At 41.5% G+C, this 72,089-nt stretch overlaps 1 protein-coding gene across 2 annotated transcripts; it reads right to left on the minus strand.

The window, feature by feature from the left end:
- Positions 1-20,893: 20,893 nt before the first annotated feature.
- On the minus strand, positions 20,894-57,833 carry gcm2 (glial cells missing transcription factor 2). Of its 2 annotated transcripts, XM_073024643.1 has the most exons (6): positions 57,790-57,833; positions 52,545-52,700; positions 50,736-50,988; positions 43,334-43,446; positions 37,473-37,598; positions 20,894-22,435 (listed from the first exon to the last, which is right to left on the minus strand). In XM_073024643.1, exons 2-6 carry the CDS (start codon positions 52,635-52,637, stop codon positions 21,557-21,559), a joined length of 1,464 nt encoding a protein of 487 aa, XP_072880744.1. In that variant the 5' UTR covers positions 52,638-52,700; positions 57,790-57,833; the 3' UTR covers positions 20,894-21,556. The 2 variants fall into 2 exon arrangements, with proteins under 2 accessions (XP_072880744.1, XP_072880745.1); XM_073024644.1 differs by lacking the exon at positions 37,473-37,598.
- Between the last annotated feature and the right edge of the window lie 14,256 nt (positions 57,834-72,089).

Here is a 72,089-nt window from a genome sequence, read left to right on the forward strand (position 1 = left end):
GTATACCATATTGAGTCATTTTTTTTAATGTATTTTTCAACTGATGATTACTTAGAGCAGTCTGTAAAGCTGGAGAGAACTGGAAGTGTCTAGATCATCCTTGCTAGTAAAGTTGCACGGCAGTGGAGAGGAGTGGGACATTTAAGAAGGGGAATCAAGGGGTTCCCACAAGGATAAGACACATTTTTTTGATTAGAGTCATTAAATGAGGAGACATACACAGGTTAGTGTAAGACAAAAGAAGCAGTGCTATTTTAGACATGGAGAGCAGGAGTGCAGAAAATATGAATTTAGAAGAAAAACTAGGAAAGCAAAGAGAGGGTATGGAAAAATACACGCATGTTCATAGAACATCAAACATTACAGCACAGGAACAACTCCTACAGCCCACCGAACGTGTCTGCTGAACATGATGCCAAGTTAAACTAATCCTTTTCTGCCTACACGTAATCCATGTCCCTTCATTCCCTGTATATCCACATGCCTATCTAACACCAATTGCATGCCACTATTGTATCTGATTCCACCACAAATTCTGGGCAGTCTGTTCCAAGTATGTACACTATGTACAAAAAATCTTGCCCCATTTAAACTTTCCCCATTCTCAGATTAAAGCTGTGCCTTTTAGAATTTGACGTTTCTGCTCTGCGCAGGAAGACTCTGACTTTCTACCCTGTCTGTGCCTCCATTTTATAAACCTATATTAGGTCTTCCCTTAGTTCCTGATGTTCCAAAGAAAACCTTGTTCCCTAAAGCATTATGCTTCTTCACAAGTTAGCTGGTCCACATCAGAGATGGGAGTTGATGGAGGGGACCCTATAGGTGTAGTGTATTTAATTTCCAAAAGGTTTTTAACAAGATTTCACATAGGAAACTGGTATTTACATTTAAAGTCCATTGTATTGGAGTGTGTGTTTTAATGGGTTGAAAATTGGCAATCACATTGAAAGCAGAGACATTTCTGACTGGAGAGATGGAACTAATGGAGCAGCAAGGGATGCGTTCATGGCCCAAAGTTGTTCATGATTACTGATGTAGAGGAAGGAACAGTGTGCAGTGTTTACATTACACATTGTTGTACCAATGGTACAAACATTGGTGGAAGGGCATGTCGTGATGAGGATACTCTGATTCTTCAAAAGAACATTAACATATTGAGCAAGGTAAAATCTTGCAAATAGAGTTCAATGTAAAATGGTATGAGGATATGCACCTCAGTACGGAAAATCTAAAGATAGGTTATCACTAAATGGAGAGAGACTGCGAGTGAGTGAAGTTCAGAGTGAGCTGCGCGAGTGCATGAATCACTAAAAACTAGTGGAGAGATCCTAAAAGCAGTTAAGGAGGCAAATGATATTTTGGACTTCATTACAATGTGGCTGAAGTTTAAAATTAGGGAAGCATTGCTGCAGTTGTACAGGATGTTGGCGATGTCTCAGCTGGAAATCTGCATAGTTTTGGTCTCCCAACCTAAAGGATGTAGTTACATTGGAGGTAGTCCAAATGAGATTAGGCAAGCTGGAATAAGTGGGTTTTCTAGCCAAGAGAGACTAAATAGCTTAGACCTTGAAGTTTAGAAGAATGAGGGGTGACCTTCATCAAATATACAAAATCCTCAGGGAATTTGACACAGAAGATTGTTGGGATTCTTTCACTCATGGCAGAGTCTTAATCAAGGGGTTGTAAATAGAAGGGGTATTCATTTAAAACTGAGGTACATAGAAGTTTCTTTCCTCTGAGGGCATCAAATCTCTGGAATTCTCTGTTGGGTGATGGAAGCTGTGACATTAGAAGTATTTAAAATTGAAATAGATAAATATTTGATAGATCAAGAAGAAGGGTCCGGAGAAGTGGCGCTGAAGAGGGGTCGGGAGAAATGGTGCCGAAGAGGACCTGAGGCCAACATAGATCAGCCTGGTCCATACTGAGTAGTGGCACAGTCTCAGTGCCTTACTCCTGCTCCTACATCTCTATGTCCTTGTGCACCCATTTACTCTCACCTCTGATCAACAGGAGATACTTGCCAATCCCGACAATTTGTGGAAAAGCTTTAATTTAACCATGCTTGGCATAGATTTATTCTGCAGACTAAAATTAATGACAAATGTTATGTGCCAATTGAAATGTTAAATCTCTCCTCTCTACCCTTCATCTCCTAATTAAAATAGTCTGAACTTTATGAGCATTTCACCAAACCTAGTACAAAACCATCTATAAATGCCAGAGACTTGAAATAAAAGCAAAAAGTACTGGAAGTACTTAACAAACGATCAGTTATGATCTTCAAACTGAAACATAACCTCCACAGATAGTGGAAACACTCTCCACAGATACGATCCAGCCTATTGGGCAGTTTCAGTGTTTTCTGCTTATACTTCAGCACGATGCATTGTCAAATTCTGACTGGTCAAGCTTCAATGAACCATCATCCTCTCATTGGCCAATGGTAATTTGCCTATTGCTTTTTCATTAGATCGGTGTAAATAATGTAAAGTTGTCTTGTTGGAGGAGTGAATGTGAACAAAATGGTTGTGTTGATTTAGCGTGCCCCTCAAATGTTCAACCAGTAGATTATGATGATTTTTTAAAATGTTTTTGTAGCAGTCAGTAATTTTCCCACAGTGAAGAGTGCAGTAACAAAAGAGTTCTCTGTGAGGTAATGCCTAGTAAGGCACCAATATGTATAGTGTCATACAGTTATACAACACAGAAACAGACACCTATCCACACTTACCTGTGTTTGTTCCATATCCCTTGAAACAATCGCTGTCCAAATGTCTTTCAAACATTGTAACTGTAATTATGTCTACAGCTTCCTCTGGCAGCTCATTCCATACACCCATCTCCTCTGAGCAGAAAAACTACCCCTCGGGTCCTCTTTAAATCTTTACTGCCTCTCCTTAAGCCCATGCCCTCCAGTTTTAGACTCTCCCTACCTGTATTCACACAGATACATAAAGAAGTGGAAATAAAAGCTACGTCCATCCGCCTTGACCAGGAACTGTGGCCTGCAGTCACAGCAGACTCTCCTCCAATGCCCTCTGGTCTCTGTACCCCCTGATGACACAGACTCTCCTCCAATGCCCTCTGGTCTCTGTACCCCCTGATGACACAGACTCTCCTCCAATGCCCTCTGGTCTCTGTACCCCCTGATGACACAGACTCTGTGATTTCATCTAGTCAATACTGCCTCTACTCACGAATAGCATCACTAAAGCACTCCCTGATAAATACTATATGTGTCTAGATAAAGTATAATCCAATACCTCTCCTTCTCATTCTCTTGGATGCTACCTGACCTGCTGTTCACTACTGCAGAAACTTTGCAGTAGAGAGTCTGTCTGCTTTCTGAACCAGTGCTGGTTAGTGCCCTGAAAAACATTTAGATCTAACCAGAACCAGACCAGAATGCCTCTGAGGTGGAAGAACTTTGGACCTCTATTCCCAGCTGAAGGATCTGTGCATAATCCTCTGGCTGCACTCTTGAACTTGTTCTATCCAAAGTCAATTGTTCCTGGGTCACTATCAACTGAAGGTGGATGTAGGGTCTCAGACTGAAATATCAACTGTTTATTCATTTCCACAGAGGCTGCTTGACCTGCTGAGTTCCTCCAACATTTTGTGTGTGTTACTCTGGATTTTCAGTGTTTGCAGAACCTCTTGTGCATACTGTTATGTTTTGTAACTTGAAAATGTTAAACTAATTCAAAGGAAGACACACCAGTCCGAAATGAGGGTGTAACTTCGTCTTTACTCTGTGAGGCATGCACGTATCAGGTGACAGAATGGCGATGTATGCAATTCACATATTTATACTTATACCCAGAATTAATTCTTTAAACAAACTAGAATGCTTAATCAACCAATAAATGTACAAGATTATTCAAATATTATTGAAATATTAAATACACAATAAATATACAGTCCTAACCAGAGCCCTTTCCCATCTCCTTCCGCCTGTCTCTTCTACCAGTCCTATAGTTCTTTGCAACCTCCTTCCTATTGTCTTGCTGCCAGTGCACACAATATGGACTGCATAGGTTCATGGCTAAAGGTATAACAGGCTATGTTCCAGCCACAAAACTCTCTGAGCTGCTTCCTCCACCTTGATCATTAACAATACCGCAACAAATTGTAAATCTGTTCAAATACCTTGAGGCAAGATGTTCTTTGTGTTGCTAAACTCTATATTTGCTATGTATGATTCACACCTATTGTGAATGTGATGAAAATTTTGGCATAGTAAATAGTGAGAAGGGTTGTCTAAGGCAATGGCAGGATATAGAGCTGCTGGAGAATTGGGTGGAGCGGTGTTAGATGGAATTTAATTCTAACCAGTGCAACTTGTATTTCGGGAAGTCAGATAATGGTGGAGCATGTACAGTAAATGGTAGGGCCCTAAGGATTGTTAATGCACAGAAAGACTTTGGACTGCAAGTCCATAGTTCCCTGAAAGTGACAGCATGAGTGGATAGGGTGGTGAAGAGGTACCCTTGCCTTCATTGGATGGGACAAAGAATTTCAAAATCGGAAAGAAGATTCACCTGGATGTTAACACGAGGAAATCTGCAGGAAAATCTGCTGGAAATTCAAACAACACCACACACAAAATGCTGGTGGAACACAGCAGGCCAAGCAGCATCTATAGGAGAAGCACTGTCGACGTTTCGGGCCGAGACGTCGACAGTGCTTCTCCTACAGATGCTGCCTAGCCTGCTGTGTTCCACCAGCATTTTGTGTGTGTTGTCACCTGGATGTTGTCTGGTTGGGTAGGAATTCTGTAACAAAACAGAGTTTGGATAAGCTGAACTTGTATTCCTCAGAGCAAAGGCCAACCTGATAGAGGTACTATATATATATAGTTATGAGAGGTACAGAGAGAGGAAGAGTAGGAATCCCTTTTGAATTGGTAGAGGTATCTAAAACAAGAGGACACAGGCTTAAGGTGAGAGTGATCAGATTTTGAGATAAAAGCTTTTCATGCAGAAAGTGGTTAATATGTAGAACTCACAGTGGAGGAGGTGGTGGGGTTAGATAATATTGAAGAGACAGCTAAATGGATATTTGAATAGCCAAGGCATGGATTAAAGACTTGTATAGTTCGGTACAGTGGTCAGTATTGGACATGGTATATAGTTAGGTACAGTCGTCAGTGTGGACATGGTATATAGTTAGGTACAGTCATCAGTGTGGACATGATGTATAGTTAGGTACAGTGGTCAATATGGACATGGTGTATAGTTAGGTACAGTCATCAGTGTGGACATGATGTATAGTTAGGTACAGTGGTCAATATGGACATGGTGTATAGTTAGGTACAGTCATCAGTGTGGACCTGGTGTATAGTTAGGTACAGTGGTCAATATGGACGTGGTGTATAGTTAGGTACAGTGGTCAATATGGATGTGGTGTATAGTTAGGTGCAGTGGTCAATATGGATGTGGTGTATAGTTAGGTACAGTGGTCAATATGGATGTGGTGTATAGTTAGGTACAGTGGTCAGTATGGACGTGGTGTATAGTTAGGTACAGTGGTCAGTATGGACGTGGTGTATAGTTAGGTACAGTGGTCAGTATGGACATGATGTATAGTTAGGTACAGTGGTTAGTATTGAACATGATGTATAGTTAGGTACAGTGGTCAATATGGACGTGGTGTATAGTTAGGTGCAGTGGTCAATATGGACATGTTGTATAGTTAGGTACAGTGGTCAATATGGACGTGGTGTATAGTTAGGTACAGTGGTCAGTATGGACGTGGTGTATAGTTAGGTACAGTGGTCAGTATGGACATGATGTATAGTTAGGTACAGTGGTTAGTATTGAACATGATGTATAGTTAGGTACAGTGGTCAATATGGACGTGGTGTATAGTTAGGTGCAGTGGTCAATATGGACATGTTGTATAGTTAGGTACAGTGGTCAATATGGACGTGGTGTATAGTTAGGTACAGTGGTCAGTATGGACGTGGTGTATAGTTAGGTACAGTGGTCAGTATGGACATGATGTATAGTTAGGTACAGTGGTCAATATGGACATGGTGTATAGTTAGGTACAGTGGTCAATATGGACGTGGTGTATAGTTAGGTACAGTGGTCAGTATGGACATGTTGTATAGTTAGGTACAGTGGTCAGTATGGACATGATGTATAGTTAGGTACAGTGGTTAGTATTGAACATGATGTATAGTTAGGTACAGTGGTCAATATGGACGTGGTGTATAGTTAGGTGCAGTGGTCAATATGGATGTGGTGTATAGTTAGGTGCAGTGGTCAATATGGATGTGGTGTATAGTTAGGTACAGTGGTCAGTATGGACATGATGTATAGTTAGGTGCAGTGGTCAATATGGACGTGGTGTATAGTTAGGTACAGTGGTCAGTATGGACATGGTGTATAGTTAGGTACAGTGGTCAATATGGACGTGGTGTATACAGTGGCATGCAAAAGTTTGAGCACGCCTCGTCAAAATTTCTGTTACTGTGAATAGCTATGCAAGTAAAAGATGATCTGATTTCCAAAAGGCATAAAGTTAAAGATGACACAATTCTTTAATATTTTAAGCAAGATTACTTTTTATTTCCATCTTATATGGTTTCAAAATAACAAAAAAGGAAAAGAGCCCGAAGGAAACATTTGTGCACCCTGCATGGTCAGTACTTAGTCACACCCCCTTTGGCAAGTATCACAGCTTGTAAACACTTTTTGTAGCCAGCTAAGAGTCTTTCATTTCTTGTTTGAGGGATTTTTGCCCATTCTTCCTTGCAAAAGGCTTCTAGTTCTGTGAGATTCTTGGGCCGTCTTGCATGCACTGCTCTTTTGAGGTCTATCCACAGATTTTCGATGATGTTTAGGTCGGGGGACTGTGAGGGCCATGGCAAAACATCCAGCTTGCGCCTCTTGAGGTAGTCCATTGTGGATTTTGAGATGTGTTTAGGATCATTATCCTGTTGTAGAAGCCATCCTCTTTTCATCTTCACCTTTTTTACAGACGGTGTGGTGTTTGCTTCCAGAATTTGCTAGTAGTTAATTGAATTCATTCTTCCCTCTGCCAGTGAAATGTCCCCCATGCAACACAAGCCCAAAGCATGATCAATCCATCCCTGTGAATAACAGTTGGAGAGGTGTTCTTTTCATGAAGTTCTGCACCCTTTTCTCTCCAAACATACCTTTGCTCATTGTGGGCAAAAAGTTCTATTTTAACCCCATCACCCACAGGACTTGTTTCCAAAATGCATCAAGCTTGTTTAGATGTTCCTTTGCAAACTTCTGACACTGAATTTTGTGGTGAGGACGCAGGAAAGGTTTTCTTCTGATGACTCTTCCATGAAGGTCATATTTGTTCAGGTGTTGCTGCACAGTAGAACAGTGCACCACCACTCCAGAGTCTGCTAAACCTTCCTGAAGGTCTTTTGTAATCAAACAGAGGTTTTGATTTGCCTTTCTAGCAATCCTACAAGCAGTTCTCTTGGAAAGTTTTCTTGGTCTTCCAGACCTCAACTTGACCTCCACTATTTCTGTTAACTGCCATTTCTTAATTACATTATGAACTGAGGAAACAGCTACCTGAAAACTATCTTATTATAGCCTTCTTCTACTTTGTGGACATCATTTATTTTAATTTTCACAGTGCTAGGCAGCTGCTTAGAGGAGCCCATGGCTGCTGATTGTTGGGACAAGGTTTGAGGAGTCAGGGTATTTATAAAGCTTGAAAATTTGCATCACCTGGCCTTTCGTAATGATGACTGTGAACAAGCCATAGCCCTATCAAGCTAATTAAGGTCTAAGACCTTGGTAAAAGTTATCTGAGAGCTCAAATCTCTTGGGGGTGTCCAAACTTTTACATGGTTCTCCTTTCCATTTTTTCATTCTAAAACTGTAGAAAACAAAATTAATACACTATTCTTGCTTAAAATGTTGAAAAGAATGTTTCATCTTTAACTTTATGACTTTTGGAGATCAGTTCATCTGCTACTCACTTAACTATTCACAGTAACAGAAATTTTGACCAGGGTTTCAGCGTAGCTATGGAAAGGGATAATATTAGATGAAATGGTAAAGTGCTTAACTGGGGAAGGGCTAACTTTGAAGGGATGAGGCAGGAACTAGTGAGAGTAAATTGGAAACAGATGTTCATAGGGGAAAGCACAGAAGTAATGTGGGAGAAGTTTAGGGACCACTTGAGCTGGCTTCAGGATAGGTTTGTCCCACTGAGGCAAGGAAAAAATGGTAAGAAAAGGGAACCGTGGCTGACGAAAGATGTGAGGCAACTCGTCAAGAGGAAAAAGGAAGCATATGTTAGATATAAGTAGGAGGGGCTCATGAGAAATATAGGGTAGCCAGGAAGGAGCTTGATGCACCATCAATAACTCTCGGAGACGTGAGGTGAGATATCGGCTTTTATTGGCTGGAAGAAAGAACAAGCAGCAATTGACCACCATACTACATCCTGGAGACTGAGACCGGGGCTGTGTCTCCAATCGCCTTTATACCGGGGTCCGTGGGAGGAGCCACAGGAGCAGTCAGCAGGGGGCATGTCCAGTCAGGTATATGTAGTTCACCACAGAGCTAAAGAAAGGACTTAGGAGAGCTCAAAGGGGGCATGAGAAGGCCCTGGCCTGTAGGATTAAGGAGAACCCCAAGGTGTTCTATGAGTATGTGAAGAAAAGGAGGATGACGAGAACGAAGGTGGGACCGCTAAAGGATAAAGAAGACAACATGTGCCCAGAGGCGGAGGAGGTTGGGGAGATCCTACATGAATACTTTGCTTCAGTATTCACAAGTGAAAAGGATCTTGATCAGGATGAGGTCGAAGTAGAGTGGGCCTGTGAGCTGGACAATGTGGAGATTTGGGAAGAAGAAGTGCTGGATCTTCTTAAAAACATTAAGATTGATAAATCCCCAGGGCCGGATATGATACACCCCAGGTTGTTGTGGGAATTGAAAGAATAGATCCCTGGAGCATTAGCTATGATCTTTGAATCCTCTTTGGCTACAGGGGAAGTGCCGGAGGACTGGAGAATGGCAAATGTTGTTCCCTTGTTTAAAAAAGGTAATAGGGAGAAACTTGGGAACTATAGACCGGTGAGTCTTACGTCAGTGGTATGCAAACTACTGGAAAGGATTCTTAAGGATATGATCTATGAGCATTTGGAGAAGTACAGTCTACTCATGGATAGTCAACATGGCTTTGTGAAGGGAAGATTGTGCCTCACGAGCCTGATTGAGTTTTTTGAAGAGGTAACAAAAGAAATTGATGAGGGTAGGCCAGTGGATGTAGTCTACATGGACTTTAGCGAAGCATTTGACAAGGTCCCTCACGAGAGACTCATCCAGAAAGTCATGAGGCATGGGATAAGTGGACCTTGGCTGTTTGGATAAAATATTGGCTTAAAGGAAGAAAGCAGAGGGTTGTTGTGAAAGGAAAGTATTCTGCCTGGAGGTCGGTGACTAATGGAGTGCCACAGGGATCTGTCCTAGGACCCTTGCTATTTGTGATTTTTATAAATGACCTGGATGTATTTATACATGGGTGAGTAAGTTTGCAGATGACATGAAGATCGGAGGATGGAGCTATAGGTGGTCAAAGGTTACAAGAGAATATAGACAGGCTGCAGAGTTGGGCAGAAAAATGGCAGATGGAGTTCAATCCGGACAAGTGTGAGGTGATGCATTTTGGAAGGACAAACCAGAAGACTGAGTACAGGATTAATGGTCAGTTACTTAAGAGTGTGGATGAACAAAGGGAACTTGGGGTTCAAATCCATACATTCCTCAAGGTCGCTGCACAGGTCGATAGGGTAGTTAAGAAGGTCTATGGGATGCTAGGCTTCATTAACAGGGGGATTGAGTTCAAGAGTAGAGAGGTCATGTTGCAACTCTACAAATCTCTGGTGAGTCCACATTTAGAGTATTGTGTACAGTTCTGGTCACCTTATTATAGGAAGGATGTGGAAGCTATGGAGATGGTGCAGAGGAGATTTACCAGGATCTTGCCTGGATTGGAGAACATTTCATATGAAGAAAGATTAGCAGAGCTGGGACTTTTCTCTTTGGAGCGTAGAAGAATGAGAGGGGACTTGATAGAGGTCTACAAGATTATGAGAGGCATAGATAGGGTGGATAGTCAGTACCTGTTTCCCAGGACACCAATATCAAACACCAGAGGGCATATGTACAAAATTAAGGGAGGGAAGTTTAGGGGAGACATCAGGGGTAAATTTTTTACACAGAGGGTTGTGAGTGCCTGGAATGACTTGCCAGGGATGGTGGTGGAAGCTAAAACACTGGGGGTATTTAAGAGCCGCTTGGACAGGCACATGAATGAAAGGAAAAATGGAGGGTTATGGGGTAGTGTGGGTTTAGTACTTTTTTAAAGGATTATATGGGTCAGCACAACATGGAGGGCTGAAGGGCCTGTACTGTGCTGTAGTGTTCTATGGTTCTATGGGTGCCCAAACTTTTGCATGCCACTGTAGTTAGGTACAGTGGTCAGTATGGACATGATGTATAGTTAGGTACAGTGGTCAGTATGGACATGGTGTATAGTTAGGTACAGTGGTCAGTATGGACATGGTGTATAGTTAGGTACAGTGGTCAGTATGGACATGATGTATAGTTAGGTACAGTGGTCAGTATGGACATGATGTATAGTTAGGTGCAGTGGTCATTATGGATTTGGTGTATGGTTAGGTACAGTGGTCAATATGGATGTGGTGTATGGTTAGGTACAGTGGTCAATATGGATGTGGTAGGCTAAAGGGATGGTTGATGAGCTCCATAATTCAATGACATGTTGTTAACTCTATTATTATGAACAAATTTAACAGAGCTGCATTAAATCAGCATACAGAAGAGTGGAGGTTATCTTCTTGCCTGTGAATGTCACATACATGGTAACATAATATTTAAGTTTTCAAGAATAGTTGCTTCCCCTCAAACATCAGGCTCTTGAGCAAAGTGGATAACTACACTCACTTACCCATCCATTGAGATGACCCCACATCCAATGACCTCACTTTAAGTACCCTTTACTTTGTAATCTCATGTTCTCATTATTTATTTATATTTGCATTTGGACAGTCTTCTGCACTCTGATCTTTCATTGATCCTGTTATAGTTACTATTGCATAGATTCATTGAGTATGACCATAAGAAAATTAATCTCAGTGTTGTAGATGGTGACAGATCTGCACTTTGATAATAAATTTACTTTGAACCTTGAATTGCAGAGCAGTGTGAACACCAGCAAAAATCTATGGCTCCACACAGTTTCGTTGTGGGCCAACCTCAGAAAGTTTAGAAATGCCTCTTTTGATTAACTTTTTGCTTGCAAAATACTACAAATAACATCAGAACATGTTGATGAAGGCAACAACTGTGGAGGATGAAACATCAACCTAAAGTATTAACCCTGCTTATTGTTTCACATTTGCATATGATCTGCTAAGTATGTAAAGGATTTTCTGTTTTTTGTTTGTATTTCCACTGCAGTTTTTTTTCCATTTTTAGAAGCAAAGATTGATGTAGGCATTAAAAAGATGTGTTAAATCTAGAGCTTATACGATTCTTGTCGAGACCCTTCATCAGAACTGTTCCAAATCCCTTCCCAGACCCTTCATCAAGATTCAGCCCGAAACATTGATTGCTGCCTTGCCTGCTGAGTTCTTCCGGGGTGGTGTGCATGTGTGCGTGCGTGCGTGCGTGTGTGCGTGTGTGAGTGTGTGTGTGTGTGTGCGTGTGCGTGTGCGTGGCCTTGATTTCTAGCATTTGCAGATTTTCTCTTGCTTTTATGCTTCTGGCCACTTTCAGTGAGCTCTTCCCCATTCTGACCTGTTTGTTTTATCAGTTACTCACATTTCTTTGGAACATCTACCTTTTTCACATTGTCTTTCTTACCTTGTTGCAGATTTACTGTTGTATATATTTGTCTCCACTATCTTACTGCCCACTATTTCTTTTAAAAAAATGTCATTAAAAGGCTTGTAATATAATTCCAAAAATGTTTATGGTTCACTCCTTTGAAGTTGAAACTTTTCTTTTGATTTTACATAAACATTGTTGACTTTACTCATGATGAACCCTCATGTGGTATAGCTTCAGTAATCCAAACTTCACATTCTGTTTTAATCTTATTTTGTTTGAATGTAGATCGGTAATTCATGTAATGCTTAAAACTTATCTTGTCTCTATCAGTGTATTTATTGGTAATCAGAGAGAAGAAAGTGGGAATGAGGTATGAAACTTAATACCAACCTGTAGAGGTTCATTGGCAAGACCCGTTTTGATTTTTCCCTGCAGAGGTGGTACTTTTGTACCTTGTCGCACTGGGTGTCAGAAGCTAACATAGGGGTATTGTTCTTTCTTTCCCTCTTCTAACACCTGGATGACCCCGAAATGTAGAACAGAGGATGAACTTTGGTAATTTTTATTCCTTAATTGTGTATAAAGCTGTGTTACATTATACTTGGACTGTTGACACCAAGAATTATCCTTATCCTTAATGCTTATCTCAATACATCAGGAGTTTTAAATTAGATGAATTATTTTCCTTAAATGTAATTTTTAATAATTTATCAATGTTGAGATATGTTTGAAATCCAACAATAAATGACAGTTTTAATCATGTCTACTGTGGCAATAAACAGATTTATTTTAGTAGAAACAGTAGATATTTTAATTTTATTTTCCTTCAGTAAACAGAAAATTAAATGTTAAATTGTCTTAAGTGGAGCATCATCATCTGCCACATGCTGTTATTTTGTTTCTGTTACCTCAGTGCCTCATTCCTGGATAAGAGCTGAAGACAATTCTCCAGTTTTTTTGCTCCAGTGTTTTTTTCCATAGTTTCATCACCCAACAATGTCATTGATGTGGTGTCATTTGGGAACTGGAATGTTCCCTTTATGTTTCTGCTAACACCTTAAGCAGGTAAAGCCATTTCAGAGGAGAGGCAAAAGTACTGATATTGATATCAGGACAGCAAAAAGCCCAGGAGTAGGTAATCTCCACTGGATATGGAGCACAAAAGCATTTAATATGTAACAACAGAAAAAAAAACAACAACACACACACAATCCTGGAGGAATTCCACAGGTCAAAAAGAAGGCCAGTTGAGACATCAGGTCCATACTAGCTCCTAGGATGGGCGGGGGGAGTCCTGATTAATCCCATTCCCTAAAGATGATCTGTCTATCTGTTTCCCATGGTGGGGCAATCTAAGACCAGAGGGCACAGCCTCAGATTAGAGGGGCAGCCGTTTAGAATGGAGATGAGGAGAAATTCTTTAGCCAGAGAATGGTGAATCTGTGGAGTTCTTTGTCACAGGTGGCTGTGGAGGCCAAGTCATTGGGGGTATATTTATGACGGAGGTTGATAGAGTCTTGATTTGTCAAAGCATGAAGGGATATGGGGAGAAGGTCAAATGCACAACTAAACTAATCCCTTTAGTTTATAATATGTCCATGTCCTTCCATTTCCTGTACATTCACGTACCTGTCTAAGACCCTCTTGGAGGCCTCTATCATATCTGCTTCCTCTACCACCACAGATGGCACATTGTAGGGACTGACCACTTCCGGCATTTTTCTAGGTTGCCCCCCACATCCCCTTTAAACCTTCTCCCTCTCACCTTAAAGCTATTCCCTCCAGTATTTGACATTTCCGCCCTGGGGTAAAAGATTTTAGCTACCTTTTCTGTACCACTGATAATTTTATCAAGCCTCTGATGTTCCAGAGAAAGCAATCTATGTTTATTCAACCTCCATTCCAGATAGTATCCTGGTAAACCTCTCCTGAAATCCTTTCCAAAGTTTTTCCATCCTTCCTATAAAGGGGTAATCAGAATTGCATGCAATACTCCAAGTGCAGCCTAACCAAACGTTTTAGACAAATGCTACATAACTTTCTGATCTTATGACTCTATGTCCCTAGCAATGAAGGCAATTGCCATATGCATTTTTTTCCACTCTCTCAAACTGTGAAGTAGGTTCAAGGGGGATGTCAGAGGTATGTTTTTCACACAGAGAGTTGTGGGTGTGAGGAATGCACTGTTGGCAATGGGGGTAGAGACGGATTCAATAGGGTCTTTTAAGAGATACCGTAGTTACATGGAGCTTAGGAAAATAGAGGGCTATGCGGCAGAGAAATTCTAGGCAATTTCTAGACGAGGCTACATGGTCAGCACAACATTGTGGGCTGAAGGGCCTGTAATGACTGTAGATTTCTATGTTCTCTGTTCTATTACTTTCAGGGAGGTATGGATTTTTTACCACTCTATCTATTTGCATTTGCACTAACACTTGACAACTGAGATCTATGTACTTGACCTCTTTCTATATTGCCAATCCATACCTCAGGAACCAGTCAGATGACAAACAAGAGAAGATCTGCAAATGCTGGAAATGCAAGCAATGCACACAAAATGCTGCAGGAACTCAGCAGGCCAGGCAGCATCTGTGGAAAAAAGTACAGTTGACGCTTTGGGCCGAAACCCTTCGACAGGATCAGTCAGATGAAATACTATTGCATTCTGTCTGTGAAGAGAAGCAAAGGTGTGGATTACATGAGAGAAGTGAAGACTTTGTCAAAGTTATTTATCTGCAGTATTTTGCTCTCAAGGCTGTAACACCCAGCAGAAATGTTGCAAGTGATCTCCAGTTTCCAACCAAGCAGCTAACAGCCTGGGTAGAATAAAGCCAGCAAGATATTGACTGGTGGTGTCACCTTCAGTGCTGAACCTGCTTGCTGGGAGTATACAGGGTTGGCTCATTTACAGTATATTTGAATAAAGCACCACTGCAAACACCAGAACCCACTGAGTTCTTTGAAAGAAACACGTTTAAGGCTACCCTTTATCATTATGTCTGATGTAGCAAGTGCCTTGCCATAGATTTCTCTGCTCAATGGATATCATTGCAGAATCTGAGGAGACATATCCAGTCAGCCTGTGACTGTCACTATCTAGACTTACTTCTGAGTATGTGTCAAAAGAGAGCAAAATGGGATACATCTTAATGACTGCTTTTTAAATAATTATTTATTGATTTAGGAAAACATTCATAAAATGCAAAAAAAAAAGCAAAAAATCCTTGAACTGAGCGTAGAATAAAAATGGAGTTCAGTAAAAGGTCTCCAGTGCCCCACTATTTCTATCCACTTTCTTAAACAGTGGGGTGACATTTGCCATCTCCAATCTGGAATAACCATTTTAGAATCCATCTGATTTTGAAATATAGTAACCTGAGATTCACCCAAAACTCTGAGATGTAAGTCTGGTCTTTGAAATTTACCTCCTTTCAATCCCACCAATTCAATATTTTTGCTAATATTCATTTCCTTATTTCTTGTACTTTTGGGGGGATTTTTTTATGTCTACAATGAAGCCTGACACAGAGTATTTGTTTAATTTCTCTGTCAACTCTCATTCCCTGTTATAAATCCTCCCTCTTCCATCAGGTAGAAAGTACAAAAACCTGAAAGCATGTACCACCAGCTTCTACCCTGTTGTTATAAGACTAGCAAATGGTTCCCTAATAACCATCTTGACCTCACAATTTACCTAGTTCTTCACAATCTATCTCATTATGATATCACACTATGTTATTTACTTGCACTGTGCTTACTCCGTAGCTGTTACACTTCATTTACACTTGATTTACCTTAGAACACAGAACATAAAACAGAACAGTACAAAGCAGAAACAGGCCCTTTGGCCTATAATGTGTGCAGAACCAATTAAATTTGTATTCAAACTAATCTCATCAATGTCTATATACTTCCATTTTCCCCATATTCATATGCTTATCCAAACATCTCTTAAAAGTCCCTAACATATTTGTGTCTACTACCAGGCAATGCATTCCAGGAACCCATCATTCTCTGTGTAAAAAATCTTGCCTCTCACATTTCTTTGAATTGCTCCCTCTCACCTTAAATGCATGCCCTCTGGTGTTAGATATTTCAATGCTTGGAGAAAGATACTGTCTGTCTAGTCTATCTATACCTCTCAAAATCTTATCAGATCTCCCTTCAGCCTTGGTCTCTCCAGGGAAAACAACCCAAATTTGTCTAACTCCTTGTTTTAGCACATGCCCTCTGATCCAGGCAACATTCTGGTAAACCTCTTCTACCCTCTCCAAAGCTTCCCTTAATGGGGTAACCAGAACTAGATGCAATATTCCAGAAGTGGCCTAGCTAGTTATATAAAGCTGCAACAAACTTCCTGACTTTTGAACTCAATGCCTCAACGAATAAAGGCAAGCCTGCTATATCTCTTCTTAACCATCTTATCAACTTGTGTAGCCACTTACAGGGAGCTATGAATTTGGACCCCAAGATTCCTCTACTTATTAACACTTTTAAAGGTCTATCCTTAACAGTGTACTGTCTCCTTACATTTGATCTACCAAGGTGCTACATTTCACATTTGGCTGGGTTAAACTCCATCTACCATTTCTCTGCCCATATTTGCAATTGATCTATATCCTGCTGTATTCTTTGCCAGTCTTCTACACTATCCACAACACCACCAATCTTTGTATCATCAATAAACTTATAAATCCACCATCTACATTTTCATCCAGGTCACTTATATATATCACAAACTTTGTTCTACTTCCTTGCACTGTGTAATGCTTTCATCAGTGTGAACTGTATACAAGACTGACTTTTCATTGGATCTCAGTACATGTAGCAATAATAAACCAATTCCAATTCCAATGACCTCTCTAGCCTCTTTCTACATACAAATTGAAACTCGCAACTAGTGTTTATGTTTCACTTTAATTTACTTTCATTATATACCTTCTTTCTTTGGAGATCAAGATCGCAGTGATTCTCAATACCCTCAGTCCAAATGTCTACAGCACACTTTGCCATTTCCCTCAATTACAGACGCTATTGCAGAGATCGGAGGTTAATTCTGGCATCATAGAAACATAGAAAACCTACAGCACAATACAGGCCCTTCGGCCCACAAAGCTGTGCCGAACATGTCCTTACCTTAGAAATTACCTAGGTTACCCATATTTATGGGCTCATATTTATGAGCTCTATATTTATGAGCTCCATGTACCTGTCCAGGAGTCTCTTAAAAGACCCTGTTGTATCTGCCTCCATCACCATCGCTGGCAGCCTCTTCCACGCACTCACCACTTTCTGTATAAAAAACTTATCCCTGACATCTCCTCTGTACCTACTTCAAAGCACCTTAAAACTGTGCCCTCTCGGGCTAGCCATTTCAGCCCTGGGAAAAGGCCTCTGCCTATAACACAATCAAAGCCTCTCATCATCTTATACACCTCTATCAGAGGTGATCTGTAAGGAGTTTCTGTACATCCTCCCCATAGAATGTGTGGGTTTTACCTGGGTACTCAGGTTTCCTCTCACAGTCCAAAGGTGTACTAGGTAGGTTAACTGGTCATTTAAATTGTCTTGTGAGTAAGTTAGGGTTAAATCGGAATTGTCAGAGGTATCTGATTCACAAAATAAATCAATCAATCAATAAACAAAGAAATAAAATTTGCTCTCCAATGTTGTGTCAACATTGAAGACGTAATCTTCACAGAGAAATTATTTCACACAATCTGTTTTCACCATGGAACCAATGGTTGCTTGGATAAGTATTCAGGAAGAAAAATCTTTGTTTTCCTGTTTAATGGAACAATTGATGTATCAGCAATAAAATTCCACTCTGCTGCAAACAATCAGGTCTGATCAGTATATAGCTTCATATTTTCTTCATCGTGCCATCATATTTCACCAATGCCCTCTTAATCCTGTTGCCTTTGACCACCTGCAGATAGGGGGTCTCCCAGAGGAATGACACTGTATAATGTTTTATCTCACTATGTGACCTTCCTCATAATTCTCTGTCCCCACAGCAGCTATTGAATTTAAGAGCTGGACAAGGAAGGGATAAAAATTGCAAGATGGTAATCAATCTTACACATTCTCATTGCCAGAATAACTCAACAGCAATGGCAGGAGTTGGAATATTTGATAACTGTTGTGAAATGTTCACACTCCCGTTGCAGTGAAGCTCTCATTTTTAAAGGTTAAAGAGATTAGCTTTATTTGTCACATGTATTTTGAAAAATTGAAAGATATGGTGAAATGCATTATTTGCCTTAAAAACCAAAACAACCTGAAGATGCTGAGAGCAAACCACAAGTGTCACCATGCTTCTGGTGCCAACATAACCTGTCCATATCTCACTAACCCTAACCTTTGGAATGTGGGAGAAAACTGGAACACTTGGTGGAAACCAATGCAATCATGGGGAGAACATACAAACTCTTTACAGACAGGGATGGGAACTGAACACCAATTCATACTTCATCTAACGATGTTTACTAACATTATGCATACCATATGCTTGAAGTAAACCTCGACTGAAGCTTGGGAGTGAATAATGCTTTCTCCTTAAAAAAAGCACGGTAGCATAGCAGTTAGAACAGCATCTTACAGTGTCAACACTCAACAATTGAACATAGAATATAGAAAAGTACAGCACAGGAACAGGCCATTCAGCCCACAATGTTGTGCCGAACTGGCTTTTTAGCCGATTTAGCACAACATTGTGGGCTGAATGGCCTGAACCTGTGCTGTCCTCTCTATATTCTATGTTCTATGTTCAATTGTTGAGTGTAGACACTATAAGATGCTGTTCTAACAGCTATAAACCAATGCCAGCAGAAGCTACACCAGTATGACTTACCTCTGCAGAATTATTTGAGGCAGGTACTATAACATTTGAATTATGTTTGGACAGGTATGTGGATAGGAAAGATTTAGAGAAATAAGGGTCAAATGTGGGCAAATGCATAGATGAGCATCTTGGTTAGCATGGGGAATTTGGCTGAAGGTCCTTCTTCAATGCTATATTACTCCATGTTCTAATTATGCTACTTATCCTAAAGCAGAATGCATTTTAACTATACCAATATCTTGAGAATCACACATAACACAGCTACAACAAATCATACATTAATGGAAGACCATAACATTTGGTTATGCTGGCTGGTGGTAGATTGGCATCTGCACTGACAGGACTTTGAGGCAAGAGATACTGGGTTCAAATTCAACCGGCTCCTTGGATAATTTCCTTCTGTGCTAGGTTGAGTGTTGAGCTAGCAACTCGGCCTCATAAATCAGAAAAACGCTAAAGAAATGGCAGGGTTGTCGCCCAATGTGCCATTGTGGCACAGGAGGATACTACAACATTCAGTTGTAAACTTACACACTTGATACTTTATGTATCTTATACAAGTGTTTTGGTGAACTAGAGCAATGTTGCAGTGACTCTATGGCTGCAGATGGATCATCCACAGACTACCTACTAATACCACTTGAAAGAGCAATTCTGGGGTGGCTGGCTGTGGGAACAGGTGGTTGTGCTTCTTGGGGAAATGTGCTGAGAAATAATGTGTGAGCTCAGGAGGGGGATCATCAAAATCCTGAACCTGCACATCAGGGTCTGGGCAAACTCTTTAGCAGTTGCTACCATTGATTCATCCTTCTGACTTGGAGCTGATGCTAGTCATGCTTGTCAGGGGCACCTGATACACAGGACCTACCTCCTGTCATATGCCTCATTAACTATGTCAGACTTCCCCCTGTACCTGACAGCCTCCCTCTCCTCTGCTGTGTGGCTGCTTGAAGAGTGTCTCTTAAGGCATGAAGTACTTCTGTAGTTTTGTCCTGTCAGGAATGGTGCAGGACCCTTTTTACAATGTCTTTCTGGATATGAATCATCCTCATACCATTTCAAATGACATTTTGACTAACTTAGTTATTCTTGATGGCACAATAATATGACAGTTAATGTTCTGCACGATTCCAACGATCTGGGTTTAATTCTGACTGTGTAGAGTTTCTATGTTCTCCCTGTGACTTGACTATTTCTTCCCACATCTCAAAGATGTACTGGTTGATAGATTGGTTGGTTAGTTGGCTGGTTTAAATTGCCTCTAATACAGGTGGGCAGTGGAAGATGCGGTGGGGGGGAGGGGGGAGGGGGGAGGGTTGTGGAGTTGAGAGAGAAAAGGTTCCAAGGAATGGAACTGACCCAGTATAGATTTGATGGGCCAAAGGAACTACTTCTCTAACAAAAGAAAATATGGGAATATGATACCAGACCTAATGTTAATGCTAAATGTTTTGATGCATCAATAATCAGTGATCTATTTTCTAAATGCTTTAATTGGTATGAAAGAACTTGGGGCATCCCAAAGACTTGAAAGGTGTCAATTCTGTCCAAATTCTGACATATAGAATTGAGCGAAAGGTAAAAACTTACGTTTTTCCAATGCTTTACTATCTTAACCCAATTTGCTGTCTGAAGTTCAATATTCCAGAATGATCAGAAAATGAAAGACCTCTCCAACTGGGCTGCTGATACAAATACAGAGTACCATCACTCAGTTTTGGATTATGTTCATCTTTGGGGTGGTGACAGATGAAAAATTGCATTCCATTCCTTGTCACCCCAATGAGCAAAGGGGTCCAACGTTAAAGGCTGAGAACAAATTGGACTCTAGAACATTGAAGGATCCTTGGATAACACAATGGACTCAGCTCTTTGGCTCCTAACATCCATGCTCATTTGTGCTACGTCACATTAGAGTTGAAACTGCTGAGTAGACTTGATTGGAACAGATTCCAAAGGATGAGGCAATCAAGAGATATGAGGATATTGGAAGAAAATGGCCCAGAGGAAGGAGATCACACACAATCTTGTGGAACGCCAGAACACACTCATGGAACCTGGTCAAGCTCCAAATTAGTATTTTCTTATCCCTCTGAGATTCTAAACAAAAACACATGATGCTGTGGCACTTAATGTATCAATTCGTACCCAGACCTTCTTGGATTGTACATATTTAACAAATAAAATAAGTTTATTTAACCATATTTTAGATCAAACATATAACTGTACTTTTTACAATAGTTTCCATAATGATAACAGTGTTGACTATGAAGGATATTGATATGGAAGAGATGAAATAATGATCATCTTTAGCTAGGTAAGCATCAATGGTTTGAATTGCAGTTTTATACTTGAAGTGTCTCTGGTTGGTCAAGAACTGAAGGAATTGTTTCAAGATTTCGGAATGGTTCAGTTCAATGAGTTCCATTCAAGTTTGTTCCTGGTTTTACTAGGCTTTTCTGGGGTTTATTTTTAAAGGTTTCAGGTTAAATTGTAATTCAATTACAGATCAATTCATCAGGTTTTCATTGAAGCATTTCAAAGATAATGTATAGTACATTTTAGTTAACAACAGGGCTAAAATCGTAATTCTCAATACAAAAGGTTCAAAGGTCAAGTTTAATGTCAGAGAAATGCACACAATATACATCCTGAAATGTTTTTTCTTCGCAAAATAGCTTTCTATTTAGGTCTCTTGCAATGGATTGAAATGCATCTCTTGCAATGGATTGAAATATTGTTTTTTTATGTATCAATCCAAAGGGTAGTTTCTGTATAAATGATGAGGACCACAATCAGAGACCATAACAACAATTATATTCAACTCAACGCAAACATTTGATTATTTTTAGTATTCTCCAGTATCATATCTGAAGGAATGAACTAATCGATCAGGGTAGGAATTTGTGGGACAATTTCCATATCTGTAGTTTTCCAGCCCTTCAGACCGGTCTGTTTTAGACGTTCCTTCCTGTTGATAGACTAGGGATGACTTGATCACACCATTGTCCTCTTGGAATTTTGTCTCAGGATATATGGAAGGAGGCATGATTTCTGCCAAATGGTTGCAGTTTGGAAGATTTTTAGCATCACAGACGTTATCACCAAACTTGCTCATAGGTTTGTAAGTTTGATAGGAGACCTTGGTAGTTGTGGTTATGATAGTTTGTAAAGCTGGAGGAGTAGATCCAGAACCAGCTAACCTGCAAGGGTATTCCCCATTGTAATAATGACTGGAATTGGGTGTGATGTGTCCACAGTCATTCCCATATCCTTTCAATATTTGCTTCCATCCATGATGTTTATTTGGCACATCTAAGTTCCGATCATGAACATTCAAAGAGCCCATGCCCTGCTGAGATCCATTAAGCTGCATGCACATCTTTCCTGAGTCAACCTCAGGCTGTATATTACCAGTATCTTTGTAAAGAGCTGGATAAGTGCTAGAACCCATGTAACCAGGCACAGCAAAATCATAGCCACATGAACCTCGAGGCATATAGATCCTTGGATTGCAGACCTTCTGAAGTGGTGAAGTCATCTCCCCCATGTTGTTGCTGGGATCATAACTCGACTTGTAAGGCTCTGTATTTTGAAAATGGGAGTAGTGGTGCGTTGGAATGGGAAAGTTTGGTTCTGCTATAATGCCATATCTGTCTGGAGCTTCCATGCAAGGCAAGTGGTGGAGGCTGTTGAAGGGGCCACCCCCATCATGGTATCGACCCATCTGGAACAAACCATATACATGACAAATTAATACTGGGGTAAACAGTGCAAAAAATCCCAGCAGGATTGTACACATTTTGGATCTCTTTTGATGTTAAAAGATTAGTGGGAATGTCAACATTTATCAATAATAGTGGTTATCTTTATGCACAAAATGTTCTATAAATAGATCTAACTGTTATAATGTACAGTGATTTTTCTCATGTGAGAAGAAAGCTTTATCACTTCAGGTCTCCGCATTCCACAGCCAGCCAGTGTTATAGGTATTAGGCAAGAAGAGCACATGAAATCACTCATTTGAATCAAGAAGTAGGATTAACTCTCAGTGAAAATCAAAACATTACACATGCTGGAATTCTAAAATAAAAACAGAAAATGCTGCAAATCACGGAGCATCTCCTGAAAAGAAAGCATTAACATTTCTGTTCAAAGTCACCACCCGACCTGCTGCGTGTTTCAATCTTTTCTGTTTTTAGTAATAAGATTAACCCTCTCCTGTTTGATGTACAACAGCTACTGATCTAACTTTGTACTGCTACTAATTATTATTGTTTGTAGCACAGAGACTAGTGCAACCTGCACTGAAGCCAATATGATGAATGTCTAGCACTAGCTAAAGGTAATCCAACCTGTATAAGAACAATATACATTTCTTTCGGTGCACATACGCTATAGCTGAGCAGGTGCAAGAAGGTGTAGCATACAAATTGCTGACCTTAGAAACATTGAAGGGTGGCATCATATGGAAGAGAATGGTCTCCAGAAGTTTTGGACAGAGTACTGGAGGCCTTAGTGTTGGAGGTAGGGAGGAAGAGAAATGTTCAAGGTGTGAAGAGACCTTCAAGATACATGTTCAAAAAGCACAGGGAGCAGATATCTTTGGAAATCAATATTAGCAGTATCCTCCAAGAGAACCACAACCTTGTCGTGGTTTGGAGGCTTGCGCACCTCAGTGACCTGGAGAGCTCTGTAGACTGGAGTCAGGCATAATGCTTTGGCTTTTGGTAGGGTCACCCATGCCAAACAGGTCAAAGGTAGAAGCCAGACTGAGAGTGGTCCATCAGTCTTCCAGGGTTCAGAGTTCAGGTTGGGGCTAACAACCCTTACTGGTAAAACAAAATTGTTACAGAAACAGCAATGAAGAATCTTCTTACATCTGAGCATGACGGTATTCCTAAGTCTTCACCTGGGACTTGCATGACTGACAGTAGTGAAAATTGAGTGAAAGCTACTGACATGATGTAGGAAGCCCTGAACATCACCAGAGATGGGAGACCTTCATTGCTGCCCTAAACTCCAGTAGTGTAACTCCAGGTGGGTGTATAGCTCTGAGGATTGATTAACGTAATGCTGGAAGAAGCTGGAATGGTCAGCACACAGATTTTTAAAGACACATTCCAACCCTAATGGATGTGGTAGTGCTTGGCACCACTGGATTGATGACTGCTCAGGCCAATGTATTTAATCTTTGTGCTTGTTAAGTATCTCACCACAGTGGCATTGAATGTAACAGAACTGGCTGCAGGAGCTTTCATTACACTGTGGGAACCTGAAAGTTAGGTGAATATAGGGCTGGGATTCATGAAGAATGGTGACGTGATGATTGGTTCTGGTTTTGGTGGTTTGAGCTGGTACTAATGTATTGGGCCGCTTAATGCAGCATTCCATGTCAGTGGAATTGGTATAAAGGTAGAACGGTTAGAGGCTTGGGGGTAGTTCTTCAAAGACGTACTGACTGGCTGGTCATGAAAGCCACCCCCGATCAGGCAGAGTGAGAGACTGAGAGGGGCCTGCACATTCCGAGATAAGTATTTTAATACTTGCTATTCTGTCCTATTAAACAAAGTTTTGTAGTCCATAGAAACTTACTGGAAGCTGTGTCCTTTTGCCTTCCCAAGGTGGGTCCAAGAACCTTTTGTTGTAACGTAACATTTGGTGTAGTCGACAAGATACAGTGAGTGTGATAGATAGCAAAATATTTGGAAGTAAGAGTAAGAAGGAAGAAACTCCACTCCCCAATTTCCAAAAAATTCTGAGAAATAGGGTGGACTGTTAACACTATGGCATTTTGTCAGCCAGGCTATTTTATGCTGGTTGACCACAGGGTACACCAGTGAATTGGATGAACAAACTAGAGCCCCAAGGGATAAGATTGGGCAACAGCTTGTGTCCATACTAAAGGGGTTAAGGATTCCAGGCAAGAGAGGGAGTCAGGGGGGGGAGCCTTTTGGCTGTTGGTGGCCATTGTAAAAGAGCAACATGAGACAATATCTGAAAAACAGGACAAAGAGTCTTAAATATGAGGTGGAGGTATTGAATCAGTACTGCACAACCCTGGTATAGACCTGGGCTTGAGGAGATGGAGGAAAAGAGTGTTGATATCGTCTGCTGCCTGGCCAAGGTCCAGCAACAGGAAGCAGAATGAAGGGCTAATTGACAACTGGACCCAGTAAAAGTCTGGGCTCTTATTTTACATGGTGATGATGTAGATACCTGGGATGGGAATATTTGATTTGATCCTGAGGATTAGGAAAAGAGGGTGGAAAATCACCCTCATCTGTATGTCCCCGCCCAGCCCTTGAAATCACTACAATCTAGGGTTAATATGTCCACAGAAATGTGGTTTGATCAATCTCACTCTCCAAGTGCCCCTCAGCCTGCAGGCCTCACAGCACTCTGGGCCAAACCCACACCCTGGGACAATGTGCCATCCAGTCAGAGGCAGAGTGGTAGTAGAGACCTGAAATGGTGGTCACCTTGGTGATGATAAAGGACTACTCCTCCAAGGAATTGGTGGAGCTGGGGGATTGCTACAGAAGTGAAACTGGGGGAATTATTAGTGGCATGGTTGTGAAGGATATGGAATGTAGGGGGAGGTGGAACCAAGGCTGCCCTTATCCCACTAGGAAATGGGTTGTCATCAAACCCTGGGGCAAACAATGCCTTACAAGGGACTGTTGGGGTGCAGAAGTCTTCGTGGGAGAGAGTAACGGCCGTGGCAAAGGTTAAACATCCCTCCCTGTTAGACTGGGATTTTAAATCTCGAGAAGAGTGGAACATAGTGGAGGAGGGGACTAAGGCTCTCCATCAGTGGGTCCTGATCACTAGGATTTATGAGAGTGGGAATAACCTGCCGATGGTCTATCAATCCTGACAGGATGCAAGGGCCTAGCCAGGATGTGTTGTTCTTGTGAATACAATGGCATTCTGGACAATAGGAAATACTGGAAAAGGCCAAATGAGAAATATTGGGAGCAATGGTTTCTACCTCTAAAGAGGAGACCCAGTATTTTGTGGGGCTACTTGGGTATTGGTGACAACATATTCCCCACCTAACGATGATACTGAAACCAATATATCAGGTGTCTTGGAAAAGACTCCGTTCCAGTGGGTGTTCCCATCAGCAAGCTACCTTTGAGACTGCCTGACAGGTTATTGAACAGGCCCTCTCCCTGGCCCTGAGACAACACAGTTTTAGATGGCATTGGTGAATCACAGTGATGACTTGCTGGCAGCAAACAAAACTACTGCAGATTACCCCATTAATCACTGCAATCAATAGCCTGTAACTTTCCTTTCGGAGTTGATCTTTTGGACAGTCAGTGTGGCTTTGTGCAGGGCAAGTTATGTCTTACTAACTTGATTGAGTTTTTTGTGGAGGTGATTGATGAAGGTAGAGCTCTGGGTGTTGTCTACATGACTTTTAGTAAGAGGTTTGACAAGATCCCTCATAGGTGGCCTATCTAGAAGATTAAAATACCTGGGATGCATGATGAATTGACCTTTTGAATTCATATAGTGCCTATAAAAAGTATTCATCCCCCTTGGAAGTTTTCATGTTTTGTTGTTTTACAACATTGAATAACAGTGGGTTTAATTTGGCTTTTTTGACACTGATCAACTGAAAAAGACTCTTGTGCCAAAGTCAAAACAGATATCTACAACAAATTAATTAGAAATATAAAACACATATTAATGATTGCATAAGTATTCACCACCTTCATATCAGTATTTAGTAAATGCACCTTTGGCAACAATCACAGCCTTTAGTCTGTAAGGATAGGTTTCTATCAGCTTTGCACATCTGGACACTGCAAGTTTTCCATATTCTGCTTTACAAAACTGCTCAAGCTCTGTCAGATTGCATGGGGATTGTGAGTGAATAGCCCTTTTCAAGTCCAGCCACAAATTCTCAATTGAACTGAGGTCAGGACTCTGATTTGGCCACTCCAGGACATTAACTTTGTTGTTTTTAAGCCATTCCTGTGTAGTTTTGGCTTTATGCTTGTAATCATTGTCTTGATGAAAAACAAATCTTCTCCCAAGTTGCAGTTCTCTTGCAGACTGCATCAGGTTTTCCTCCAAGATTTCCCCATTTTTGCTGCATTCATTTTACTCTCTACTTTCACAAGCCTTCTAGGGCCAGCTGCTGTGAAACATCCCCAGAGCATGATGCAGCCACCACTATGCTTCATTGTAGGGATGGTGTGTTTTTGATAGTGTGCGGTGTTTACACCAAAGATCACATTTACTCTGATGGCCAAAAAGCTCAATTTTGATTTCATCAGACTATAGGACCTTCTTTCAGCTGACTTCAGAGTCTCCCACATGCCTTCTGGCAAACTCTAGCTGAAATGTCATGGGAGTTTTTTTTCAACAGTGGCTTTTTCTTTACCACACTCCCATAAAGCTGCAACTGGTGAAGCACCCGGGCAACAGTTGTTGTATGCGCAGTCTCTTCCATCTCAGCTACTGAAGCTTGTAACTCCTCCAGAGTTGTCATAGGGTTTTGAGGTTGGCCTGCTCTAGGCAAATTTACAGCTGTGCCATATTCTTTCCATTTCTTGATTATTGACTTAACTGTACTCCAAGGGATATTCAATGATTTGGATATTTTCTTGTATCTGTCTCCTGACTTGTGCTTTTCAATAACCTTTTCACAAAGTTGCTTGGAGCATTCTTTTGTCTTCTTGGTGTAGTTTTTGCCAGGATACTGACTCTCCAGCAGTTGGACCTTCCAGATACAGGTGTATTTTTACTACAATCAATTGAAACACCTTGACTGCACACAGGTGATCTCCATTTAACTAATTATGTGACTTCTGTACCAGTGATAATTTAGTGTGTCATATTAAAGGGGGTGAATACTTATGCAATCAATTATTTTGAACTTTATATTTGTAATTAATTTAGATCACTTTACAGAAATCTGTTTTCACTTTGACACAAATAGTCTTTTTCTGTTGATCACAGTCAAAAAAGCCAAATTAAATCCAATGTTGTAAAACAATAAAACATGAAAACTTCCGGGGGTGGGGGTGAATACTTTTAATAGGCACTATAATTGGCTTGTCCAAGATAGTGGTTGGTTGGACTTTCTCTGTTTGTGATATTTGTAAATGACCTGGATGAAAAATGTAGAAATGTGGGTCAGTAAGTTTGCAGATAATACAAAGATTGGTGGTGTTGTGGATAGTGTAGAAATTGGCAAAGGATATGATGGAATATTGATCAGCTGCAGAGGAACCACATTGGAATTTAACTCTTGTCAAAATTACTCTTTGGGAGGTCAAATGTATAAAGACAGTACACTGTTAGTGGCAAGATCCTCATTAGTGTCAATATACAGAGGCATCTTTGGGTCCTGTTTCATAGCACCCTGAAAATGCCTACACAGGTTGATAGGATAGAATGAAGGCATATGGTATACTTGCTTTTATTGGTCGAATTCGAGAGTCAGGAAATTGCAGCTTTATAAAGCTCTAGTTAAGCCACACCTGGAGTATTGCATTCAGTTCTGGTTGCCCATTGTAGGAAAGATTTCAAGTCTTTGGAGAGGGCACAGAAGTGGTTTACCAGGACACTGCCTGGATTAGAGGACATGTGCCATAACAAAAGGTTGGACAAACTTGGACTGTTTTCTCTAGAGTGGTGGAGACTGAGGGGGAAATGATAAACATTTATAAATTTGTGGGAGGCATAGATAAAGTTAATGGTCCCTTTATTTATCCCATGTTGAAATGTCTGATACCAGAGGGCATACATTTAAGGTGAGAGAGTATAAATTCAAAGGAGATGTGGGGGCAAGGTTTTTTTTTATACAGAGAGTGGTGTTTGCCCAGAATGCACTGCTAGATGTGGTGGTGGAGGCTGATATGATAGATACATTTAAGAGGTGTAAAAATAGGCACATAAATGTGCAGAAAATTGAAGGATATATATATATAATGTAGGTGGAATGAATTAGCTTAGTTGTGCATTTGATTATTTAATTGAATTAGTTTAGCACAATATTGTGAGCCTAAGGGTTTGTTCCTGTTATGTACTGTCCCTGTGCTCTGATAAAATTGCTGCACAGTGAGGTCTACCAGAACATAGAAACCATACAGCACAGTACAGGCCCTTTGGCCCACAAAGCTGCACATGTCCTTACTACCTAGACTTACCCGTAGCCCTCTATTTTTCTAAGCTCCATGTACCTATGTACCAGAAAGATTGCTTTATCTTCTGTATATTTCTATGTTAATGTTGTTCACGGTCAACACTTGTTTTTGTGAAAACTGTTGATATGTACACATTGAATGTTTGATATAAAATAGGGTGAAATAAACCCTCTAGATTTATTAAATATATAGAGTTCAAGAGATAGTTTGGTTTCATTGCCTGAGGAAAAAGAACAACTCGACAGGAGATTTTCTGCAGGGATTAAGGTCTCACTGTTTCCAGTATGGAATTCATAGCTATTGTGATGTGAATCCAGAGTGAAGCCAGAGGGGGAAGATATGAACTCTGATGACCGATGCCTCCAATCTACTCCAGCACAGGTAATAATTAGCACCATTCAGGTCCTGCAGTATGTGCTCTGAAGGGTCATAATCCTACCATTGTGACAATTTTTACAAGGTTCAAAATATCTTGTAGGATCTTACAACTGGCCAGCTGAGCATTTATGACTGGGATTGTTGAGCTAAGAAAGACACACACATCTCATACTCACAGACACACCATAGTCTCTTTCTCTAATGCACACACTAGTCACACTCCCCAGAACCCCACAATCACACTGTTGAAGAGCAATAGATAACTGACAGTGGCCAGAGCTACGTCAGAGATGCATTTACTGATCACCTGCAAGTGTAAGGGGGTGGTCAGAGCATGACATGTTTCATACATATTTAAAGTAAATTTGCTGCTTCTTCACTAATTTAAGATTTTTTCAGTTATTATTTATTTACTGATACAAGATAAGGAGCTGTGCAATTGGTTCCTTTTGAAATCAGTTTCCCTGCATGCTCATCTTGTGCCTTACAGACACTAGTCTTTGGCCAGGGTCTGGCGGTTTCTTGTCTAAAGTGTCCCCTTGTTCTGCCAATGCCCTGCTTCTCCTAGTGGTGGCATCAGGGGCAGTTCACTACCTTCATCTAGTTTGGGGCACAGTGTACAGACAGTGAAGCAGTTACTTTTCAGCCCCAGTGACCCAAGTTCCATACTGACCACTGGTGCTGTCTAAGTGGAGGTTGTGTGTTCTCCCTGTGACTGTGTAAGTTTCCTTCAGGCCCTCTGTTTTCCTCCCTCATCACAAAGATATGACTTGGCTTTTCTAAATAAGACCTAGCATATGTGAGTGGAGGAGGAGTTGATCAGAATATCAGGAGAATTGGTAATGGGAGAATGGGATTGCTCTATGAACTGGATTGGCTGAAATGGTCTCCTCCTATGTTGTAGGAATGAAAGTATGGGAGGATGTTATCTCTCTTTGTCTTGACCTCTGTTTATTTACTATTGCTATCTCTGAAAATAACTTGAAACAACAGGTACGTATTATTACCTCTTGCAATTTTTGTATTACAGCTGTTTGGCCAACGGGAATTTGCCCTTACAGAATTCACAAAACACTACTCAAATATCTGAGAAATGGAATAAAAATTCACTCATGCTGAATTTATGCAAATAAAGGTAAACGTATACAGAACACTGAACTAGTTTACCAAAGATGACAATTTCAGATTGACAGTTCACAGCAGAATCTTATGGGATCTGATTTGGAAACTGACAAAGTAATTTCTTCTATTGATGTGGTACAATGATACTTCATCAAACACAGTGACATCCATTTCTAGCTAATTAAAATACTAATCCCTTTACTTCTGCCTACAATACAGAGAGAATTCCCTTGCCCTTGGACCATACATCAGCGGGGAAATTAATATTGAGAGAGAAACCCTGTTGGAATGTATCTCCATTTTTTATACAGATTTTGCCAGGAGAAAGGGATTTGCTTTAGAGAAAATCATGACATAGATGGTTTTCTAGGAAGGTAATCTTTCCATACTTTGGGGGAACACTGTGCCTGTGTTTGTGTACCTCATGTCAGATCCTTCTTCATTGGTTATTATGGAGACAGCAAGGACCTGAACCTGCTGCAATTTGCCTATCACCACAATAAATCTACAGTGGGTGCAATCTCATTGGCTTTTTACTCAGCTGCTGTTTATTGATTACAACTCAGTATTCAATACCCTCAGATCTAGACAACAAGCACCAAAACCTGGGCCTCTGTATCTTCCTCTGTAACTGGCTTCTTGACCTCCTCACTGGGAAACCACAGTCTGTCAGATTGGAAGTAACTCTTTAAGAAGGGAGGGAGGCAGAAAAAAGAATATCTTTCCACCCACTGAAGCCAGGCTAACTTCAGTGGTTGGGAAAATGTCAGAGTATACCAAGGATGAGGTTTTGGTGTACTTGGAGGCATATGATAAAATAGGCCAAAGTTGGCAAGGTTTTTCTAAATGGGAATTTTCCCTGACAAATCTGTCAGGGTATAGAGGTATAGACAAAGGAGAGTCAGTGGATGTTGTTCAATTGGATTTTCTGAAGGTACCAGCAAGGATAGAAGATGGGCTGACTGGCAGGAGGATTGTTCCACTGGGGTCGGTGTTCGGACTGCTTCTTTTCACAATATATGTCAATGATTTGGATGAAGGAATTGATGACTTTGTGGCCAGGTTTGCAAACAATACTAAGGTAGGTGGAGGGGAAAGTAGTGTTGAAGAAACAGGGTGCCTGTAGAGGGACTTCAATAAATTAGGAGAATGGGCTAAGAAGTGGCAATGTCGGGAGTGTATAGTCATGCACTTTGGCAGAAGGAATAAAGACGCGGACCATTTTCTAAATGAGGTGCAAAGGGACCTGTGAATCTTCATGCAAGATGGAATGGTGGAGCAGACTTGATGAGCCAAATGGCCTAATACTGCTCCTGTGTCTTATGCTTTAACATCTCTTCCTCGCTTACAATCACTGGTGCACCTCAAGGATACAAGTCCAGCTCACTGCTCTGCTCTGTACACCCATGATTGTGTGGCTTGTATCTATAAATCTGCTAACGACACAACTATTGTTGGCAGAATTTCAAATGGTGACAGGGAGGTGTACAGGGGTGAATTAGATCAGCTTCTTGAGTGGTGTTGCAGTAAGACCAAGGAGATGGTTGTGGACTTCAGGAAGGAAGATGAGGGAACACACACCAGTCCTCATGGAGTGATCAGAAGTAAAAAGGGTGAGCAATTTCAAGTTTCTGTGTGTCAACATCTGAGGATCTGTCCAGGACCCAATAGATCAACGCAGTTACAAAGAAGGCATGACAGCAGCTATATTTCATTAGGAGTTTGAGAAGAATTGGTATGACACCAAAGACCGTCACAAATCTCTATAGATGGACTGTGAACATTCTAACGAGTCATATCACCATCTGGAAAGGATGAACCAGTTCACAGGATTGGAAAAAGCTACAGAAAGTTGTGAACTCTGCCAGCTCTATCTTGAGCAATGGCCGTACCTGCATCCAGAACATCTTCAAGAGATGATGCCTCAAAAAGGTGACATTCATCATGAAGAACTCCTATCATCCAGGACACATCAGGGAGGAGATACAAGAAGCTGAAGACACCCACTCAACATTTCAGGAACAGCTTCTTCCTCACTGCAATCAGATTTCTGAATGGACAATGATTGCATGAATACTACCTCAGTATTTTTCTGTCTCATTTTGCACTATACATTTAATTTTTTATGTATATTTTTAATGTTATTTATAGTTTTTATTAAGTATTCCAATATATAGCTGTCACAAAATAATAAATGTCAGGACATATGCCAGTGATATTAAACCTGATTCTGAAATGATGAAATTATCCCTGCTGCCATAGGGAGCTGGGGTAACTTAATAACCATTGGCACCACAATTGCAGTTTGCTGTGATGATGGTCTTATCTCCAAAAGATCTCATACTGCTGTACCTGCAAGTTTAGCCACAGAAACTACTTTTGTCTAATTTTTGGGCTAGAATTAAGTTTTTTGTTGTAAATGTTTTATAATGGTATTATGCAAGTTAAATCGTGTGCTGTTTTCCCATGTTTCAATGATCCTTCCTTTTGGATCATTAACCTTCCCAGAGAGGTCGCTGTCAAATGTAAACTATCCTGAGGTTCTGGTCCAGTTCTGAGAGCCATTTGGTAGATTGGGAAGCTTCAGTGTCTGCATGGCACCACTGTCTGTTGCTCTGATGAACAATACTACTGCTACAAAACTTTGATTTCATTCCTTAATGACTTAAAAACTCACAGAAAATCTATTTGGAACAGAGCTTTTAAAATATCATTGAATATCTTTAATCAACCTTATTTATTATTCCCTATTATTCCTTGACAAAACTTGCATTTGAACACTGATTTCTTGAACTTGTGGTAATGCACCCCCAACCTTTACCATTCCCCACTCCCAATTCCTTCTCTTACCTAATCTCCTTATCTGCCTATCACCTCCCTCTGGTGCTCCTCCCCCTTTCATTTCTTCCATGGCTTTCTGTCCTCTCCTATCAGATTCCTCCTTCTCTAGCACTGTATGTCTTTTACCAATCAATATCCCAGATCTTTTCTTCACCGCCCCCCACTTCCAAGTTTCTCCTATCATCTTGTGGTTCTTCTTCCCCTCCCTCCACTTCCTTACCCTGACTCATCATTTTTTCCAGTCCTGATGAAGGGTCTCGGCCCTAAATGTCAACTGCACTCTTTTTCATAGACGCTGCCTGGCTTGCTGAGTTCCTCCAGCATTTTGTGTGTGAAAACTTCCATTTGAGTGGGACTAATCCAAAATCTAGCACCCATACTTGCAGTAACTGGATAAAACAGTGCTTAATGTTTGTTTGAATTAAAACTAAACAAAAGTATTTATTTGAGTTTAAACTGGATGAAACAAAAGCAATTTCTCACCACAACTAAAATAAAAACCACTTGAAAACCTCAATTGACTGAGAGCCAGATATCACAACTGATTTCAATCTCAAGGCCACACAGAGGTCAAAACCATCAGTTAAAAGAAATCTGGCCAATGTCTACAATTAAAGCTCCAACCCTCATTCTTTAGTTCAACTTTTCTTCCACAACCTTAAAGAACGTCAATTCAGGAAAACTGAATGTCTTTATTCAATTCAAAAACATTGGGTGGTTTGAAATAGGTTTCAAATTGATCTGGCAAATGTTCAGATACACTTTAATATAAACTTGTGTTTAACCATCCTTGATCTTGTGAAACACTTAATGTGCAAAACTTACACATTCTCTGTCTCTCTCCCCTCTTTATCACCCCTTTACTCATTTTCATCCCATCTGTACCCCCTCCCTCTCTCACCTCTCTTTACCTCAAATCCTCCCACAACCCATCTCTTTCCCTCACCCCCTGTCTTTATCTCTGTCTCCCCTCTCTTTCTCTATCTCTCTCCCATCTCTCACTGCCTCTCCCCATCTCACTCTCTCTCACCCCATCTTTCTCTTTCATCTCTCCATCTCTTTCTTTCTCCATCTCTCTGCCTCTCTCCCCATCTCCCTCTGCTTTCTCTACATCCCTCCCTCCCTTCTTTCTCTCTCACCCATTTCCATCTCTTTCCCTCCCCATCTCTCTCTCGCCACATCTGTTTTTCCCTATCACTCTTTCTCTTACCTCATCTCTATCTACCCATCTTTCACTGTCCCTTTACCATCTCTCTCTTCCACCACCCCATTTCTCCCTCACCCCATCTCACTCTGTCACCCATTCTCTCTCCTCTCACCCCATATCTCCCCTTCTCTCACCCCATCTCTCCCTCCCCTTCTCTCACCCCATCTCTCCCTCCCCTTCTCTCACCCCATCTCTCCCTCTCTCATCCCATCTCATTCTCCCTGATGGAATGTTTAAGGGTTTATAAACACCCAGGACTAAACGAGGATATCAGAGAATGACCGAATATCATTTCAGAATGCACGTAGAAGTAGTACCAAAGAATATTTGCATGTAATGGTTGATTGGAACTGAAAGGGAACAAGCCTAGTGAGGTTGGTCTAAGAATCTCCTTGTAGATCTGTGTTTCCTGTGTGTTACTTTGCATATTTTGCAAGTACTGCATGCTGTAGACTAGGAACCTGCAAGTAAAAACTGAAAGGAAAAGAATTGAAACTGGCAGCTGTATATCTGTAGAATGTCACCAAACATTAAATTTCCCATGCATGGCTGAACACACTCCTTACAGAGGTAATCACTCTGTTTCATCACCTATTGAAAGAGGATGCACCATAGTGGAAAGGTCAAGTATAGGCAAGGGAAAGATGAAATTCTCACTAACCAGTCCTCTGATGAAATTCTCACTAACCAGCCCTATGATGCCTCCTATTACAAGCCACCTATTGGAAAATTGCTAGAAAAAGCCTAAAGCTTTTGCATCACATACAGAAACAATGAGTAAGAGTAACTGGTCTCAGTCTGAGAAGGAAGCATTGGCAATCATATTTGAGAACACAAGATTCCTCTCATTTCTATCAGACTGAACATTTACATGGGAGATACAAGAGACTACTGATACTGGAATATGGAGCAACACACAAGATGCTGGAGTTACTCAGCAGGTCAGGCAGCATCTATGAAGGGAAATGGACAATCAATGTTTCAGGTCAAGACCCTTTATTTGGACTCAGTCTTAACGTTAAACATCAACAGAACGTTTACATTGGTCACCAATGACAAGTGCTGTTGGCCACTTTTGCACCTAGGTCCACATTTCCCACAATGGAGGCCTCAAGAATACTGTATTGAATTGTAAATATATATATATATGATTAACATTCTGGAAATAAAGCATTCAGGTAGAGTGTATCAGTGGATAAATTATGAAGATTTCTTTATGAAGATGCTAATTAAAATAGCCAGCAATGTTGTTTTGTCACATAGATATTAATAATTTGGATGAGAATGCAGGAAGCATGATTAATAAGTTTGTGAATGACACCAAAATTGTGGAGAGTGAACAGTGAAGACAATAACTAAATTTACAACATGATCTAGATCAAAGGGAAAGTAGGAAGAAAATTGGGTATATTTAAAGCAGAGGTTGCCAGGCTCTTAATTAGTAAGGGAGAAAGCAGATGGATGGGGTTGAGAGGGTTAATAAATCAGCCATGATGCAATGACAGATCAGACTTGATGGGCGGAATGATCTAATTCTGCTGTTACGCCTTATGGAATAGCAATTGGAATTTAACTCAGACAATTGCAAAGTGATGCATTTTGGGAAAGTATATTAGGGTATACATAGTAAATAACAGGATCCTAGAGAACATTGTAGAACAGAGGGGCCAAGGACATAGATCTCTCAAAGTGAAGAACCAGTTAGACAGGGTGGTGAAGGAGACCTTCATTCCCTTCATTGGGCAGGACATTGAGTGTATGGGTTGGGATGTTGGTGAAACTGAACCTGGAATATTATGTGGAGGTCTGGTACACACACTAATGGAAGGATGTGATTAAAGTACAGAGTGCCAAAAAGATTCATGAGGATGTTGCCAGGACTGCAGAGCTTCATTATAAATATGAGCTGGATAGGCTGGGACAGTTTTCCCTGGAGTAATGAAGGCTGAGGGGTGACTTCATTGTCATTTCTAAAATTAAGTGGGGTATAAATAAATATCACAGTCTTTTTCTCAGAGTAAGGGGAGCCCAAAATGTGAGGACATAGGTGTAAGGTGAGAAGGCAAAGACCTATAGCGGACCTGAGGGTTCTACAATGTTCTCTAGGATCTTGTTATTTTCCACATAGAGGATGTTGCATGTATGGAATGAGCTGCCAGAGGAAGTGGTAGACGACAATTGCAAAGTGATGCAAATGTTGTACAACAACATTTAAAAGAAAAACATTTGGAGGAGTACATGGAAAGGAAGGATTTTGAGGAATATGGCAAATGGGACAAGCTCAGGCTGACACTTTGTTCAGCATGGATGAGTTTTCCAAAGGGCCCCGCTTGCTTGTTGTATAACTCTACAGCTCTAGATTTGGTCTAAGGCTGGGATTTCCAACCCTTTTTATGCTTTGGATCCCTACCATTAACCTATTACCATGGACCCCAGATTGGGAACCATCAGTCTAAGGCAACAGAAGATTTTCCTGTGATAGTGAGATTGGATGATGTATTTAATTGATTATATTTTGAGTAGCTGAACTAATAAAGAGAGATGGTTGGGTGGGAATACTGTCACAGGTGTTTACGAGTTGTCCACAGATCAATGACACATTAAATGGAGCCACAGAGCAATGAATTACAGAGCAGAATGACTTCACAGGAGCATTGAATATTAGCATGACAGCAGGAGGTATAATTTAATCTGTTGGTTCAACATGCAGATTTGATGAAAGCAAGTGATGGAAGATGATAGTAAATTCATCTTCCTGCAATTATTGGCAGGGCCTACAGACCCCTTGGTTAATGGCAGGGCTCCATGGCATAAAAAATGATTGGGAACCCTTGGAAGAGAGACCTTTGTGGAGTGACCTTTGGACAGTGAAGAAAGTGTTGGCAGCATTACAGATGAACTCATAATCTGGGTGAACCTGGAGATCTATCTGAGAAAGGGAGTTAGGCTTTACTCCTGTTGCACATCATTGCAATCCAATGGGTAATTAACAGAATACGTATGCTAATATGACTTGGATATCAAGTCTACTGTGGCGCATTTCCTACCTCTGATTCCATGTGCCTCTTCTTATGTGTGTAATGTGGAGAGGTAAGTCGTCTTTTAACAGCACTTCTCCTTGCTTCTGTTTCTGATTTACTCTCTGGTCTTGGATGGTCATGAACTCCTTTAGCCTGTGTATTTAATACATAATGTTTATAAAGTTTTATATTACTAAACTGCAGAATATCTAAGTAAAATCAACATGTTTAAAAAAATCTGATCATTAGAGACACAAGAGACTGCAGAGACTTGTGGACACGACTCAGCACATCATAGAAAGCTGCCTCCCCTCCATGGATTTTGTCTACGTTTCTCACTGCCTCTCTGTAAAGCACCAGCAAAATCAAAGATCCCAACTACTCTCTTTTCTCTCCTGTCTCATCAATCAGAAGATACAAGGACCTGAAAGAACATGCCACCAGGCTCAAGGAAGACAGTTGAATACACTCTTGACCTCACAATCTACCTTGTTATATCCTAGCACCTTATAATTTATCTGGTTATCACCTTGTCTGCCGCACAGTACTTTCTCTGTGACTATGATGCTACATTCTACACCTTTTATGGTTTTCCCTTTTACTGCTTCAATGCATGATGTGATGAATTCATTTGTATGAATAGCATGCAAAAGGACATTTTTAGACCATAAGACCATAAAAAGCAGAAATAGGCCATTTGGCCTATTGTGTCTGCTCTGCCTTTTGATCATGGCTGATTTATTTTCTCTCTCAAACCCAATCTCCTAACTTTTCCCCCATATCCTTTGATGACCTTACTAATCAAGAACCTATTAACCTCCACTTTAAATATACCCAATGACTGGCCTCCATAGCCGTCTGTGGCAATGAATTACACAGATTCACTACCCTCTGGCTAAAGAACTTCTCTATTCTAAAATGGACACCCTTCTATTCTGAGGTTGTGCTTGCTGGTCTTAAACTCTCCCACGAATGGAAACATCATCTCCATGACAACTCAATCCAGGCATGTCAATATATGGTAGGTTTCAATGGGATTCCCCCAAATTTTTCATTAAATGCTCCTCATACAGTGCCGATAAAAAGTATTCCTCCCACTGACAGTTTCTGTATTTTATTGTTTTACAATATTGAATCACAGTGGATTAAATTTGATTTTTTGACACTGATCAACAGAAAAATACTCTTTTGTGTCAAAGTGAAAATAGATCTCTACAAAGTGAACTAAGTTAATTACAAATATAAAACAAAAGATAGTTGATTCCATAAGTATTCACCCCCTTTAATATGACACTCCAAACCGCCACTGGTGCAGCCAATTGGTTGGTTAAATGGAGATCACCGTGTGCAGTCAAGGTGTTTCAACTGATTGTAGTAAAAATACACCTGTATCTGGAAGTTTCAACAGCTGGTGAGTCAGTATTCTGACAAAAACTACAGCATGAAGACAAAAGAACACTCCAAGCAACGCTGTGAAAAGGTTATTGAAAAGAACAAGTCAGGAGATGGATACAAGAAAATTTCCAAGTCACTGAATATCCCTGGGAGCACAGTTAAGTCAATCATCAAGAAATGGAAAGAATGTGGCACAGCTGTAAATCTGCCTAGAACCAGCCTCAAAAACTGGGTGACCATGCAAAAAGGGGACTAGTGGAGAGGCCTCCAAGAGACCCATAACATCTCTGGAGGAGTTACAAGCTTCAGTGGCTGAGATGGGAGAGACTGTTGTCTGGGTGCTTCAGCAGTCACAGCTTTATGGGAGAGTGGCAAAAAAGGCCATTGTTGAAAATATCTGACATGAAATCTCAGCTGGAGTTTTCCAGAAGGCAGTGGGAGGCTCTGAAGTCAGCAAGAAGAAGGTTCTATGGTCTGATGAAACCAACATTGAGCTTTTTGGCCATCACACTAAATACTATGTTTGGTATAAGCCAAACAAAGCATATCATCAAAAACATACCATCCCTACCGTGAAGCATGGTGGTGGCTACATCATGCTGTGGGGATGCTTCACTGCAGCAGGTCCTGGAAGGCTTGTGAAGGTAGAGAGTAAAATGAATGCAGCAAAATACAGGGAAAACCTGATGCAGTCTGCAAGAGAACTGTGACTTGGAAGATTTGTTTTTCAGCAAGACAATGACTGCAAGTATAAAGCCAAAGCTACATAGGAATATCTTAAGAACAACAAAGTTAATGTCCTGGAGAGGCCAAAACAGAGTCCAGACCTCAATCCAATTGAGAATTTGTGGCTGCACTTGAAAAGGGCTGTTCACTCATGATCCCCATGCAATCTGACAGAGCTTGAGCAGTTCTGTGAAAAGAATGGAGAAATCAGCCATTTCATACCTGGGCTCATTCTTGTAAACCTCCTCTGGAACCTCTCCAATGCCAACACATCTTAGACAAGGTGCCCAAAACTGTTCACTGTTATAAAGCCTCAGCATTATATCATTGCTTTTATATTCTAGTCCTCTCAAAATGAATGTTTAATATTGCTTTTGCCTTCCTTATTACCAACTCAACCTGCAAATTAACCTTGATGGAATCCTGCATGAAGACTCTAAAGTCACTTTGCACCTCCAATTTCTGAATTTGCTCCCCATTTAGAAAATAGTCCACACCTTTATTCCTTCTTCCAAAGTGCAAGACCATACACTTTAGTATGCTGTATTCCATCTGCCACTTATTTGTGCAATCTCCTAATCTGTCCAAGTCTTTCTTCAGATTCCCTGCTTCCTCAACCTATCTTTGTATTATCCACAATGTGGTCACAAAGCCATCACTTCTGTCATCGAACTGATGCTTGGTAAATATGACAATAATAAACCAATTTACCAATTTTTAAATGGTGGAATCTGGAGCAAAAGAAAACACTGCTCAAGGAACTCATTGGGTTCAGGTAACATCTGCAGAGGAAAATGGACCATTAATGTCTTGAGCTGAAATGTCGGCTGTCTGTTGCTCTCTATAGTTCCTCCAGCAGGAATGGTCTTTATCATTTTTGATAGTTGAAAGTGACTCCTATTGAAACTCAGCTGCTCTTGAATCATTTCAGGCTAAACTTCAAGAGGGTCAGCTCTAAGGCTTAACAGTGCTGTTGGATGGCAGAATCTTGGGCTCCAAGTCCATAGTTCCCTGAAAGTGGCTGCACAAGTTAAAAGAGTGGTAATGTGCTTGCCTTTATTAGTTGAAGCTGTAAGTTCAAGAGACACAAGTTGCAGCTTCAGAGGCCTCTCGTTAGACTGTATCTGGAATGTTGCATTCAGTTCTGGTTGAATCATTGTAGGAAGGATGTAGAGGCTTTGGAGAGGATACAGAAAATATTTGCCAGGATGCTGCCTGGATTAGAAGACATGCACTATAAGGAGAGGATGAACAAACTTGAGTCATTTTCTCTGGCAGCCGGTATTTTTTTCTAGGGTTGAAATGTCTAATAGTAAAGGGCATGCATTTAAGGTGAGGGCAGAAAATTCAAAGGAGATGTGTAGGCAAGTATTTTTTACACAGGGAGTAGTGAGCGTCTGGATTGTGCTGCCAGAATGGTGGTAGAGGGAAATATAATTCTGTGCTGTAGGACTCTAATATCCCAGCTTTTCCTTCAAGCATCTGCACATGTTTAAATATTTCTTTGCATTTTGTTTAATGTTTAAAAGACTAATTTGAAATTGCTTGAGTCACTCTCTCAAAGGTATATTGACAGACCTCATGGTCCTTGATAAGTTTTGTAAGAAAACTGGTCTTAAGGTCAATTCCAATAAATTAGAAGACAATTCACGTAACGATCCTCTCTCAGGAACATTCTTCTTCCATTCCACTAACTTTTTCAGTCTCACTTCCCCGCTCTATACGATGTTCATTCTAGGTCTCCACTCAGCCTCACTGTCTCCTGACTCTCTGCTTCTCTCCTGCCTCAGCCATTGGTCTATCTCTCACTTTCTCAAGACTCTGTACTCCTAATCTCCATCAGTCTGCTCCTCACTCTGTTGTGACATCACTCTTTGATCTAGCCTCACTCTTAGTGGTCCAAATATCACACCCGATTCATTCTTAGTCCCTCTTCCCCAATGCTCTGAATTCTCCAGTCTTTCACTCTGCTCTCCCTCTTAACATTTCCAGGTGCCTCCTGTCCTGTATCTTGATGGTCCTCCCAAGTCTCAGCTCCACTTCCTTAAATCTCACTCTGCTCCACTATCTGTGCCCTCTCGCTTGTTGCTCCATTTCCTGACATGACTGTGATCTATTCTACAGTCTCACCACAGTTTTGATTCTCCCCTTGCACTTAGTTCCACTTTACAGCCAAAGTATTCCCAGTGCTCTGCTCCTTTCTGCTCAGGCTCATCCTTACTTTTTCAGTTCTGCCTGCCTCAGTCAAACTTGTCCTTTTCCACACTTCTGTTCAGACTCCACTGAAGCCTCTCTCAGCTTTCAGGCTGTAGTGTCATCAGTGTCAGACCTGCTCTTTCCTCATGTGCCATTTAGTGTCTCACTCAGCCCTCCAGACACACAGCTTTTGAAAGAACCTCCCTTTTATGGTTCTCTTTTCCACTCTTAGCCTTGTTATGTACCCAACCTTGCCTCCACTCCCACTCGCACTCTGAATCCAATGCTGCCCTCACTCCCACCATTGCTGCCTACTCAACACAGCTGCCAAACATCCTCAGATGTTCTGTTGGAAGTATTCTGACTGATTTCCTCATGGCCTGGTACAGTAATGTGAATGTTCAAGAAAGTAAGAAGCTGCAGAGTAGTAGACTCAGCCCAGTACCTCCCTAACATTGGTATACCTGCATGAAGTACTGCCTCAAGAAGGGAACATCTATCAAAGATCTCCACCATCCAGGCCTTGCCATCTTTTTGCAGCTATTATCGGGCAGGAGATGCAGAAGCCTGAATTCCCAAACCACAAAAGTTCAAGAACAATCTCTTCCCTTCAACTATTTGGTTCTTGAACCTGCACAAACTTTAGCACTACTTTATTGTAGGAGCCATGCATCTGTTCCCTATCTGCATTGTGTTCTGTGTTGCATGCTTATTATGGCAACTAGTCATATGTGTAGTGGTGGGGGGGGCGGGGGGGGGTGTGTGGTAAAAGTGAAGGGAATAAGTTACATCTTAATGCTTTGTTCATTGCAGTTTGTAGTAGCTGGTCACTGATCACTCAATAATGCTCAGTTACACTTAAGTTACACTTGTATACAATTATACACTTCTATACAATTAAGTTTTCTAGCTTCAAGATGATATGTTTGCTAATTGCTAATAAAGGATCGAATGCATATCCTCGACCTTTGGAGCAATCATTACAGAAGTAAGGGTAGATCATGCAACATATCTTTAGGGTTGCCAGCAGCAGCAATTATTTTGGTTTGGTTTGGTTTGGCTGTTACACTCAGTATAGCAACACTCTGACCACTTTGATCACTTTGTTCTAATATCTACTTTGTTTTGTTTTATTCTAATTGTGTTCTTTCTCATAAAATTGTCCATTTATGTTTATTTTTGTTTTTCTTGTGAACGTTGTATATCTGATGCCCATGAGGCTGTCGCAAATAAGTTTTTCATTGCATCGGTGCATACATGTGCTTGTGCAAATGTAAAATAAACTCTTTGACTATGACTCTCTCCTTGACCAATATAATCTCTCTGACCCTCTCACTAGCTCCCTATAATGACTGCACTGTTGGGGGTTGTGGAAGGAAGATCTCTGCTGTATTCCCCACACACGGTAAAATGTTGGATCCCTTCAGCAGCGACAACCCAAAGGTTGTTGCTGGTCAGATTTGGTGCACTGGACATCATTTTGGGTACCGATCATGCAGAAGGCCAAACTGAGGTCTGATGAGGGATTAAAGAACATTTAATATTCTCTTTTGTCTCCTGAGAAGCCTTACCTGGAAAAATATGGCTTTGGCATCAAGTCTCCAAAAGTTAGTTACTGGATAGCCACTGTGACCTCGACATGGAACCAACTCCAATCCTGAGTTACAGTTCGGACACATTTTCTCTGGAAAACAAAGCTACATATTAATTTTTGTTGTAATAGAGAAACAGGACACACAATGGGCTCAGTTACAACACCAATGGAATCTGGAAATTCTATCTGAGAGATGATCCTTAAAGTTTGTCCTCCCATTGCCCATTGCCAGTGTTTAATGTAGGTTTAAACCCTGATAGAGGATCTTCAGCCTGGAACATTAACTTTCTCTTTCCACAAATGCTGCCTGACCTGCTGGGTGTTTCCAGCATCTGCAGTTTTTTAAACATCTAGCTTCTGACCGAGGGTTTCCACTGAAAGTCAAATTTCCAAAGTGACACCTCCAAGATGGGATCAAGAAAAACAAGAAAAACTAAGTGAGGCAACTTACAATCTGCTGGGCAAAGTCAAGCAGCAACTGTAGTGGAAAAGGAATTGTTGATGTTTTGAGTGAAAACCCTTTAAGACCACATTACTTTTGGAGACACAAGAGTATGTGGATGCTGGCATCCGGAATGACAAACAGTCTGCTGCTGGTGGAACTCAACAGGTTGAGCAGGATTTGTGAGTGGATTTTGAATGGAAGTATCTATCATTCCCTCCCCCTACAGATACCCACATCCCAAAGACATTCTGGTTTGTAGGTTAATTGGCTGCCATAAACTATCTCTAGTGTAGGAGAGCAGAGGTGATAGGGATGTGAGATAGAATAGTTTATACAGAGAAATGGGTGGGGGAATGATTTCCCTGAGAACTAACCTAGACTTGATGGGCTGAATGACATCCTTCTAAGTCTGAAGGAAATGTGAGGAAACAAAATGAAAATACTGGATACTGGATTCATTGAAGGGGAGATGAATTTTTTTTTTAAGGAAAGGACATCACGAAACCTGCGGCAATTGAGATGCTGATCGACAATAATTGAATTAAATAGTGGAACGTTGTTACATTCAAAGAGTAATTTCAAAGTCTGCAAATGACATAACACTGCAATGTGTTTTATGTTAGCAAAACAAAAGCAGACTGCCTAGAGTCAGAGACTCAGACAGCATGGTAACCTTCTACCATCCTGATTAATATATCTCTACAAGCCTTTCCTGCATTAGGTCCATACCTCTCTACACATTTTTAATGCCTGTTTAAACATTGTAATTGCACCTGCCTCTACTACTTTCTCTGGTAGCTCATTCTACGTACCCACCATTCTCTGGGTTAAAAGGTTTTCCCTCAGGTCCCTTTTAAATCTTTCCCCTTGGGCTTTAAACTTATGTCCTGAAGTCTTAGACTCCTCTACCCTGGGAAAATGATTGTGACCATCCTCCTCATCTTCATGTGGTGGTTCAGTACGAAGTCCATGGTCCAGTCCGCGGACTCTGGGTTTTCCGGTGGATCGTTGCAGTGGTTGGACTTAACTAGAAACACCTGAGGGTCATATTGGAACTGGGAATATAAGTGGCCCTGGTATTGCATGTGGGATGGGATGGTTGTTTTGTCAAGACAAGACACTCATGGCACAGATGGCTGGTGGAAGGCTAGAATGGACTCTTGCCATCCTTGGGGCTGTGTTGGAGAACCATGGGTTCTGGGAGACTTGCTGGTAGTAGTTGGAGTGGTCATTGTGGTATGGATTCAGCTGTTTCCCGGGCCAGCTGGGTGGCTGTCAGCCACTCCGAGCTAGGTAGGGATCTGGTTGCTTCTGTAGCCAGCCAAGGCTGCTGGCTGTAATGGCTACTCGGAGCTACCCCGATGCAGAGGTGGAATGGTCTGTTGTTCCTTGGTGTTTGTCTCTTCCTGTCCTTGCCCCTGTGGGGTAAGTCTGGCTGTTCTGCTGTTGCCCTGTGCGGGGATCTGTCTTATCTTGTCCTTGCCTCTGTGGGGTAAGTCAGGCTGTTCTGCTGTTGCCCTGTGGGGAGAATTTGTCTTGTCTTTGCCTCTGTTGGGTAGGTCAGGCTGTTCTGCTGTTACCTGATGGATGGTTCTGCCCCACCTTGGTGTGGTGTTAAAGATGAGTCCTGGCTTGTTGGAGGATAAGTCCTGGCTTCATGTTGATGTACAGTTCCTAGTCTGCCCCTAGCTTCAGCCTCTGAGTTTCCCAAGCTCCAAGCCTGCAGCCTCCAGCCTCAAGCCTCGAGACAAGCCTGCAGCCTCCAGCCTCGAGACAAGCCTGCAGCCTCCAGCCTCCAGCCTCGAGACAAGCCTGCAGCCTCCAGCCTCCAGCCTCGAGACAAGCCTCCAGCCTCCAGCCTCGAGACAAGCCTCGAGACCCCAAGTCCCTAGCCAAGCCTCGTCACGTCTTTGCCTGGGTTTGGGGGTCCAAGACAAGACCCAGGTTCAGGGTCCTTGTCCAGTCTCGGGCTCGGAGTCCACCCCAGGCTCCTTGTTCCCAGTCCCTCATCCTGGTCCTGCTTAGACCGCATCCCGTCCTGTCCTTGGGTTCTGTCTTGTCCTGTTTCTGGGACTCCAGTGTCTCTGTCCTGCTGTTGGGTCCTGATTCAACACCTGATTTATGACACTTCACCCTTAATGATGTTATACTATAAAATCAGCTTCATACACTCTGGGGAATAAAGTCCCAGCCTATTCAGTATCTCTTTATAAATCAAGTCCTCCAGTCTTGATAACAACATCGTGAATCTTTCCTGCACCTTCTCAAAAAGGAAACCCCTTTCTTTGAAAAAAGGAATATAATCACCTGGCTGTACTCTCTCTCCCTGAGTTAGGCTGAGACTGAAGACTGCAGCACCAGTACTGAGGGCCAAGAAGGTATGGACAAGAGAAGAACAGGAGCATTTACAGGACTGCTTTGAATTGGTGGTCTGGACCGTATTCAGGGATTCATCTTTGAATCTGGATGAGAATGCTACAGTTATTGCTGACTTCATTAAAACCTGTGTGGATGAGTATGTGCCTACAAAGACTTACTTCATCTTATTTACCCCTGTTGCCACCTTTAGGGATACAGGGTTTTGTACATCAAGACCCCTGTTCTTCATTACTTATTTGGGCCCTACCTTCCATGTGTAGACCTACTGTATCTAATTAGACCTCCCAAAGAGCCTTACTTCACACTTACCAGGATTAAATTCTATCTGCCAATACTCTACCCATTTTATCAATTGTGGCAGAGATTGATAGCTTCTTTATTGATAACAGGATTAAGAGTTACAGAGAGAAGTTGAAGGAAAAAATAGTCATGGCTTTATGGTGGAGCAGACTAGATAGGTCAAATAGCCTAATTCTGTTCTTATACCTAATGGTCTTTATTGCTCTTTTGCATTGATGCAGGGTTACTTCTAGTATGCTTGAGAACAAAAATAGCCACAAAGCATTAAGTCCCTGGCATGTTCTGAGAAGTCAAAGGGCAGAAGATTCAAGATTCTTCCTGAACATGATTGAAAATTGAGTGTAATAAATTCCAATCCAGTGCAACACTGGCTAAAACAAAACAACCTGGTTGTCCATTGAGTATTGTCTAAACCTTTTTAACATTTCTAATTGTAAGAATAACACCAGCTTCTCCCTTTAAAAGGCTGCAGACCAGGGACTGAAGTCCTGAATTTGCAACCTTCATGCACATCTGTCAATTTCCTTTGTCATTTATGGTCTATGGTTGACTATGGTACATACACTACACTTCACAGTTACCAATAGCTGCACTGGAATTGTTTTGGAAACATTGCCATAGTTTAATACAAAGAGTTTTCCTTAAAATATTCTGTTGGTGCTTGTCTGCTAATTTGGGTCCCTGGTGTCCTTGGCTATCTCAAAAGTTATGAATGAATTTTCAGTTAAGCCTCTGTCAATATTATGCTATCAACAATGAGGGTGAGAGCTACAAAAAGAGATTTGACGAGTTGGAGGTATCATTTCATTTGAGTTTATATTTGACAACAGAGCTTATCAAAATTATAAAGACTTATAATAGAGGAAGGTGTAGTAGAGTGCAGCAAAATGTTAGCTAGAGAGCAGAACAAAACACATCTTTACCTGGAGGTGAAATAGAGCACGGAAAAGTGCAGACAGTGGCAGGTCTGGTAATTTGCTGACTCATGGCTCCAATAACACACATTCAATCTGAATACCTGTGGTGGTTGAACGGGGTTTGCATATTCTCTTGGTGACCACATGGGTTTCTTCCCCATACCAAAGACATGCAGATTGGTAGATTAATTGCCCCCTGTGCATGCGGATAATTAGGAGGGAGTTAACGAGCACATGAAAGAAAGTAGCTTAAAAGAACTACATGGGGATGGGAGTTGATGAGCTTGTTCTGAGATAGGAAGAATGCCTCCTATGTGATAAAGAAATATGATTTCTTCAGCAGTTGTCAGGATGGAGCATATATATTTGTCTAAATGGGTATAATTACTTTATAAAGGAATAGAAGAGTGCATGGTTCATGTAAAATCATATTTCTGCGGTACCTTTTTATGCTGCAATCTCATGTTACTTTTTGGTGAGAACTTTCACAGAATCAAAATTAATTTGAAAATGGTGGTTTGTACAATAATTCCAATTACTCTTCCAGGAAAGTTAAGGCAATCAATCTCTACATTTACCACAGGAAAGGATAACAAATCTGATAAAATACTTTTCTAGTAGAATGATACTTCATCTTATTGTACTAATAACCTTACTTTAGCCTCAGTCAAAGAAGAAAAGGACCAACTCATGCTAGATTTACCTCATGCACAGTTCTTTGCAGCCCTGCTGAATTTCTGTGCCCCATATATCTAACCAAGTTCAAAGCCATGTAGCCATGCCATCTTGAGAACCTGAGTGGGTCTTGTGTAGTAACTGGGCAACTGGGTCTCAGGTAAATAGGCCTTAGGTCTGGAGCCCTAGCTGGTTTGAGGCCTCTCTCTCAAATGACTAATGCCAAAAGAAATTACAACTATTTCCAAGTATTCCTGACAACTATCAGATAACAGTTGAAATAGAAATATAACTTAAAAATACATCTACTTAAAAATAATTATTTTGACAATACAACCTCAGCAACCCAGTTCAATCCTGTCATCTGTATTGAGTTTGCACATTCTTTCTGTGACCTTATGTGTTTCTCCAGATGCACTCCTTTACAAAGACATGAGAGTTGGTAGGTTAATCAGTTACTATAAATTGTCTCCAGTATGTAGATGGTTTGAAATTCAAAGTTCAAAGTAAGTTTATACCCAAGTACATATATGTCATCATATACAACCCTGAGATTCATTTTCTAGCAGGCATACTCAGTAAATCCAGGAGCCAAACTAGAATCAATGAAGTATACCACACCCAACAGGATGGACAAGCAACCAACGAGTAAAAGACATCAAATTGTGCAAAAACAAAAGAAAAAAGTAATAACAATAATAAATAAATTAGCAATAAATATCAAGAACATGAGATGAAGGGTCCTTGAAAGTGAGTCTATAATTAGTGGGAACAGTTCAGTGATGGGGCAAGTGAAGTTATCCTCTTTAGTTCAATAGCCTGGTGGTTGAAGGGTAATAACTGTTCCTGAACCTGGTAATGTGAGTCCGGAGGCTCCTAAACCTTCTTCCTGATGGCAACAGTAAGAAGACAGCATGACCTGTGTGGTGGGGGTCCCTGATGATGGATGCTGCTTTCCTACGACAGTGCTCCATGTAGTTGTGCTCAATGGTGGGAAGGGCTTTATTTGTGATAGACTGGGCTAGATCCACTACTTTCTGTAGGATATTCCATACAAGGGCATTGGTGTCATAGCAGGCTGTGATATAACTAGTCAAGATACTCTCCACTACACGTGTACAAGTTTGTCAAAGTTTTTGATGATATGCTGAATCTTCACAAACTTCTAAGGAAGTAGAGCCACTGCCATGTTTTCTTCATAATTGCACTTGTGATTGGTGGGAGAATTGGGGTTGTGGTAATAAACACTTCAGAAGGAATAGGTTGCAGGGAGGTAAGTGGGGCAATGAGATTGATGGGGTTGCACGTAGAGCTGGCATGGACTTGATGGGCTGAATGGTCCCTTCTATGTTGTGTAAGAAATGTGGAAGAATAAATAAAGAAATGAAAAGCAGACCCCAGTGCTGGCCTCAGCGGGTCAACTGAATACCCAATGAGGAACCCTTCACTGGTGGCTCTTTCCAGGGCCCTACCCTACAGTGGGTCTGTATTGGCAAAATGCAATTGTAAGTGTTGTGGTGGCCAATAATTCTATACCATTCTCCATTCTGCCTGCCCTGCTGAGTGTTGCCAGCAATTCCAGCAATCCCCCACAATGTGTTGTTTTTTGGATAATTCCTGATAACAATTTATTTTTAACGTGAAGCCAAGGCACATTTGATTGCTATAGAGGCAGCAAATTCTGAAGTAGAAATGTGTCACACTCCCACTCTGACATGTTCGGTCTGTGGCCTCAACATCTTTACACTGTGCCCAACACATGATTAACGGAGAGCACCTACAGTCTGGGTACATTGCAGCTTTCTGAATTCATTACAGAACTCAGGTAACTAGATTACTGTCTGCACCAGTCATCCATCTGTGATACTGGCTCTGCTTGTTTATTTTTCCCTTTATTTTTCTTTTCTCTCTGGAAATAATGACATGCCCACCTTCACCCGCCAGGCATGACCTCCTTCTCTGCATTTCACAATTCCCACATCCTTTCTGTCCTGTTGAGGACAAAAGTTCCTCCAGTATTTTGTGTGTGTTCCTTTTTGTCTCTCTAACTGCTGGCACTCAGTCATTGACCAGATGACCTTTTTCATAACTTCTCACTGTCACCTTGGTTTTACCCTATCAAATATTCCTCCTCACCCACCCAGCTTCATTTCTCTCCTTCACATGAAGGATCTGTTTCTCTCTCCACAGATGCAGCCTTACTGTGTCAGCGTTTCCAGTATTCTCTCATTTTATATTAATTTCAGAAGTACCGATGTGGAGTGGAAAGAATGCATTTCAAGTTTCATTTTAAGTCCATGGACTTTATTTAAAAACTTGCATTTGCAGAAAACGCCTTCATGTCTCCAGCACAAACAAGAAAAAATCTGCAGATGCTGGGAAATCCGAGAAACACACACAACATGCTGGAGGAACTCCGCAGGCCAGGTAGGACCTGCCAAAGGGTTTCGGCCTGAAACATCGGCTGGACGTACTCTTTTCCTAGATGCTGCCTGGCCTGCAGAGTTTATCCAGCATTGTTGCTCACGACTCCAGCAACTTCCTTTCAACTGCCTTTTCAGATTTGCTTCCTGCTGTTTTGTTAGCAAGTTTAGACCTGCATTAAATTTGAAGAAATGTCAGAGTGATTCTGTGAGGAAATGATCCGGCACTAGGATACTTACTCTGCTGCTTCTGACGAGCCTTGTCGCAAATCGCGGGCCTGAGTTGCAGTTTGCCCCCGCCGGGCAGTGTACAGTCACTGGAGCAAATCACCACTCCCAGGCAAGACTTCTTCAGGATCTGGCAGTTATGGTTGTTGGTGTTTCTCATCGCCCAGCCACTCAGGTGCCTCTGCGCGTTTTTATCGTCGGCCACATAAATATATCTCACGTAACCATCCGTCCATTCCTGAAACGTGTCAAATTGCTTCACATCCTGAAAATTGCACACAAAATCATTGATTCTTGTAAGAAGCAGAACAAACGTGTTTTATAAACAAACATTTACTGGCGATCTCCAGATCAAGAACGGATTCTGTTTATGTGGATGGCCATCAATTTTGGCCTTAAATTGGAAAAAATACAAAGAGCACTCAACTATACCTCCGCAATGTTATACTGTCAGAAAGTCATAGAAAAGTACAGCACAAATAGGCCCTTCGGCCATCTAGTCATGCGGCTGCTGCAACGAATAGTATCAAAAGCCTTAACAGGGCTGATAAGAAATAACAATCACTCGAAGTGAAGCCATTGTTAAGAAACGAATATATGTATGAAAATTAGACTTTTAATGCTGGACATTGTTTGTTTGTCACGACTGCCCATAATCCTGATGTTACCAACCCGGCGACAGTTTGTAAATGGTCCGGTCTACTCTGATCTCACTAGCCAACAACTTACAAGTTTTGATTGCCACTTATTAATCCGCGGAGTGTGAATTCACAAACGGAACCGGTTATATAATAATTATGAAAAATAAATAAAAAATTTGGAGAAACAAACCCCTTATTTTTACAGAGTTATTGTCTTGTGTACATCAGTGTTTCAGGTCGAAGATGTCTGTTGTCCAGTATTTTAGTTTTTTTTAAATTTCAGATTACCACATTGCATTAACTTAAATTTTCATCTGCGCTATTGGCTCATTTCAATGGATGTGCTTTAGGCAAAAACGTTCACAATTTTTTTGCAATTAATTTTAATTACAGAAATTAAGATCATCTGATCCCCATATTACAGCAAACGTTAAACACATGCGAATTTGTGATCACTTTTAGTTACATCATCCAATCTTTTCATAGGAACGAATTTGGCGGATCTGGAGGATACAGTAGGGTATTTTAAGAGACTCCTGGATAGGTACATGGAGCTTAGAAAAATAGATGGCTATGAGTAACCATAGGTAATTTCTAAAGTAAGTACGTGTTCGGCACAGCATTGTGGGCCGAAGAGCCTGTAATTGTATTGTAGGTTTTCTATATTTCTATTTACGAAGCGTGAAAGCCTAGTATGGGACCTTATACTCCAGAACATGGGGTTAATCGTTCTAACGCCGTTCCTTCGGTCCCTTTGATACCTTACATAGTATATAGTACTTCTAACACAACCCCAGCAGATTTGCAAAAGGGCTCTCTTTAAAATCCGACGAATTTGCCAACGGTAAAGGGAAACCTGTGTCATAGTTAAAAACATGGTTGCTCTATCAAGCTTGATATCCGGTGGGTCGGCTCATTATCCGCTTTGTCCCTGAATTTCTCTCATCTCTTAAATAATCAATATATCCCAAAGTTTGGCCTTATACTTTTAAACTTTTAAAATAACGCGTTAGAATCCTCGCATCGTGCTTTGCCATAAACAGTGAAGATTTAACGAATTTCAAAAGCCAATTTAGGATCAATTCTCAGTTATAAACTGCCCCAGACTGGGTGTTAATAATTAGCAGTCTGAATTCGTTCCATTTCAGGAAAGGACTTTGCCAGCAGCGATGAGAGTTACCTGAGGCAGTTTGGGATCGTTAATGTCCCAAGCGATTTTCATTCCATTGGAACACACGCAGTCAGCATCTTCGTATTGGTCTCCCGTGGACATAATTCTCTCGGCCGGGAGCTCAGTTCAGCTCAAAATCGTCGGTTGGCATTGACCTCATGAGGACTGTATAAAAGGGCGGAAAGACAGAGAAGGAAGCGAGACGGTTGGTGGTAGACAGCTGACACAATGAATTATAAAGGTAACATCCCAAAGCGCTCAGAAAAGGCAGAGGTTTTTGTTGATAAACCTGCGGTGTTGGGATCCCATCGCATCTACTATGTTCTTCCACCCCCACCCCCCGCCCCCGCCTTATTTTCTTAGCCACGAGGCTGCACCTTACATCGCCTCTTATCCTCACAGGATTCAGGACTTGTTCTTTCTTTGGCAGTGAGGTGAAAAGCGGAGAAGGGATACCTGCTGTTTATCTCAGTTGAATTGTGCTTGTGACCTGCGAAGGTAGACTGTTATAATCCAAAAGCAGACAAGCAGCTCGCCGAACAGAACCACCTGCCTGCCACTCTGGGAAATACAACCAAACAGCCTCTGAAGACAGGGAACTGAACCCCGCCACAAATTAAGGCTCGAAACCACATCAAAATACAAGACCGAGTTGGCCCTGTGAACACGTTTGCGGATTTATGTTGTTAATAAGACACAATTACACATTCCTCAAAACCAAAACAAAATGGCAAAAGCAACTTCAAAGATAAAATAATTGGCTAAACTAGACGTAAGTCAAGGCACGTAATTGGATGGCGCGGGGAGAATTCATGGCGAATTTTAACCACATGTCCAAGTACTGCGAAACTCTGCTAATGATTGTAAACCTGTTTGTAGTCTGAACTACAGATGAACACAAACAGGAAAAATAGAGAATTGTTGGTTGTGTTGCAGGTTAACAAACTTTACATTGAGGTCGAAATCGCGCTGGTGTTTTACAAACTGTTACCGACAGAATTGGTATTTTAAAATATATTCATTACACAAAAGAGCAACTTTACCGCTGGTCCAAGTGCGGATGGCATTCACCACGCACCGTAATGCTTTGTGAATATAAGGCGTGTTTTGTATTTTCTCATATTTATATAGAAACGTTGTTAAATGCAGCCTCGTTTTATGTATAGTCCATAAACAGAGCAACAAACAAATCGGTTGTTTTATGTAAACAGTTTAGGAAGAAGTCAAATCTTTTCGTGGAACCTGTTCTGGCAAAGCAGACTTTTTAGTTGAGTGCTCAATTCACTGAAAGCTTTATTGCACGAACTAAACAACGAGATGATTCGAGATAAATAGCTACTGAACATATAGACATGACGGCCATAATTCAACCATAGAGGGAAATGGCGATGGGTAGAACTGGATCCGACCCGGATTGCTTAGGTGGGTGACGGCTTTGCATGAAATAAATACAGGGAATCGATGGCACCTACACCACCTCACTATCATCCCAACCCACTGCGACCACTCTCCTCCCCAAAATCCTGCTCCAGTATCTACACACACTCAGCCTCACCGAGCGGACCAGGAAAAGACGGGCGCTGCAGTCTTCAGAAATTTTATTTCTTATCTGCCACCGACTTCACTCAGAAATCTGCTCGGCCCTGATGTGATAAACAAATATTCGTTCACAGAATATTTCCTGAGGACTACTCAACAAACACCAATTGCAGATATTAACGTTCCAACTAAAATTGATACATCACTGATCCTAATGACAAACCCGTGGTTGACCTCGAAACCAGTACCAACTCCAGACATAAAGTAACTTTAAATCATTCCAAAAAGTAAACCAACTCCAATCCTAGCATCAAACCAATACCCCAAATTTTGCAAAATCAAAAGTTGCAGAACCATTCACTTGGCTACAGATCCTGCATAATACACAATGGAAGCGAATATTTTAAACCATCCATTTGTTTGCTGACAGTTCTTCAAAAGAAGAATCATCCGAACAACATCAAAGCTCTTAATAAATATTGCCTGCCTGAAATTGAGGAGAGCTCCGGGTTTGCAAAGAACCATATAACCACATAACCATGTAACAATTACAGCACGGAAACAGGCCATCTCGGCCCTTCTAGTCCGTGCCGAACGCTTACTCTCACCTAGTCCCACTGACCCGCACTCAGCCATAACCCTCCATTCCTTTCCTGTCCATACACCTACCCAATTTTTTTAAATGACAATATCGAACCTGCCTCTACCACTTCTACTGGAAGCTCGTTCCACACAGCTACCACTCTCTGAGTAAAGAAATCCCCCCTCGTGTTACCCCTAAACTTTTGCCCCCTAACTCTCAACTTATGTCCTCTTGTTTGAATCTCCCCTACTCTCAATGGAAAAAGCCTATTCACATCAACTCTATCTATCCCCCTCATAATTTTAAATACTTCTATCAAGTCCCCCCTCAACCGTCTACGCTCCAAAGAATAAGGACCTGACTTGTTCAACCTTTCTCTGTAACTTAGGTGCTGAAACCCAGGTAACATTCTAGTAAATCTCCTCTGTACTCTCTCTATTTTGTTGACATCTTTCCTATAATGTGGTGACCAGAACTGTACACAATACTCCAAATTTGGCCTCACCAATGCCTTGTACAATTTTCATACGTTTTTCACACGAACGTGTGATCTTTATTGATAATCCTCCACGTGACAGTTTGGTACACATTGGCAAAGCAATGGCAAAAAAGGAAGTTGTCTTGAGAGAAATGCTTTCAAGGGAAAGGTCAGTAACGGCCTTTAAGGTAAAATATATTTTCCTTATATCCATGTGGTCAACGAATATTAAAAAAAACTCAAGTTGAGAAGGAATACTGTGATTGGCCCTCATTCCGCTTTGATGATTATTACCCTGAATATTTGATCCTTTATTTGTGTATCTTAATAAGGCTAGGATTTGGGAATTCCATGGCATTATGAAGACACTCAAGTGTCGACTTTAAGTGGGTTAAAGACAACTGGGATGTTCAGATGCCGAAAATCTGAATTAAAAACTGAAAATGCTGGGACATTCCGCAGATCAGACAGCGTCAGTGTGAAGAGACACAATTAATGTTTCAAGTCGAAACCTTCCTCAGAATAAAAGATGTATTTAAGCTTAAAAATTCAATATTAACATCGCACTTTTGTAGTAATATTGGATATATATACTCACACAAGCACACGCATTAAAAAGGTCATGAAGTTATTAACAAGATTGCAGAAAAAATTGTCTTGCTGTCTTTCTATTTTCCAGAAACTATGGCTGGGAAAATGCTCCGGACAAGCACTACAATGGTTAGAGAAAGTGAACGATAATGGTCTAAATAGAACGAAGTAAAGTAAATTTGTATTTTATTACATATTGTTATATATTAAGAGAGACAATACGTATAATTATTGTGATGTTTCACGGTTTGCCACATTTCTGCCGCACTTTTCCCTGAGAACATCTGTTTCCAATTTAAGCTTCCAATTCCCTGCCTCATAATTCCCCTTATTCCAGTTAAATGCTTTTCTAACTTGTCTGTTCCTGTCTCTCTCCAATGCTATTGTAAAGGAGATAGAGTTAATGTTTTCAAATTCTCCTATCATCTTCATAGTTACCTAAACCTCCAAAATTTTTGCCATTGACATACCTGGACACTGTGAAGTGTTTGTCAAGTGTAAATGTGTTAACAATTAAAATAGCTTTGTGGCAAATGTAAATTAAGTCTGTGCGATGTAGTTGGAAGCTTATTCTGCTATTTCAAGTAGAACAAAGGGTAAAGTACAATTATTTATTTTTTACTTCTATATAAAATACATTTGGACAACACGATGTTAATTTTAATCTATAGCGCTGCATTTATTTTTTAAAATCATATTGCAAAATTTTTGAATATTTTTCCACTGTCACATAAAGAGAGAAAAAAAGAACAGCAGGTGTAAACCTCTACTTGACATCAATCAAATCTGAAATCTTTAGAATTTACTTCTACGTATTTTTTTTAGCACATGCAAAATCAAAATATCTATCCCAGGTAATTAACACGTTGTTTGTCGTTAAAGCTTAACTGCAAGCACGAATGAAATCGAATGCATTTTACATCTTAACCAGTAGTCTGAAATTTAATGCAGGCACAGACTCCTGTTCACAACAAACAAAATGAAGACATGCTGACTGTAATCAACGTATATCATGTTGACTTTTTCCAGAGTCTCTCCATCTAAGATTCCCAAGAGGCAGGCAGTTATAAAGTATCAGACAAAACGGGTAATACTGGAATACTCTTTCTGTAGGTAGGTAGGCAGGATACTTACATTTAGACACCCAATAGAACCTAGTCAGCCCTCAGCAGGTTCCCACTCTTTCCCCACATTGTTTCTATTCTATAGCAAACGAACAATTGCATTCTTTTTCTGCGCTACGTGTCTGGAAGACCAAGTCTTCAATATCATTCCAAAGTTTCAAAGACGATTATCATCCATCTCTATCACAAATCTTTTCATGCGCGGCTTAAAGCTAAGAAAATGCCAGCTTTGACGTTTACTTTTCTTAGTTCATGACTAACGTGAAATGTTTGGAGTTTTAAGTACAAGTTAGTGGAATAAACGATGCGAGGTAATTAAAGCACACACGGAATTATCCCACCCATGCCGATTGCACGAATGGAGAGTTTCTGCATGAAAATTATATTTATCTCAGAATATTGTCCAGAAATGAAGAATCTCATATTATAATTTTAAGATTTCCGGGTAAAAAAATATATCTTTCCGAATCACTGCACGGTAGGGAAAAGAGAGAGCTTAAATGTCGTCGAGAAAATTACCTGGGTCTCAGAGGCAGTTAATTTTTTATTGGAGATCTGTTACACTGTAATCTGGGGAAACACAGATAAAAAGTAATGAGATATTCCAGTGGATAGTTTAGTGGGGTATTTCGCTGGGGTAAATTCGCTGGGGTATTTGGAGCGTTCTCCGGCTTTTGACTGATGTCATTGGCTCGCCCTAAAAGGTGAAGCAGAGGCTCAGTTTATAAATTCACCTGGAAAAGGACAGTGGAAGTGACTCAGATAAATTTGTAATGTTGCTGTCTAACCTGCTTAAAAAGTGCCAGACTCTGTGTACAAGACAACCAGATCTCCATGGGAAGAGTTTTAAAATGTTCTAACATTGGAATGGAGCAACAATTAATTAATTGGCAATATCAACGTTTAAGTACAGCATTTACAGATGAAAGGACTTCCTACCAATCCGTCCTGATCGGAAATTTCGCGGTGCGTTCCAACTACCCGGTCTCCGATGTTGCATCTGATGAAAATGGATCAAACCAGCATTTCAGAGAACGCGCCCGCTCTCCTCACCTCACGCGAACAGCCCCCTAGAAAACAAGAGGGGAGGCGGGCGCGTTCCGGTCGGTCGAACAATTATTTCGTGAAAACCTTTCCATTTCTTACTTTTAACGAGTGACGTCTATCTTGAGAGATTGAGAATTGTTTTTTTTTTAAAAACGATTATACATTTGATAAGTGGTTGCCAATTATCTTTCTATAAAGAGCTATTCGATACGCAACTATTGAAATTCGAACAAGTAGGGGTTCATTTTGAATTTCAAATTGAATTTGAAACTTGTCTACTTGTACAACAAAATTACTGCAAACACCCAAATTAACACGCTTAATTACAATTATAGCAAAATTTTGCATTGTAAGCACATTTAATTGTCAACAAACACCTCACTGATTCGTAGCAAGTAATTGACGATAATTATCAAGAAACAAAGCACATGCATTATCATAACATAGTCTGCTCATTTTCAGCTCCCTGGGATTTTTAACTTTAATGAACTGTTCGATTTCATAATGGGTCCATCAAAATGTTCAAGCTCATGTTAGCTGGCAGGTACGGAATGAATCAGAATCATAATCAGAATCAGGTTTAACATCACCGGCGTATGTCGTTTACAAATTTCACCGTATTAATTCTGATTCTGATTCATTTTGACTCTGCCATGCTACCTTATATAAAAAGAAATAATCTTTTTTTTTACAGGCCCTTCGGCCCACAATGTTGTGCTGACCCTCAAACCCTGCCTCACATATAACCCCCCACCTTAAATTCCTCCATATACTTGTCTAGTACTCTCTTAAACTTCACTAGTGTATCTGCCTCCACCACAGACTCAGGCAGTGCATTCCACGCACCAACCACTCTGAGTGAAAAACCTTCCTCTAATATCCCCCTTGAACTTCCCTCCCCTTAACTTAAAGCCATGTCCTCTTGTATGAGGACAAGAGGTGGTGAGCAGTGGTGCCCTGGGGAAGAGGCGCTGGCTGTCCACTCTGTCTATTCCTCTTAATATCTTGTACACCTCTATCATGTCTCCTCTCATTATCCTTCTCTCCAAAGAGTAAAGCCCGAGCTCCCTTAATCTCTGATCATAATCCATACTCTCTAAACCAGGCAGCATCCTGGTAAATCTCCTCTGTACCCTTTCCAATGCTTCCACATCCTTCCTATAGTGAGGTGACCAGAACTGGACACAGTACTCCAAGTGTGGCCTAACTAGAGTTTTATAGAGCTGCATCATTACATCGCGTCTCTTAAACTCTATCCCTCGACTTCTGAAAGCTAACACCCCATGAGCTTTCTTAACTACCCTATCTACCCATGAGGCAACTTTCAGGGATCCGTGGACATGTACCCCCAAATCCCTCTGCTCCTCCACTCTACCAAGTATCCTGCCATTTACTTTGTACTCTGCCTTGGAGTTTGTCCTTCCAAAGTGTACCACCACACACTTCTCCAGGTTGAACTCCATCTGCCACTTCTCAGCCCACTTCTGCATCCTATCAATGTCTCTCTGCAATCTTTGACAATACTCTACACTATCTACAACACCACCAACCTTTGTGTCGTCTGCAAACTTGCCAACCCACCCTTCTACCCCCACATCCAGGTCGTTAATAAAAATCACAGAAAGTAGAGGTCCCAGAACAGATCCTAGTGGGACACCACTAGTCACAACCCTCCAATCTGAATGTACTCCCTCCACCACGACCCTCTGCCTTCTGCAGGCAAGCCAATTCTGAATCCACCTGGCCAAACTTCCCTGGATCCCATGCCTTCTGACTTTCTGAATAAGCCTACCATGTGGAACCTTGTCAAATGCCTTACTAAAATCCATGTAGATCACATCCACTGCACCACCCTCATCTATATGCCTGATCACCTCCTCAAAAACTCTATCAGGCTTGTTAGGCATGATCTGCCCTTCACAAAGCCATGCTGACTGTCCCTGATCAGACCATGATTCTCTAAATGCCCATCGATCCTATTTCTAAGAATTTTTTCCAACAGCTTTCCCACCACAGACATAAGGCTCACTGGTCTATAATTATCCGGACTATCCCTACTAACTTTTTTGAACAAGGGGAAAACATTCGCCTCCCTCCAATCATCCAGTACCATTCCTGTGGACAACGAGGACATAAAGATCCTAGCCAGAGGCTCAGCAATCTCTTCCCTCACCTCGTGGATCAGCCTGGGGAATATTCCATCAGACCCCGGGGACTTATCTGTCCTAATGTATTATAACAATTCCAACACCTCCTCTCCCTTAATATCAACATGCTCCAGAACATCAACCTCACTCATATTGTCCTCACCGACATCAAGTTCCCTCTCAGTGGTGAATACTGAAGAGAAGTATTCATTGAGGACCTCGCTCACTTCCACAGCCTCCAGGCACATCTTCCTACTTTTATCTCTAATCGGTCCTACCTTTACTCCTGTCATCCTTTTGTTCTTCACATAATTGAAGAAAGCCTTGGGGTTTTCCTTTACCCTACACGCCAAGGCCTTCCCATGACCCCTACTTGCTCTTCTCAGCCCCTTCTTAAGCTCCTTTCTTGCTACCCTATATTCCTCAATCGACCCATCTGATCCTTGCTTCCTAAACCTCATGTATGCTGCCTTCTTCCACCTGACTAGATTTTCCACTTCACTTGTCACCCATGGTTCCTTCACCCTACCATTCTTTATCTTCCTCACTGGGACAAATTTATCCCTAACATCCTGCAAAAGATCCTTAAACATCGACCACATGTCCATAGTACATTTCCCTGCAAAAACATCATCCCAGGACTTAAGAACTTTTTAAAAGCTATTATTAATGCTTTTTGAGATAGTGATTTAGATGTATATCATATTTTTTACTGAGTTAAGTATTGTATGTAATTAGTTTTGCTACAACAAGTGTATGGGACATTGGAAAAAAGTTGAATTTCCCCATGGGGATGAATAAAGTATCTATCTATCTATCTATCTATCAATTCACACCCGCAAGTTCTAGCCTTATAGCCTCATAATTTGCCCTTCCCCAATTAAAAATGTTCCTGTCCTCTCTGATTCTATCCTTTTCCATGATAATGCTAAAGATCAGGGAGCGGTGATCACTGTCCCCCAGATGCCCACCCACTGACAGATCTGTGACCTGACCCGGTTCATTACCTAATACTAGATCTAGTATGGGATTCCCCCTTGTCGGCCTGTCAACATACTGTGACAGGAATCCATCCTGGACACACTTAACAAATTCTGCCCCATCTAAACCCTTGGAACTAATCAAGTGCCAATCAATATTAGGGAAGTTAAAGTCACCCATGATAACAACCCTGCTATTTATGCACCTTTCCAAAATCTGCCTCCCAATCTGCTCCTCGGTATCTCTGCTGCTACCGGGGGGCCTATAGAATACCCGCAGTAGAGTAACTACTCCCTTCCTGTTCCTGACTTCCACCCATACTGACTCAAAAGAGGATCCTGCTACATTACACACTCTTTCTGCAGCTGTAATAGTATCCCTGACCAGTAATGCCACCCCTCCTCCCCTCCCCCCCCCATCCCTTTTAAAGCACTGAAATCCAGGAATATTGAGAATCCATTCCTGCCCTAGTGCCAGCCAAGTCTCTGTAATGGCCACTACATCATAATTCGATGTATGTATGCAAGCTCTCAGTTCATCACCTTTGTTCCTGATGCTTCTTGTATTGAAGTACACACACTTTAGCCCTTCTTCCTTACTACTTTTATACCCTTTATTCTGCTGCTCTTTCCTCAAAGCCTCTCTATATGTTAGATCCGACTTTACTCCATGCACTTCTTTCACTGTTCTATCGCTCCAGGTCCCATCCCCCTCACAAATTAGTTAAAACCCTCCCAAACCATGCTAGCAAACCTACCAGCAAGGATATTGCTCCCCCTCGAGTTCAGGTGCAACCCATCCAATCTGTACAGGTCCCACCTTCCCCAGAAGAGATCCCAATGATCCAAAAATCTAAAACCCTGCCCCCTGCACCAACTCCTCAGCCACGCATTCAACTGCCATCTCCTCCAATTCTTACCATCACTATCACGTAGTACTGGCAGCAATCCTGAGAACGCCACCCTTGAGGTCCTGTTCTTCAGCCTTCTGCCTAGTTCCCGAAACTCACACTTCAGGACCTCATCCCCCTTCCTGCCTATGTTGTTGGTCCCAACATGTATCACGATTTCTGGTTGCTTTCCCTCTCGTACCAGGATGTCATGCACCCGGTCAGAGACATCCTGGACCCTGGCACCCGGGAGGCAACAAACCATGCGGGTTTCCTCCTCACGTCCACAAAATCTCCTGTCTGCCCCCCTGACTATAGAGTCTCCAATGACGACAGCTCTCCTCTTCTCCGTCCCATCCTTCTGCACCACAGGGTCAGACTCAGTGTCAGAGGCCCTGCCACCGTGGCTCATACCTGGTCAGTCGTCCTCACCAATAGCATCCAGGACGGTAAAGTTATTATTCAGGGGCATGGCTACAGGGGTGCTCTGCACTACCTGTCTACTCTCCTTCACTTTCCCCCCTCGGACTGTCACCCAACGACTTGCTTCCTGCAGCCTAGGTGTGACTACTTCCCTGTAGCTCTCATCTATGACTGCCTCATTCTCCATTATGAGTCAAAGGTCATCTAGTTGCTGCTCCAGATTCCTCACACGGTCTTCCAGATCGCCCAGCCGCAAGCACTTCTGGCAGATATGACTCTGCGGGAGAGGGGAGTTCCCCCAAGACTGCCACATCTCACAGGAGAGGCACATTACCGTCTCAGGTATAATCTATGTTATAACTTTATAATTAAGGAAATTATTTCCTTAATTATAATTAAGCTTCAATACACTGAAATACAGGAGAAACAGAGAAAAAAAATAAGCGAAGACATGATAAATATCCCAGCTTGAAATGCGAAGTTACTGTCACAAACTGACCGATTGTTACACCAAGATATAGTGACGACTTGTAGTTTTTAAGAGCTAATGAATTAAACATGATTTACACAAATCTAAGTATATCCTAGTGCAATGGAAAACGTTGCTCCTTTTTAAATCTGACTGAACATATTAATGAAGTAAAGAAGTCTAATGAAGTAATTTACATTGACGTGACTTGGAAGTGAAAACAGTTGGCTTGAGGAAAGGTGGAGACAGACTACTGTCAACTACCTGAGGACGTGCATGTAAGGTGAGAATGGAAAAGCTAAAGGGAGACATGCGGTCCAAGTTGTTTTCACACTGAAGGTGGTGGATACCTGGAGCCGGCTGTCAGATTTGGTGTAGAAGCAAATACGATAGTGACATTTAAGGGACTTTTAGATCGACAGATCAATATGCAAGTCATAGCAGGATATGAAACAGATGCCGCAGAATTGATTTACTTTAAAGTGGCAGCATCTTCGGCACGGATATAGTGGGCCAATTCGCCTCTTCCTCTGCCGTTTACTTCTATGTTCTATGCTTATTACAACCAATAAGCAGATGCTGAACTGAATGAAAAAATATATAAAATAAAACCAAAAAGAAGAAAACATGTATAATTTAGATAATTCTTCCTGCTGCACAAATGAATGGTAAATATTTCCTGCATATGAGACTGTTCAGCCCGTTGTAGTCATAGTTGCCAAAACCATCAATTCCTGCCAGTGTCACTCCACAGTCCCTCCTCCTGTTGCTTTGTGGTTTAAAGCTCTTCACAATTTCACTCAGATGCATTTTACAGGTGACAAATTCAGCTTGCTCTACCATCCAGGAAGTGAGCTCTACATCTCTCCCTGTAACACCCATCCAACGCCAATCATCACACACTTTCTCTGCATTAACTCCTCACCATTTAACGATTGTGTTACATTTCTACCCTTTAACCATTGAACACTATGTGGAAGGAAGGAAAATCTTCCCTCTTCATCACCTTGATTTTCATAACTTTATCATAGATTAACTCTAACCCAACTCTAACTCTTACATTAGCCTGGACAATCTTTCTCCAGAACTGTCAATATTTTTGAAATTCTCCTCTGTGTCTTCTGCAACCACATACTTCCAGGTGATTAGAATTTAGTTCCACGTAGGTTATGTTATACGAATTAGGGACATGAATAAGCCACTTGACCTCAATGAGTCTGCTCTGCTACTCAATAAGGTCATCCATGATTTGATTGTCCTTTCAACTTTCTCCATATACCTTATGGCAATCTTTCACTCTTATGTGGCTGCTCGAGTACAATCGACGAATACCAACCATAGAAGCCTTACTTGCCATAATTATGTGGCCTCCGTCGGACGTGGTTGACCATGGTACTGCACCTCTGGTAGTCACTGGTTTGTCGAGCAGCGTTGGCTGTGGCTGTTGAGGCCGATCCTGGAACGGTAGGCTCTGCCACAGTTGCCCCATGTGTAAGGCGTTATGGAATTGTTGTCCGCTGTGCTCTCAGTTTAGCTCTCCGCTCCTCAAACTGACTCAGGATCACTCTTTCGCCTTGCTCTAGGTGTTGCTGAAGAGTGTCTCGCCACTTGTTGCTGTCATCTGCTGCATCCTCCCAGCACTCAGTGTTGATTTTTAAGGCTTTCATTGTCGCGCTTTCTAAAGTCCTTGAAGTGAAGCTGGGGTCTACCAACGTTCCTCTTGCCTGTTGCTAGTTCCCCGTAGAGGATGCCCTTTGGCAGTCTACCATCCTTCATACGACGGACGTGGCCCAACCAGCGCAATCTGCGTTGTCTTAAAAGCGTGAACATTGTCGGAAGTCCAGCGCGGGAGAGAATCTCAGAGTTTGGGACTGATGCCAAGGATGCGGCGAAGGCTGTGCAGGTGAAAACTACTGTGTTTCCTCTCCTGCTTGGAGCAGATGGTCCATGTCTCACTACCATACAGGAGGGTGCTGATAACACATGCATTTTACACAGCAGAGTTGGTCTTTGTAGCGAGTTTCGGATTCTCCCAGACCCGCGAGGAAAGTCGATGCTGCTTTGCCGATACGCCATAATAATATGACCAATCACAACAAAACAAAACATGCAGCCATTAAAGACTCATACTCATACTTCCTTTCCTGAGTTCCAATTGACTAGACCTGCCCTAATGTTCATGTGCAGTTCTCATTCAATAACTGTAGGATGATGTAGGATAACTTCAAATAGTAACAGAGAGCATGGCTTCAGTAACTCTGTTTGGCCTTGAGCAATAACAGCCTAGGCCAAATGATAGGTAATAGTAAGAAGATGACAAAGATACTGCAGTAGGGGCATTAATCCTCCCAACCTGATGGAGCACAGCAGTTCTTGTTTCACTGAGCCACTAACTTGCCACAATCTCATATCCAATATGTCTACAGTCTATAATCAACTGTCCGTTTCCCTCCATCTTTGGGATCCAATTAAAACTCATGGGTTGCCATACAAGGTAACTGCTCTTATATAATCAACTGACATATCAAACATAAACACTCAAAACCAAGGTTTAGTGTGATTTAATCATTATTAGCTCTTGTTAGTTAAACATACTCACATACCATTAACTTCTAGTAAGTTTACATTTGCTTTACTGCTCCAATTTATCACTTATAGACAATAGACAATAGACAATAGGTGCAGAAGTAGACTATTCTGCCCTTCGAGCCTGCGCCGCCATTCTGAGATCATGGCTGATCATCTACTATCAATACCCGGTTCCTGCCTTGTCCCCATATCCCTTGATTCCCCTATCCATAAGATACTTATCTAGCTCCTTCTTGAAAGCATCCAGAGAACTGGCCTCCACTGCCTTCCGAGGCAGTGCATTCCACACCCCCACAACTCTCTGGGAGAAGAAGTTTTTCCTTAACTCTGTCCTAAATGACCTACCCCTTATTCTTAAACCATGCCCTCTGGTACTGGACTCTCCCAGCATCTGGAACATATTTCCTGCCTCTATCTTGTCCAATCCCTTAATAATCTTATATGTTGCAATCAGATTCCCTCTCAATCTCCTTAATTCCAGCGTGTACAAGCCCAGGCTCTCTAACATCTCTGCGTAAGACAGTCCGGACATCCCAGGAATTAACCTTGTGAATCTATGCTGCACTTCCTCTATAGCCAGGATGTCCTTCCTTAACCCTGGAGACCAAAACTGTACACAATACTCCAGGTGTGGTCTCACCAGGGCCCTGTACAAATGCAAAAGGATTTCCTTGCTCTTGTACTCAATTCCCTTTGTAATAAAGGTCAACATTCCATTAGCCTTCTTCACTGCCTGCTGCACTTGCTCATTCACCTTCAGTGACTGATGAACAAGGATTCCTAGATCTCTTTGTATTTCTCCCTTACCTAACTCTACACTGTTCAGATAATAATCTGCCTTCCTGTTCTTACTCCCAAAGTGGTAACCTCACACATTCACATTATACATCATCTGCCAAGTATCTGCCCACTCACCCAACCTATCCAAGTCACCCTGAATTCTCCTAACATCCTCATCACATGTCACACTGCCACCCAGCTTAGTATCATCAGCAAACTTGCTGATGTTATTCTCAATGCCTTCATCTAAATCGTTGATATAAATTGTAAACAGCTGTGGTCCCAATACCGAACCCTGTGGCACCCCACTAGTCACTACCTGCCATTCCGAGAAACATCCATTCACCGCTACCCTTTGCTTTCTATCTGCCAACCAGTTTTCTATCCATGTCAATATCTTCCCCCCAATGCCATGAGCTCTGATTTTACCCACCAAACTCCTATGTGGGACCTTATCAAATGCCTTCTGAAAATCGAGGTACACTACATCCATTGGATCTCCCTTGTCTAACTTCCTGGTTACATCCTCGAAAAACTCCAATAGATTAGTCAAGCATGATTTACTCTTGGTAAATCCATGCTGGCTCGGCCCAATCCTATCACTGCTATCTAGATATGCCACTATTTCATCTTTAATAATGGACTCTAGCTTCTTCCCCATGACTGATGTTAGGCTAACAGGACGATAGTTCTCTGTTTTCTCCCTCCCTCCTTTCTTAAAAAGTGGGATAACATTAGCCATTCTCCAATCCTCAGGAACTGATCCTGAATCTAAGGAACATTGGAAAATGATTACCAATGTATCCGCAATTTCCAGAGCCACTTCCTTTAGTACCCTAGGATGCAGACCATCTGGACCTGGGGATTTGTTAGCCTTCAGTCCCATCAGTCTACTCATCACCGTTTCCTTCCTAATGTCAATCTGTTTCATTTCCTCTGTTACCCTATGTCCTTGGCCCATCCATACATCTGGGAGATTGCTTGTGTCTTCCCTAGTGAAGACAGGTCTATACTTATCAAATTCTTCTGCCATTTCTCTGTTTCCCATAACAATTTCACCCAATTCATTCTTCAAGGGCCCAACATTGTTCTTAACTATCTTCTTTCTCTTCACATACCTAAAAAAGTTTTTGCTATCCTCCTTTATATTCCTGGCTAGCTTGCATTTGTACCTCATTTTTTTCTCCCCGTATTGCCTTTTTAGTTAAGTTCTGTTGTTCCTTAAAAATTTCCCAATCATCTGTCTTCCCACTCACCTTAGCTCTGTCATACTTCTTTTTTTTTAATGCTATGCAATCTCTGACTTCCTTTGTCAACCACTGTGGCCCCTTTCCCCCCTTTGAATCCTTCCTTCTCCGGGGGATGAACTGATTTTGCACCTTGTGCATTATTCCCAAGAATACCTGCCATTGCTGTTCCACTGTCTTTTCTGCTAGGATATCCGTCCATTTAACTTTGGCCAGCTCCTCCCTCATGGCGCCATAGTCTCCTTTGTTCAACTGCAACACTGACACCTCCGATCTGCCCTTATCTTTCTCAAATTGCAGATAAAAACTTATCATATTATGGTCACTACCTCCTAATGGCTCCTTTACTTCAAGATCGCTTATCAAATCCTGTTCATTACACAACACTAAATCCAGAATAGCCTTGTCCCTGGTCAGCTCTCGTACCAGCTTTTCCAAGAATGCATGCTGTAGGCACTCTACAAACTCCCTATCCTGGGGTCCAGCACCAACCTAATTCTTCCAGTTCACCTGCATGTTGAAATCCCCCATAACTACTGCGACATTACCTTTGCCACATGCCAATGTTAACTCCCTATTCAACTTGCACCCAATATCCATGCTACTGTTTGGAGGCCTGTAGACAACACCCATTAGGGTCCTTTTGCCCTTATTGTTCCTCAGTTCTATCCACACAGACTCTACTTCTCCTGATCCTATGTCCCCCCTTACAAAGGACTGAATCTCATTCCTCACCAACAGGGACTCCCCACCCCCTCTGCCCACATTTCTGTCCCTACGATACTAAAGTATACTAAAGTATACTTCATATACTAAACCCTCTGCAGCTTTTTATTTTCAGCACCTCCATACTAGACGGCAATGCATGCAATTAGAATGCTCTCCATGGACATCTGTAGAAACTTGCAAGAGTCCTTGGTGACATACCAAATTTCCTCAAACTCTGAATGAAATATTGCTGCTGACATGCCTCCTTCATAATTGCATCAGCATGTTGGGATAGATAGATCTTCAGAGATGTTGACACTCAGGAACTGAAAGCTGCTTGCCTTTTCCTTCGCTGAACCCTCATTGCTTTCTCCCAACTTCCCTTCCTGAAGACCACAATCAATTCCTTGGTCTTCTTGATGTTAGATAGCAAGGTTATTGTGACAGCACCACTCAACTAGCTGATCTGTCTCACTCTAGTACTCTTCCTCATCACCATCTGAGATTCTTCCAACAACAGTGCTGTCATTGGCAAATGTATACATGAAATTTGCGTTGTGCCTAGTCACATGGTCAGAAGTGTACAACAGTAAGCTAAGCATGCATCATTGAGGTGCACCTGTGCTGATTATTAGTGAGGAGGAGGTACTATTTCTGATCCACACCAATTGTGCTCTCCCGAGGAAGAAGACAAGGATCCAGTTGCAAAAGGATATGCAGAGGTGCATGTTTTGAAGTTTGTTCATTAATGCTGAGGGGATGATGGTGTTGAATGCCCAGTGTAGGTATTGCTGTTGTTCACATGGTCCATGGCAAAGTGGAGAGCCAGTGAGTTTACATTCACTGTAAATGTCTTGTGGCAGTAAGTAAAATGCAGTGGTTCCAGTTCCTTGCTTAGACAGGTTAATTATAGCTATGACCAACCTCTTAAAGCACTTTATTATGGTAAATGTGAGTACTACTAGGTGATAGTCATTGAGGCTCACCCTACTCTTCTTGGGCAGGGGTGTGATTGATGCCCTTCTAATGCAGGTGGGAGCCTCTGACAGTAATAGTGAGAGACTGGAGATGTCCTTAAATACTTTCGCCAGTTGGTTGGTGCAAATTTTCAGTGTCCAGCCACGACACAGCAATAGTTCACCCTCTTGAAAGACATTTTGATGTTGGCCTCTGAGACAGAAATCACAAGGTCATCAGATTTGCACAGCTCTAGTTGTATTCTCCCTTTCAAGGCGTGTATAAAAGCCATTCAGCTCATCCAGTAGTGAAACATTACTACCATCTATGGTTTTCGGTTTCCCCTTGTAGGAAGGAATGGCCTAAGAACTCTGCCATAGCTGACATACATCCGATTCTGTGTCTAACTTCATTTGGGATTGCTTTTTTTGCTTTCAAGACAGCCTTTTGCAGGTAATATCTCGACATTTTGTAGAATTCTGGATCACTGGTCTTTAACACCATGACCTTCAGCAGATAGTGAGTCTCACGGCTTATCCATGGCTTCTGGTTAGGGTATATCAGGTATGTTCTCAAAGGCACACATTTATTCACACAGGTTTCATGAAGCTGTGACATAATCATTCAAATCCAAAAATGAATCCTGAATATGGTTCATTCCACCAACCACTCCTCCACCTCCTTTGACCATACCTTCACAGTCCTCACCACCAGCACTCTGGTCATCAGTCTTAATACCACCTTCTCAAAGCCAGTTAGGATCTACCCTACTTTAGAAACATAGAAAACTTACAGCACAATATAAGCCCTTCAGCCCACAAAGCTGTGCTGAACATGTCCTTACCTGAGAAATTACCTAGGGTTACTCATAGCACTCTATTTTTCTAAGCTCCGTGTATCTATCCAGGGGTTTCTTAAAAGACCCTATCATTTCCGCCTCCACCACAGCTGCCGGCAACCCAATCCACACACTCACCACTCTCTGCGTAAAAAACTTACCCTTGACATCTCCTCTGTACCTACTTCCAAGCACCTTAAAACGATGCCCTCTTGTACTAACCATTTCAGCCCTGGGTAAAAGCCTCTGACTATCTACATAATCAATGTCTCTCATCATCTTATACACCTCTATCAGGTCATCTCTCATCTTCCGTTGCTCCAAGGAGAAAAGGCCGAGTTCACTCAACCTATTCTCATAAGGCATGCTCTGCAATCCAGGTAACATCCTTGTAAATCTCCTCTGCACCCTTTCTGTGGTTTCCACATCCTTTCTGTAGTGAGGTGACCAGAACTGAGCACAGTACTCCAAGTTGGGTCTAACCAGGGTCCTATATAGCTGCAACATTACCTCCCAGCTCTTAAACTCAATCCCACGATTGATGAAGGCCAATGCACCATATGCCTCCTTAACCACAGTGTGCAGCAGCTTTGAGTGTCCCATGGACTCGGACCCCAAGATCCCTCTGATCCTCCACACTGCCAAGAGTCTTACCATTAATACTATATTCTGCCATCATATTTGACCTACCAAAATGAACCACCTCACACTTATCTGGGTTGAACTCCATCTGCCACTTCTCAGCACAGTTTTGCATCCTATCAATGTCCCACTGTAACCTCTGACAGCTCTCCACACTATCCACAACACCCCCAACCTTTGTGTCACCAGCAAATTTACTAACCCATCCCTCCACTTCCTCATCAAAGTCATTTATAAAAATCACGAAGAGTAGCGGTCCCAGAACAGACCTTCATGCAGAATATGACCTGTCTATAACACTCTTTGCCTTCTGTGAGCAAGCCAGTTCAGGATCCACAAAGCAATGTCCCATTGGACCGCATTCCTTCTTACTTTCTCAATAAGCCTTGCATGGAGTACCTTATCAAATGCCTTACTGAAATCCATATACACTACATCTATGGCTCTACCTTCATTGATGTGTTTAGTCACATCCTCAAAAAATTCAATCAGGCTCGTAAGGCACGACCTGCCTTTGACAAAACCATGCTGACTATTCCTAATCATATTATGCCTCTCCAAATGTTCATAAGTCCTGCCTCTCAGGATCTTCTCCATCAACTTACCAACTGAAGTAAGACTAACTGGTCTATAATTTCCTGGTCTATCTCTACTCCCTTTCTTGAATAATGGATCAACATCCACAACCCTCCAATCCTCTGGAACCTCTCCCATCCTCAATGATGATGCAAAGATCATCGCCAGAGGCTCAGCAATCTCCTCCCTCACTTCCCACAGTAGCCTGGGGCACATTCTGTCTGGTCCCGGTGATTTATCCAACTTAATGCTTTCCAAAAGCTCCAGCACATCTTCTTCCTTAATATCTACATGTTCAAGGTTTTCAGTCTGCTGTAAGTCATCCCTACAATCACCAAGATCCTTTTCTGTACTGAATACTGAAGCAAAGTACTCATTAAGTACCTCTGCTATCTCCTTCAGTTCCATAAATACTTTTCCACTATCATACTTGATTGGTCCTATTCTAGAACCATAGGACTATAGAACACTACAGCACAGTACAGGACTTTCAGCCCTCTATGTTGTGCTGACCCATATAATCCTTAAAAAAAGTACTAAACCCACACTACCCCATAACCCTTTATTTTTCTTTCATCCATGTGCCTGTCTAAGAGGCTCTTAAATACCCCTAATGTTTTAGCCTCCACCACCATTCCTGGCAAGTCATTCCAGGCACTCACAACCCTCTGTGTAAAAAAACTTACCCCTGATGTTTCCCCTAAACTTCCCTCCCTTAATTTTGTACATACGCCCTCTGGAGTTTGCTATTGGTGCCCTGGGAAACAGGTACTGACTATCCACCCTATCTATGCCTCTCATAATCTTGTATACCTCTATCAAGTCCCCTCTCATTCTTATCCACTCAAAAGAGAAAAGTCCCAGCTCTGCTAACCTTGCTACATATGACTTGTTCTCCAAACCAGGCAACATCCTGGTATATCTCCTCTGCACCCTCTCCATAGCT

This window comes from Hemitrygon akajei, chromosome 20 (assembly GCF_048418815.1).
Source record: "Hemitrygon akajei chromosome 20, sHemAka1.3, whole genome shotgun sequence".
In the NCBI taxonomy this organism is placed as follows: Eukaryota; Metazoa; Chordata; class Chondrichthyes; order Myliobatiformes; family Dasyatidae; genus Hemitrygon; species Hemitrygon akajei.

Excerpts from the sequence above, each read along its gene's own strand:
- gcm2 (XM_073024643.1), bottom strand. The coding sequence starts at position 52,637 with ATGTCCACGGGAGACCAATACGAAGATGCTGACTGCGTGTGTTCCAAT. Across the intron at positions 50,989-52,544 it reads ACGATCCCAAACTGCCTCAG|GATGTGAAGCAATTTGACAC; the intron begins GTAACTCTCATC and ends TGCAATTTTCAG. Across the intron at positions 43,447-50,735 it reads GGCTCGTCAGAAGCAGCAGA|AGAAAATGTGTCCGAACTGT; the intron begins GTAAGTATCCTA and ends TTTGTTTTCCAG.